The 72,089-nt window shown below is 40.5% G+C and overlaps 3 protein-coding genes across 4 annotated transcripts; all 3 read right to left on the bottom strand.

The window, feature by feature from the left end:
• Positions 1-27,302: 27,302 nt before the first annotated feature.
• On the bottom strand, positions 27,303-29,257 carry LOC144715284 (dihydroflavonol 4-reductase-like). The gene is made up of 6 exons (XM_078590213.1): positions 28,861-29,257; positions 28,618-28,787; positions 28,356-28,550; positions 28,108-28,267; positions 27,809-28,001; positions 27,303-27,719 (listed from the first exon to the last, which is right to left on the bottom strand). The coding sequence occupies exons 1-6, from the start codon at positions 29,165-29,167 to the stop codon at positions 27,524-27,526; spliced, it is 1,221 nt and encodes a 406-aa protein (XP_078446339.1). The 5' UTR covers positions 29,168-29,257; the 3' UTR covers positions 27,303-27,523.
• A 32,960-nt stretch (positions 29,258-62,217) lies between these two features.
• On the bottom strand, positions 62,218-64,500 carry LOC144714795 (protein RER1B-like). 2 transcript variants are annotated; one of them, XR_013584472.1, is made up of 4 exons: positions 64,136-64,500; positions 63,080-63,260; positions 62,888-62,996; positions 62,218-62,601 (listed from the first exon to the last, which is right to left on the bottom strand). XR_013584472.1 is itself a non-coding variant. In XM_078589580.1 (3 exons), the coding sequence occupies exons 1-3, from the start codon at positions 64,498-64,500 to the stop codon at positions 62,940-62,942; spliced, it is 603 nt and encodes a 200-aa protein (XP_078445706.1). In that variant the 3' UTR covers positions 62,763-62,939. The 2 variants fall into 2 exon arrangements, 1 of the variants encoding a protein (XP_078445706.1); XM_078589580.1 differs by lacking the exon at positions 62,218-62,601 and having other exon boundaries at positions 62,763-62,996.
• Positions 64,501-64,538: 38 nt separating this feature from the next.
• Positions 64,539-67,222, bottom strand: LOC144714794 (proteasome subunit alpha type-1-like). Its single transcript, XM_078589579.1, has 2 exons — positions 66,751-67,222; positions 64,539-65,180 (listed from the first exon to the last, which is right to left on the bottom strand). Exons 1-2 carry the CDS (start codon positions 67,099-67,101, stop codon positions 64,698-64,700), a joined length of 834 nt encoding a protein of 277 aa, XP_078445705.1. The 5' UTR covers positions 67,102-67,222; the 3' UTR covers positions 64,539-64,697.
• Positions 67,223-72,089: the final 4,867 nt, after the last annotated feature.

The raw sequence follows: 72,089 nt of genomic DNA, 5'->3' as shown, positions 1-72,089 counted from the left end.
TGTGCGTGCGTATGAGAGAAGAAAGGGGCGTCTGTGTGCAATTTCATCTAGCTAACATATGCACTGTTTTTTTATTACCCAAATTATTATGAAATTGTTTTGATATGAGATTAACTCCATATTTCAGAAATGTGCGGTGTGGCCACATCAAAGCCATCAGTCAGGATATTTGGAGGTAACCTCACCTCCACTTCTTTTGTCTTTTTTCTGCAGATCAAAGGGGGCAACGATCGGGCAACCCACAGACGATCCAATTAGAAGGGAACCAGATATGATTGCCAGAAAAGGGCCCACATTTGAAGAGGAGAATCTAGCGGCCAAAATTGATTCCAATATTGATGATGAGATCGCTGAGGATAAATCCAGTCATTGAAAATCAAGAAAATACTCATAATAAATTTGGGGAAATGCCTAAAAAAAGGAAATTGATGCACTTTTCAAAAGGTCATAACTTCTCATTCAAGCGGAGTTTGTGGCAAATTTTTTTTGCAGTTTACTCTCTTCCCACTCTTCTAATGCATTAGTAGCCCCTATGAAAAGGTGCAGAGGTCCAAAAATTCCTTGTACTGTTTGTCTTTCTCCATGTAGGAGACCTTGTGAAACAAAGGCTTTGGAGTGCCAATTTACATCTTTTTTCTTCTTTCTTAAGTGAGTTTCTTCCCTTTCTTGATCTATATTCATATCTGCTGCAACACGCCGACACCAGGCGAAGTATATGGGCTCATGAAGGGAGATTAATGCAAGGGAGCATCACCAAAAGAAGAGGTAAGCCCTAAATACTTAATAGGATTTTTATTTAATTTCTCCCCATCTTTCTACACATTTCACATTCTCATACCACTTCACGCTTTGTTATAAGTTATTAAACCATATCATTATGTATTAAAATCTTATAACATACATTCCTAATTAGGGTTTTCATAAGAAATCCCTACTTAGGATTTACCATTAGAATCAGTTAATTTCGATCATCCAATCATCATTTGATAATTCTAGTCTAATTACAGGTTCTGTTATATGTTATTAACACTTATCAGTAGGAACTAAGAACTTATAAATTTCACTTAGTTACTTTAAAATATTAATATTCATTTAAAATCTTTGCTTTTAGACCCTCTCATCTCAACCACTTTCTTAATCATAAAATTGTTTGAAAAAAATCAATCTTATCTCTAACCTTTCCTCACCAATTACTCGAGTAATAAGTGAATTAGACATTATTAGAAAATTTTTGCATAAGTCTCTGAATTAAAACATCGACTAGGCTAAACACCTAAATTTTGACTTATCAAGCCGTGTACATAAATTGGGTCATTGCATTCTATATTACAACAGATTTCATTTTGATCGAAGCCATGACATGAGCAAAGACCACGGATGACATTGACGTAAAGAGATGAGGCGTTGTGCGCTTGGGTAGCATTGCTCCTTTGCCTGCTACTACTGCTAAAACTCACATGCTCCTTTGTCGGGTGTTGCAAACCAATGGACCTCAGCTCTCAGTGCACCCCGCCAATCCATCCCAGCTTTGACACTCCACACACCAGCGGCACCCACACTAACACCATTGCGTGTTGTTTGCGTAGGCGCTGTTGTGTTCGATGCCAAGTTGGGCGTAGTGCACCCAGCACCACTCGTAGGGGTGCGGTGCACCTTGTGGCCATATTGGCACTCTCTATGCACCAATGCCTTAGTCTCCTGGTGGGATGCTTCCCGCCCCATGCCCCGTACACACAATGTGCGCGACGTGCATGCACCGTCCCATAGCGGACGCGCACGTCCAATACTCAGCGCCCGTGCATTTCCTGCACCTTTGCTGCCCAGCCCGCGCATCTCGCATGCGTGCACAACACTTGGTGCTCGCGCTCGCAAGCTCTTGGTGGCCCATGCGCCCATGCTGCCTTGATTTGACGCACTAGTGCATGATGAGCATGAGCACCAAAAAGGGCATAGGCTTTAAAGACCAAGGTCAGGCTTTAAAGACCAGGATGTGTGTGGTATTGAAACTTAAGGACTCAATCCCCTATTCTGATTCCAAGTACATGGACATGTCCTAATGATAGGCACACATGCCTCTATGCCGGAAATCTGCCTACTTGGGGCCTAACACTTAGGCAGGGTGAGTTATGGGGCCTTAATTGAACTGAAACCTAAACGATACAAATAGCAAAAGATTTTGAATGGACTTGTATGGCACTCTAAAACCAATGATCAAATCACCCATGCACATACTGGATTGGTGATTTCTTTGTTCCTTGAACAAGAGGGATTGGGTTTTCACTAGTAAAGGTAAGATTAGGGTATTATAAATTTAATTTACCAAAATAAAATGAAATTTATAATTATCTAACCTCACTTGAACATGTATGGTAGTGAGTTAGGTCATGTCCACATGGGCTGTTCTTTGGGGAAGATATAATGTTTGAGTTAGAGATGGGAAAGAGAATATGATAAGGTGAGTGTAAAGAGGAATTTAGTATATATCTAAAATAAAATAAGTGATTAAGGAATATAAGAAGGTACAAGATAGTTTGAAAGTATAAATAATTAGTAATAGTAAGAGAGAAATTAGGATGATATATAGTAATACTAAATCACTAAGAACTAAAGAATAGAGAAGTAATATATCAATAAGAAAATTTTTGTTATAATATATGAGATCAATACATTTTATAGATATTAAAGGAATTTAAATGGGTTAATTCATTTTTTAGTTAATTGATAACATGATAAATGCATGTATATTTCTGTAAATTTTTATGTTTTTGGTATTATTAATTTAGAATTTATCATGTTCTCACTTGAATTAACTAAATATTTATGCACTATAAATTCTAATTTTTGCACATTATGGTTATTTTTTTCTAAACTAATCGACTTCTTTGAAGTCAAGAAAATGTATTATCGATGGTATCATATAGTTTCACATGTGCATAAAATTTCAGGAATGAGAAGATAGCAACTCTTAAAGAGTTTGAGTTTTTGGGAGCTTAGTGATTCTACAAAGTGGCTTGAAAAGATCAAGTGGAGTTGTGGACCTTCAAAAGAGAAAGCTGAGGAAGATGGGCAACTACTTGGCCTGCCCATTGGGCTCTCAAAAGACTTATAAAGAAAGAAGCTAAATATTAGAAGGGGAAGCTCTCAACCAATGGAAAAGAGGCAAAATTGCAAGAAAAGAGAATAGAAAATGATGAAAGGGGTATTTTAGTAATTCTCCCAATGAATACACTTTTTCTCCCTCATTTATCCTCATTCTGGACATGCTCTAGCAAGTGTCTGGACAGCACGATACTGCATTTTCAGAAATCCAGGTTTTTCAACCTTCTTGATGTAAGTTTGTTCAAATTTTAATTCAATCTCTTCTCTTTGTGCATAAACAAAGGCCTGGTCCTGGTTAAATAGAAGGATCCAAACTTGAGAGAAAGCATTAAGGGCTTAATGTACTTGCATTGAGGTTTTGGGAACTTATATTTCCATTGTCCCTTCATTGTCTATCCATCTCCCATTCAAATCCATCACTTTCTCACCCTAAACATCTGTTTTTCCTACTTTCTCTCTCTAGAATTGACCATTTACCTCTCTATAACTTCAGTTACTCCCCTAGTTACTCCCCTAAAAATTTCATTAAAAATATCTGTCATTTGCATCTTCCATTTCTAGCTCAGACTCCTCCACCATTTGCTCACTTTCTCTCTCTATCTCCTTGTTTCGACCAATTTCTCTCTATAGGGCATTTTTATTTTTCTTTCTAAAGTCTGTCACTATATCTCTCTAGATCCTCTATCAGTCCACACCTCAAATCCCAAAAAATTGCATTAAAAAATTAGTTTTCACCCTTCAAGATTTGAGTTTCTCCCATCATTGTTGCTATCGTGCGATGGTGTGCGATGTACAGTAGTGCTTGGGGCGGCCAGAGTGAATGCCGGATGTCGAAAAAAATGCCATCTGATGGGTGATTCCCTACGGATATGAACCTACCTGATGTAGTGAATCTAGGCGAAAGTAAGTGTAGGCCCCGAGTCGTGGGCTTTCGCCAAGCTTCAAGTTTCACGTGGGATGACCGGTGATAGTAACGGTGGCCTCTTGACCCTCATCCTAGCGATGATGGTGACTATGATAGCAAGCAGATTAAATCTTTTGGTACCCACGCGTAACAGACAGGCTATGCCCATACCTAAGAAATCACTCAAGACATATCCCTTGTCATGTAATTTCCTCTCACCTATTCTAACCCGAGCCCGATGGAGTGCAGCTGAGAAATATACTAAAGGCGAGAAAATTAATTGCCAAGCAAGGGAAGTGAGATATCTCTTTGGTTGTGTCATCTGAATATTGGCGTAATAATCAGTGTAGTAATCAGTGCAGTCAGGGTCGTCGGGGTCGTGAAGGAAACATGCACGATGTTGCTCAGCTAGAAGCAAAGATGCGACGCAAGAGACGTGACGTGGGGAGAAGAGGCATGGAGCAAGGGGTGCGAAGGCGACGTGACGAGAGGCCCAGTGGGTGGTGCGACAAATAAGGTAGATGACACCTATAGCGATGGCGGTGTCGGAGACATGGCCGTGACTCAATGGGGCGTAGCCTCAGCGGCACGAGCAGCATATACTACACGTGGAAGGTGACAGATTGTCTGCGAGTGGTGTAGGTGATAGCGGGCGGCGCGCGTGCAAGTCCGGCATGTGATACAATCTGCGAGGCGCAAGTAGGGCAGCCTAGTGGGGGGCATGTAGCTTGTATGGTTGCATGCAACAACGTTGGCCATGTAGAGGGCGTAGCACGACTACGGGCAGCATCGACATCAATGGGTGGTGTAGGCGCGGCACAAGCGATGGCACGTGGCACAGACCGCGTGGCACGGGCAGTGCTGGTGTCAGCAGGTAGCGAATATCAGCGATTGAAATAAATCTGGCCTCATGCGTCTTAAGTCATCCTCTGATATCCACGAGTCATTTTCACTTGTATGTCCCTACCAACGCACCAAGAACCTCCACGATACCTTGTCCCCTACATAGTTAACTATTGCCAACACTATACTCATGCCAATCAGTTCAAAGTACCAAGGGGGTGGTCTCAGCAAACTCACTCACACGGAAAGGGTCTAGAAGGGTCGGGTCAGAGGAGGGAGAAGGGGCTCGGCATGGAACTAGGTTCCCCACATTATGTGGAGGTGATCCCCCATGATGGAGGGATTTTGATGATATAGGCATTATCGCCCACACTTTGGAGGATCAAGAAGGGACCCGTGCTACGAGCATGCAGCTTCGTAGCCGTTCCAGGAGAATATCACTCTGGTTGAAGTCTCACCACCATACGGTCTCTCACGTCGAATGCTTAGGATCAGCGATGCAAGTTGGAAGCCTACTTGTCAATGCATTTTGACTCATGATCCTATCATGAATATGTTGATGCAAAGAAGAAACATGTTGGGCAAATGCAAGACCATCCTCTAAGACTCTAACATGAGTGTTAATAGGTGTTAAGTCGAGGGGTCGACGAGGAGCGTGACCATAGGTGATCTCAAAGGGACTTAACCTAGTGGTACAGTTTACCGAGGAGTTACATGCAAACTCGTCGGAGGAATGATCAAGTCCCAGGTCATAATATGCTCACCTAGAAGGGACCCTAGTGATGGATATATATGTGGCCGGCAAGCCAATCACACATTCCATATCTCGTTCAATGTTTATTAATACAACATATTGATTATAGTGCACGTGTGACGTTTATAATGAAGTCCATGAATACATGATCGGACTTAGTGAATTAAGATGGTATTCTAATACGCAGGTCACTTGTCTTTAAGCATGTGCTCTAAATATTCCTATTCAAAGGATACGCAAGAAGGACATCGAAGAATCCTGATAGAATAGCACTATCTAGCCTCACTCATATGATGAGTATGGCCGGTCCATTAGCCATTAGTGTGGAAACACTAAGGATAGATAGTGGATGCTCTTTAGTGGAAAGAGTTCATTGAATTGATCTGTACGAATCCCTAATTGGTATTATACCAAACTATCAATCAGGTCGATTCACGTCGTGGTTGTGTAAGTGGTCCTTAGACCTAAGACACCAAAGGCGTCTCGTGGACGGACAATTGCACTTTAACTATAGCCAACGATTCTCTAATCATGGGATTCTCAACGGTCTTAGTTCGAGTACATCAAGAAGTTCATGAAGACGATTGAGTGGTCAAGATGGGATCATCCACCCTCGATGTAAGAGGTGACAGCTCGAGGAAGATGATGCCATGAAGTCCTTGGCCAAGGCAGTGAACAATTGGGAGAAGAGTTCTCCGATGATTTTTTAATGCATCAATATTAACTTGGATGACTGATTAGGGTTTGACAGTTGACCATACCCTAAGTCATCAAAGGAGTGTCAAGCGGATGAGGGACTATACATACACGGTAACCGATATACACTCCTTTGTATCTTCTAGAGCACGAGGTGTAGCTTGGCACCCCACATGTTGGTGACTCGACCTATCAAGTGGGTTAAATCGATCTGATGTTAATTAATCTATATGATCATATAGTAGATTAATTTGGAAGGCCAATAAAGGTTATTGGGCCACAAAGAGTCATTTACTAGACTGATACATGGGCCAAGAGGGTCACATGCGAATGGTCTTTTGGACGTCGGAAGATATACTTGAGTTTTACGGGTTTTTATGAAAAATATCCACTTAGTATAAATAGTAGAAGGCCCTGAACAAAATTCACCCAGGCCAGAATTGTTCAATGGCCTTCCCCTTCTTCTCCCCTCTCCCAACATCCCTCTCCATGTTCGATGCGATCGGAACGGTGTGACGACGACTGTGGAGATAGAACGGGGCTCGTCAATGAGAAGGAGAAGATTCGACGTGCCACAAATCGCATGGATATGTCTAGAGGCTGCACACTTGAGCATCTAGACTCGTCTCACTTTGGAAGCCAAGAAATCATGGATGCATCCTATGCAAAGGTACATTGTTCCATGGTTTTAATGATGCTGTTCAATTTCACAAATGTCTTCTGCTGCGTATCATTTTGATTTGTTCATCCATGTCAAGGCCTCAAGAACCCAATAGTTAGTAGGTTACCTATGCTCCGATTGACTACCTTTGTCTGACCGTTAGTCTGACGGTGGTATGGTGTCGAGAACTTAAGCTTCCTTTTGAGATGACTCCACACCATCATCTAGAAATAGCTAGTGAAGTGGACATCTCAGTTAGAGATGATCGAAGTGGGCAACCCAAGTAGGTGCACAATTTCTCAAAGAAAAGTTGTGCGATTTGGGTGGCTGACAAGTCCAAATTAAGGCTCTTTATGTTGTTGTTTTGATTCAGACTAACCAAAAATATTTATGAATATTTTCTATTTGAATGAACTATAATTAAGACAGGGAAAGTAAGGAGTCGATCAACAAAGAGGTACAATTTTAATTTCAGATTTTTTTCTCACGATTGGGGTAAAGACAATGATTTTTAAAGTGAAAAATACAATATCTGGATTTCCTAGATTTTTTAGTAGTTTCTATGATTTCCTATGATTTAAGTTAAAGATCAAGTATAAAGAAAAACACAAAAATATTTTTACACTAATTTTCCTAAATTTTCTTAACAAAATAAATCAAAATTAAACATTTTTAGATTTTTTTGGAATTTAATTTAGAAAAAAAACCATTATAAAATTAAAAACAAGACATTTTTAAATATGTTTTAGATGTTAAAATTACTGAAAATTGATTATATAAATTTCCTGGAATTTTGCCAATTTTTCAGAATTTTTAAATGCATAAAATAATTGTTTTCTGTTTTTTCTGATTTTTTAGTAATTTCTTGAATACTAAAAATAAGCAATTTATCTACTCTGTCATAAATATTTTGGATGATGGTCTAGAGAGAGAAAGACCCAATTTGAGAGATAAAAGACCAAATGAGGAGATAGAGACAGAAAATGAAGAGAGAGTGTATAGGAGTTTGAGATAGAATTTGAATGGGCAAATGAAGAAGCTTTTTTATGAAATTTTCAGGGGATTAACTAGGGATATATATATATATATATATATCTATATATATATATATGAAGGTCTAGAGAAAGAAAAAATTATTACAGAGAGAGAAAGTAGAGAAAATGAGTGTTTAGAGTAGGAAAGTGATGGATTTTAAGGGTAAATGGATGGAAAATGATAGAGAAAGTAGTAATCTAGGATCGTTAACCTCAATGAAAGTTCAATGAGCCCTCAATGGTTCCTCTCACGTCTGTATCCTCATATTTTGCCATGATCAGGCATTTTCAATGCAAAAAGAGATGGGATTAAGAGAAAACTTCCATAAATTTAGATTAAGCAGGTTGAACAACCTGGATTCTGAAAAATCCCTTGTCCTCCTGGCCATTCACTTGCTATAGCATGTCTAGAGTGAGGGGAAATGAGGGAGAAAAGTTTATTTATACATTGGGACAATTATTAAGATTTCCTGTTGGGCATTTTTTATTATCTTTTCATGACATTTTGAAACTTTTTCTCCATTGGTTGGGAGCTTCCCCTTGTAATCTTTAGCTACTTTATTTATAAGGCTTTTGAGAGCCCAATGGAAAGGTCAGGTAGTGGCCCATCTTCCTGAAATTTCTCTTTTGAAGGTCCACATCTCCACTTTATCCTTCCAACTCTTTAAGAGTTAGCATCTTCTCATTCCTATAAATTTATGCACATGTGAAACAATAGAATACTCATCAGTAAAACAATTGCTTGACTTTAAAGAAGTCAAGAATTTTAGTAAAAAATAACCATAATGTGCAAAAATTAGAATTTATAGCTAGTGCATAAATATTTAATTAATTAGAGTGATAACATGATAAATTCTAAATTCATAATACCAAAAACATCAAAAATATATGAAAATATACATGCAGTTATCATGTTATCAGTGGTGTTAGACGTCTTCGCGCAAGGCATGAAGTGCACCATCTTTGAAAACCTATCAACTAGGACCATGATGTAGTCATGACGTCGAGCGGTCCTAGGCAACCCTAAGATGAAGTTCATGCTAACGGCATCCCATGGACGCTTGGGCACCGATAGCGAGGTGTATAACCCAGCGCTCTTCTTGACCTGCTCGACCAAGGCACATACGCGGCACTGGGTGATGACGTTACCAATGTCACGCTTCAGATTAGGCCAGTAAAATTGATACTCCATGGTGGCTATAGTCATGTCACTGTTGAAATGACCACTGTTGAGGTTTTTGTGTTTTAATGTACACTAAATTACATTAATATCATGAATTTATAATTAAGAAACTAATTTATAATTAGAGCTTAAAATATTTTAAGATTATGTTTTTTAAATGTGTTAAAACTATAAAATAAACTAGAATAATCATAAAGTACTTGGGAGAATGAAAAATGTTTTTTAAAATTTCTGAAAATAGTTATAAAGTATTAAAATGTTATTTTAATACTTTAAAATATTTTAAAAAGTCATTTCATATTTAACGTATGTTGAAGTTATTTTCAGAAGCCTTAGAAATATTTTTAAATACTTTAAAAATATTATATATATTTTTATGAATTTTTTAAACAATTAAAAGTATTTTAAATAGTGAAAAATTGACTTCTAAATAAATTTCTGCCATTTTAGTTCATTTAAGAAGGGCCCAATAAGGCCTAAATGGGCGGAGCCCATTAGCCTTAGTGGCGGACCTGACGGGCGGATTTAACCAGTTAAATCCGAGGTCGGGTCCGCTAATAAAGATTGAATTAAATATATATATATATATATATATATATATATATATATATGGGGAGAACGAGATTTGAACCTAAGACCTCCGCCTCAGTAATGAAGCGATTTACCACTGCGCCAGAAGTCATCTCTTAGTGTAGAAATAAATTATTTATATATAATGTACTTTGGACCCGAAAAATCAAATTAGGAAATTCGATTTATTCCAAAGGTCGGGTCCGACGGTCGACTTTCCAAAATCATTTCTTATTTCTAAAAATCGTATTTTTTCCGACTTTTGAAATTCCTATATTAAACCTAACTACTTTAATTAGCATTAATTACTATAATTAATTTTTTAATTAAGGAAACTTTCTATAAAACTTTGAAAAATCATAAAAAATTAATTACAGCTCCTTTTTAGCTCGAATTGTTTTTTGAAATTCTCAGAAAATTACAATCTACCCCTCTACCGCTATAAATACCCCTTCAGAGCAAGGGTTGAGGTATCCCTTTTGAAAGACATCTCTCTTGTGCTACTCTTGAAGAAGAAAGTGCTGCTTCTTGTGAAGTTTCTCCCCTGCAATCAGTGTGGCTGTGCTTCTCCATTGATAAGGGAAGTTTTTAATTTTCATCATTCATTTATTTACTGAATAGGGGGATAGTTTCCTCCACAATCATTGAGTTAGTGGTGATTTTTATGAGATTTTTTGAAGGATAGTGAAGGGATTGATATTATTTTTGAAAGTGATTAAGAGGAATTGATTTGTTGATCTTGAAAGTACTTATGAAACAGGTTTTCAGAATTTATCTTGATATTACATTTGAATCTTAGTTTGTTTGATCATTCATACATCATTGAGAGCGGTGATTGACCTTTGATCAATCACGGGGAGCGGTATATCGTTTCTTCCACTAATCTGAACAGGTGACGAAGATCAAGAAGGCAGGGAGGTGACGTTGGTGGCACCAAGGACGTGACGGTGATGAGGGAAGTGGACGTACGAGGAAGAGTTGGTGACGGTCTACCCGAAGGCAGTTCGGGGTTGAAGCTCGTGCACCAAAGAACGTGACGTGCCATCGGAAGACTCCTCTACAGAAGCAACTCTGTAAGTTGGGTTAGGGTACCTTACAAGGGAGGATCCTTAGTAAGATTATCTGGAGTCCTAATTTGGACTCGAAGGGGGGCCTTGGATTGACTCGATCACTAAGCGGATCGAGGAACCAAGTAAATCTAAGTGTTCGAGAGAAAGAAGGTGAGTGTCAAATCAAGGAATCTTAAAAGCTAACTAGGTAAACAAAAAGAAGATAAGCTAATTCACCCCCCCTCTTAGCTTCCAACAACCACTAAGACCTCTAGCGTGACATTCCATGCGGAAGTCATGTAGTGACATACGCGGGACACACAGCTTGTAATGGAAACCATATGATGATGACATAATCTCAGAGCTCGTGGGTCAGTCCATGGTACATTTATGCAAAGACTGGTCCGAAATCTGGGCAGCTAGCATATCCCTCCCAAACTTGTTCAAACCCAAGAACCTTTACTTTCATCATGTTAAGCACATGTACTCGTCGGTTGAGTGTGTTAGAGAAAATGTTATCCTTGCCCTTACTGTGCTTGACGACAAAAGGTACTCGATCCATCTCATGTGGTGATCACTCAACTTCTGATAGGAGTGCAAGTACTTGAGCGCCTCGTGATAAAAAAAGAGCACGAAATCCTTCGAGAGGAGGTAGTGCCGCTAGTGCTTTAATGCCTAGATGACCATGTAGAATTCCTTGTCATAGGTCGAGTATCAGAGCTGCGTGTCGTTCAGCTTTTTGTTGAAGACTCTATGGGATGCCCTTCCTGGCTAAGCACACCCACTATTCTAACGTCAGAAGCATCGAAGGTGACCTCAAAGACCTTCCCAAAGTAGGGCAAGCGGAGGACAGGAGTCTCTAGCATCATTAGATTTACACCCTAGAAACTCATCTTGATATCTGTCCATGAGAACGGCTCCACCTTGAGGTAGTCGGTAATAGGAGACATGATAGAACTGAAGTTGTATGAAACGTCGGTAGAGCACAGTGAGTCTGATGAAACTTCGCACAGTAAGGCTATAGAATAAGATGAGTAAGATGACTAAGATGGAGCTTACCTAGCATATGAATAAGATGATGAACTCCTCTCCAACCTTTATTTCCCCGTCTGTTGTTCTTAAGAATCCTTCTTCTCTTCCATTCATGAGAGTTTTGATTGCACTGATGACATTTCTGCTATTGTTGAACAGGTGAATGCATATGATTCCATGCAAGGAGCTTGGAATCTGATAGGAAATTATGGAAATCATAAATGGAGTAGAGAAGGGAAAAATATCTTCCAGCCACATCCATATCATCAGTAAAACAATCCAAATTATCAGAATTTTTCTTTAAACCCTCGTCCCAATTTTGTCTCAAATTTTCAAGATTCATCTTGTAACTCCATGAGGGATATGCTGAAACAGATGACGCTAAAGCAAGAGGAATTCATGGAGAATCAAATAAGAATGGAGGCCAGAATGGAGAATTAGAGGAGGAAGAATTCTGGATGAGGGAAAATTCGTTAAGGAAACTTCGAAGGTGACAAGAATAAAGGTAAATGAATGACTTTGGCACTGCAAGCCAAAATTCATATCGACTTCCAACCCGACCCAATGTTAATCCAATAAATATTTCTTTTATTGATCATGATTTTTATGATTCATAATATACTCCATGTAGTGAAACATTTGAATATCATAAATCCTATTATAAAAATATGCATATTAGTTGAATTAAGGAATGGGAGGAACTGCTGATACATTTGAAAAAAAACCTTGTGAGGAACTGGATGTAGAGGAAGAAGATAGATATGTTGATGATTTAATATAGGATCCTGAAGAATCCCTAGAGAAAAAATTACACTCAAAATACTATGTACCCCTTATTCCTTTCCCCCTAGATTTAAAACCCTCTAAAGTTCCTCCTAGTGATTGTCACTTGATTAAAAATTATAAAGAATCCATTATCACTCTTCGCTTGGTAGATGCAATTTAATATTGTTCTTCATAACCAAAATTTTCTGAAAAATATTCATACTCCATCTAGGAAGCAAAGGAGGATTTAATTATCTATAAGCATTATTTCTATTCTATTAAATGTGAGATTGGTTAAATGTGAGAAAAGGGATCCAGGAGTTCCGTTGATTAAATGTGAGATTGGGGGAAGGATATTTAGTAGATCACTTTTAGACACGGGAGCAGGTGTTATTATTATGCCCAATGCCATTTATCATAAGTTCAAATTTGGAGCATTACAGCCAATTTTTATAGAATTGCAGCTAGCTGATGGATATTAGACAACCATATGGGAGGTAGAGGATGTGATAGTTAGAGGCAAAAATTGCTGTTTTCTTGTTGACTTTATTGTTGCAGATATGAATGTTACAGAAAATTTGAGCGATGGACCCATAATTATTGGTAGACCTTTCTTAGTAACAGCCCATACAAGCACTGATTAGAGTAAGGGGGAAGTTGAAATCAAAGTTGGCCAAGAATATAGGATCTCACATCTCTAAGCTTCTAAAATACCTCAAAAATTCTGGCGAGGATGCATGTGTGTGGGATCTTCTTGATACAAAAGAATTTGAGCTGCATGTATCTCCATTGAACTCAGTTACTCCTTATGAAGATGAGAAGGAAGAACATGATCTAGATATTGATGATACGCCTAATATGTGTAGTTATAAATTAGAACTCAAACCTCTACCTACCTCATTCAAATATGCATTTTTAGGACCTCATAGAACTTATTCAGTTATTATTTATTCTCTTTTATCTCCCAACCAAGAAGATGCATAGTTGAAAGTTTTTTCTTTGCATAAGTCAGCTAGGATGGTCTATTGATGATATTCATAGCAATAGTAGAGAGGTCTGGCAGCATAGAATTTTTATTGAGGAAAACATTATACCATCTAGAGAGATTAAAAGGCGCCTAAATTCTCATATATTAGAAGTGGTTAAAAATAAAATCATTAAATGGTTGAAGGCTGGTCTTAGTTATGCAATTTCTGACAGCCTATGGGTGTGCCCTGTTCATGTTGTGCCTATGAATTCTGGGATAACTGTGCAGAGGAATGAACATGGAGAAGAATGCCAAACCAGACTTCCCATAGAATGAAGAGTTTGCATAGACTATAGAAAGCTAATTTTAGCCACCAAGAAAGACCACTATCCTCTTTCATTTATTGATCAAATTCTAGAAAAGCTTTCAAGAAAATATTTTTTTTTATTTTCTTCATGGTTATTCTGGTTATAATCAAATTTGTATACATCAAGATGACTATAAAAAAACCACATTTATTTGCCCTGTAGGAACCTTTGCTTTTAGGAGAATGCCTTTCGGTTGTGTAACGCACTAGAAACCTTCAAAGGTGCCATGGGTGTCATGTTTTCTGAGCTAGTGGGAAATTGTTTAGAGATCTTTATGGATGATTTTTCTGTTTTTGGTTCTTCATTTGATGTATGTTTGTCAAATTTATCTAAGTTTTTGTAGAAATGCATGTACTACAAGCTGGTTCTAAGATGGGAAATTTTCCATTTCATGGTGCAAGAGGTGATAGTGATGGGCCATCAAGTCAGCAAACATGGGTTGGAGGTAGACACGGCCAAAATAAAAGTGATCAAGGGCGTTCCTCCTCCTACAAACCTTAAGAAACTTAGAGGGTTCCTTGGCCATGCAGTCTTCTAGATGAGATTTATGAAAGACTTTGCTAGCCAAATCAGTGATTTAGGACTTGGGTTTTCTATGACATGAATATAAACATCTTATCTAGTATTGTTCAAATATTTGTGCAGATTTGACCTCATTTGATCGGTTTAATGAACTCATTAAATTCTTGATTACTACCTTTGAATATTTAAGGTTGAATTTATTGATAATTTATGAATCTTAAGTACAAGAAATTATTATCAAATAGCGATATCTTGAGTAAAAGCATGTAGTAAATATAACTGCAATTTCCAGAATGTAAATGGTAGAGGTTGATGGCATGACAACTAGTTTTTAGTCTTGACACTTAAGAGGTGTTTTGAACTAGTGCCAAATTATAAATATAAAAATTTGTTATCAAAAATATTAATATTTCAAATTGTATAACCATAATCAATACATATGACTGTTAGAGTCTTGATACATTACCATTATGAACTTCTGGATTTCTGAGTTCAAATATACAGTTTCGAGCCCAAATTTCAGACCCTCATTCTCCCTGCTCTTTGAAATCACAGTCCTAAGGCTAGAGAGATATTTTACTCCCGGAAGAAAGTTTCAAGAAGTTTTTCAGAATTTATTCACAAGGATATTTTTTGCTAGCATCATTCCACATCCACAAAAATTGGAATCATGTTTTCTGATGCAGGATGATTCAAGATTCAAAGGAAAGAAGGCAGGCCTCTGAATTTTGCATGTCCTCAACCCTTGTGATAAGTTTGACTCTTTAAGATTAGGTTTAGTTTGATTTTGAGATTTTATTCAACTTATAAATGGCTTTTAACATTCATGCAAATCAATGGAACTTAGAATCAGACCATTTGGTTGAGTTTTGAAAGAGTTACTGGGGTTTTTTAACTTGGACGCAGAGGAATCAGGTGGTAGACTAAGGACTTGGAAAGCTTAACCCCTTGATAACATTTTTTTGAACATTTTTTGAGATGATTTTTTTTCTGAATCATGGTATAAATCCATATAATTAGGACTGTATCATTTGGTGGAGGAATAAAGAAGATATTTTAGTTTTAAGCACTACAGGTTAGACCCGAATCCACAAATTTCATCCAAGGAGAAACATGGGGATATTTTTGCATGGAACTCCTAATTATATTTACAAATGTTATTATGATGCCTACACACCAATAGCTATGGGATTTGCCCTACTCATCGTATGAGTGTGATTATATAAATCTATTCTATCTGGATACTTTGATGTCCTTATGGAGTATTCTTTGAGCTGAAATACTTAGAAAAAATCTCTAATGACTAGTTATCTCCATATTATGATATCATCATAATTCAATTAGTCGCATCTTGTATTCATAGACTTTATTATAAGCATCACATATGCATCATTATGAATGCCATGTATCAATGATTGGTAAAAAAGACATGGAATTTGTGATTGGTGTACTTGCCACATTTTTTTCCATCAACCTTACCCATTTTCAGGGAAATACTAAAACAGATATATACAAAAGATATAGAATACTAGTTTGGCCCAAATAGCTGATCATACTTTATGAACTTAAGATGCTCTAAGAAATCAAAAGATCATCTGGTATCATGACTCAAAAAAAAATTTTGGTTATAAACCAATTTTGGGATTGAGCGAAATTCAAAAACCCACTAGTAAAATCACGCCATCAAGCATCCCTTTATTTTCTCAAAGCAAGGTGGTGCATATCTCACACAATGTTAATAGAAAATCTATTTGATACTTTATTGGTAGTGAAAACTGATTCATCATTTAAATTTCATATAATGTATGTGCTTGATACATTTGCATTGATTTGACGCATATTATGTAGTCAACAAGTGAATTACATTCCTATATCTCAATGGTACTCATTGAAAAATTCGTTATTATTGTCTCGTGTTTTTTATAATGAAGGCATCATAATACATCTATACTAGACTTTAAACACAAGTTCTAAATATTCAAATTTTAAGCGTACTCAAAATAACATTATATATATAATTTTACTCCTATTAATAAACACAAAATTAGGGGTAAAATTTTGTCTTTGTGAAAGTGACATGTGAAATGGATGGTAGAGGATGATATATTGGGGTGATAATGAATGGGTATGGATGTTAATTATCGATGGAGTGATAGATGTTGATAATGGATTAAGTGATGGATGTTGCTGATGGATGAGGTGATTGATGTCGACAATGGACGAAATGATGGATGTCGACGATGGATGAATTGATGGATGTCAACGATGGATGAAGTGATGGATGAAATGATGGATGTCGATGATGGATGAAGTGATGGAAGTCAATGATGGATGAAGTGATGGATGTTTACGATGGATGAAGTGATGGATGTAGATGATTGATGAAGTGATGAAAGTCAATGATGGATGAAATGATGAATGGTGATGACGAATGAGTGGTGGATGTCAATGATGGATGAAGTGATGGATGTCGACGATGGATGAAGTGATGGATACTGATGACTGATGAGAGGTGGATGTTGATGATGGATGTTGACGACGGATGTTGACGACGGATGAGTGATGGATGTAAATTATTGATGTTGACGATGGATGAGTGATGGATGTTGATCATGGATGAGCTACCTAAATATGTTGAAGAGTAGTTAATATAAGGCAAGAGAAAAATCTTAGATTCCAATGTTCCACAGGGATGAAGGCATTTTTCCGATATAGATCAGCCTCTCCACTTCTTTGTTGATCTTCCCCAAGCACTCAAGACACCAGGAACACTCTTGATGGACCTTCAAAACTTCACTTTTGAATTTGCCTCTCAAGGAGGAAGTGAGCTTAAAGATGTTTTTTGTAAAGATTAGGAGCTCAATTTATAGATACAAGTATGAATGGACAGAGGACATAAAGACAGCTACCCTTTAAGTTTCAGCTCAATCCAAGTTTTTGATCATCAAATATCAAGCTAGGAAGTTGGACAAGTCCTAGTCATTGATTTAATCAAAATAGTTTTCTCTCCTCTACACAGTCAATTATTTCATTGCAGGATAAACCCCCGATGAATGGAATAACCATGACAAAAGGAAATTCCTTAGGGAAGATCAATTTATTGACCCAATCAAATGGATGGATAGAGGACATAAAGAGAAGCTACCCTTTAAATTTCAGCTCAATCAGAGTTCTAGATCATCTTATATGAAGCCTAGAAGTTGAACAATTCCCAGAATTTTATTTAATTAAAATATTTATATGTCCTCATCTTTATCGGTGCCGTAATCTCATTTTGTTAGTGTTTTGTCTCGTCCTATCATTTAATGCAATGATTGGCTTTTATTTTCCTTGTCATCTGTGATCAACGGCTCTCATCGCGCCTCGAGTTGCCCTTGGGAAAAGACAAAATAGTAAGAAGAACAGTGTAAAATTAATATATACTATTTAAATAACAAAGGACGTGTGACATGGCGACGCATCAGTGCATGCCATGTTAGCGTGCTCTCTTAGATTCTCCACTGAGAGAGCTACGCATAAGCACCACGTGAACAAGCGCACACCACATGTTTACATGATGCCATGCAACATTATCAGGTGCATCCATACTTGACCAGTCAGAGGACAGAGAGTGGATTAAACAATATTTTTTAATTGAATGTGCCTGGATTCATGCATCACATTTCTTGGGGAAAAAATACCCCCTTTTTTAATTAGGTTCTTCGATTAATGAATTAGGAGAGAGAGTCATTAGCATTAAATGCCATTATGGCATAGCTAATCACTATACCATAATGGTTTGTGAGTAATGGTTGGCTGACACTACTCATTAATGAGGTTTAATGGTTGGCTGTAGCTGATCATTAACATTAACCATTGATTTATCTAAGGGTAATCAAAGTTTATTTTGTAGCAATGATGAGCTGTGTTCATGATTGAATTAGGGTTAAGTAATGAAAAATCATGACTTGATGTTTGATAATTTATCTAGGATTTATGAGGCATATCTGATGTAAATAGGTTTGTATGAAGTTGGTAGATCTCGATTATCCACTTGGACATTCAAGATGATGCCACATGTCACCATAGGAGACACCACATCCTACATCTCATGGGGTCCATAGTGGTCCAAGTCTTGATTGTTAGATAACCATCTAATGATTCACGTTCTTCTAAGTGTACCTGCATAGAACTTCAAACTGCAATACCATATGGAAATATTTAAAATCCTAGAAGAGTATAAAAGACATACTAAAAACTGATGCACAAGTTTTTCCATCAGTTTCTAAATTTCATCTAATTAAAACTCGTGCCTCCTGAAATAAATAATTTGGAAAAATGATTAATTTACTGGAATCACTAGATTGAATTGAAGAGTCAACTTAGGACAACTTTGATTCTTCACTTTTTTCGATTGCATCCTTATCCCTTAAAATATATAAAGCCCTAAAAGAACTAAGCTCAACAAATGTGGTTAATTTTAAATGATTTGAGCTAGAGAAAGTTTGAACTGGATATACTTAACCGTCAAGTAACATAAAAACTATGACTGAGTGGAATAGCATGATAATTGGAAAAATATAAAAAAATAACCGTAACACGTATTATAATAATGAAAATTATGTACTCAATGTAGTGAATTAAGATATAAATGAATGTATATAATACATTTTATCAACCAACTATGGGAAGGTTAGATGCTTTATTGTGTTGGCATATGTGGCATCCATTGAAGAATGTTTTGATGTCGTGCTTAAAGCTCCACCAAAAGAACTGTGGAAGGATGCATTTTTAGGATTTGAGGAAACCCCCATGGCCTCCCACTGCTCTTGTGTGAAACTCATCGAAGACGATCTTGATGAAAGAGGAGAACATGGGTAGCACCACATTGCCATCATAAACTAACATGCATTTAGAGAGGGCAAAGTGATGAGGGTGTGCCTGGCTTGCTAGGATTTCATGGACAATTGCCAACAACTTAGTATCCTTGGATATCTCCGAATGAATGGTCATAAGTATTTCGAATGGGACCATGTCATGGCATTAGGAGAGAGATCATGGCGCTGAGAAAAGTGAGATAATGAGTTTTCAGTCATGTTCAGGTTCCTTGCCTTGTGCTGGAAGGGAAGTGGTATCCCTCGAGCTTAAACAACCATTGTTGTACTACCCTTGGACCTTGCATTGTTCCAAAATCTGCTTCAGGCTTGACTTGTGCGTGTGGATGATGAAAGGTGATGGAGGACCACCCAGCTGATCGCGTCCAGACTTGTCGCCAGCCCCTACATGGAGCCCGAGCTGACGTGAAGAACCAACACTTCCACTATCAGGCTTGAAGCAACAATCACGTCGTCTTGGAGCTTCTCGAGTCGTCTTTGTGTTCTTTTCTCTTCATTATCCTTGGATTATCGGAGGCCCCTCCTGCGTGAGTATCGGCCTCTTGCATATGTTTTCATTTTTAATTGTGATTTAGCAATCATCTTTAGGGGGAGGAAATCCATATTGGGCTTCTTCTCCCCCAAAAGATCCTTTTTAAGGGGAAGCCGAATAGGCTTTCCCCTTAAAAGGGGGTCGAATTGGGCCTCCCATAATCACAACTTACTCTCTATAAGGAGGAAGGGTGGACGTGGGAAGTTAATGCTTGTTGAATGCTTTGAAACCAGACCTTGTTTTCTTAGTGGTAGTTATTTTATGTTGTTCATCATCTACCTTGTTGCTGAAAAAGAAGCGTTGATTGTGTGCGAAGAAGATCTCATTGAGGATGTATTGTTCTCGTGTTGAAGTTGGTCTTGTGTATAAGAACGATCCTGGGAGGTGAATCAACTTGAATTTCTTCGAGAATATTTGTTGATCACCATCTAGGATCCTCGACCCGTCTGGGTCGATTCCTTTATTGTTTTTACTGAAACGGACAGAAATCAAAGAGGAATAATTCATTTGCAGTTGGCTGAAGACTCCGTCGATACGGTTCATTGGCCTATTTTCCCCAACATCAAATCGTCGACGGATCCGTGGTGAGAACTCCGGTGCTGAAAATCCAGAGAAAGATTGTCTCACAATTTCTGAAGCCGAAGAATCCTCCGCCGGTGAGACTTTATGATCAGGAAATGGAGATGTCCAAACATTGATTGATTGGTAGAATTTCTAATCCACCGAATGAATATTCCTGGTCCCCTTACTTCTCTGGGCGTGGTTCCCCTCTCCTGGTAAATCCTCAACAATTGACACTGCTCATCAATCTTGCTGCATCAAAGTTGCTTCATTGACTAAAATCAGGGGTGACGCACCGTCACCCGATTGAGTAGGAAATCAGCATTTGGCGGGTGCCTAATGCATCTCTTTTTATTTTACAGTGTTAATTGCTTCTTTAAGTGCCGGTTACAACTGTTCCTCTGCCTAGAGAGAATTTGAATGTGAATTTTAGGTTAGCCAGCGAACACTGTGTTAGTTAATTTTATTTGATGGTACTTGATCAGTTCGTACTTGTCGACAGTGTGGACATTATTGGACGAAGAACTTTCCCCACCACGTCGGTCCCTTCGATCTGGTTACGTGCATCATTGAGAGCTTGACCATGACTAAACCCATCTTGTGTCGTCCAATTGATCTGCGTCTTCAGGTCATGTGACGATCATTGTATTTCTCGATAATATTTTCTCAAATCATATACGATCATTGCATTTAGAGTTTACCTTCCGGACATAACACGAGGTGTTAGTTTCGACCGCTGTGTTATACCAAAAGGCTAGAAGTGGAGGTAGGTGCACCCCTTTCCTAATGAGAACAGTGGCCATTATTTCATGCTTGAAGGAGCCATGGGAGGGAATGTTTGGCTAAAGTATGCCACCATTTTATTGTGCTGCATGAGCATGACACCCAATATCCCTCCTGATGCATTTATTTCCTACACAAATTCATGTGAGAAATCAGCTTGGGTAAGTACTAGTGTTTTGACTTTATGAATACCAACTTAGCCTTGCTAGACCACACAAACATTCCCTTTTTTAGTGTAGTGTGTGGGCAACTGAGGGAGGTATATCTGGCCATGAACCATCAATAATAACCTCCCCCCACTTGAGTAGTGCTTAGAGGTGTAGTATGGTAAGAGGGGTCAATGACTCTTGGGCTGCTTTCAACTTGTTGGCATCCTTGGTTACATTGAAAGATGACACGAGGTATGATGCAGGATGACTAGGACTGACACGGGTAGGATAGGCTAATTCAACAAGGGATGGATAAAACAGACCACAAATCAACAAAACTGGGTTTGAACATTTAAATCTGGTGAAAATGTTGATGGTGCAACCCCTTTCCTCGGTCGAGGGCAGGAGGATTGTCTTACAACCACCACCGTGAAAACAACGCTCAAAATCCAATATCTTGAACGGTCAATTACGAGAAGATTCAAACCTATTCAACTAAGTCTGACGACGGTGGAAAAAATAGACGAGAAACACCGACACCAAAGAGCGAAGAATGTACCTTTGGCACAAGAGTAGTGCAAAGAGGCGATGCAGGAAATTCTCAATGTGTCGTTGGCGGGGGTGAGTGATGTGCGCTTCGATAGGGTGTCACCGATCCAATTGCGTGGTTTGTTGGCGGGGGGCCTAGGGGGGAGTTTGGCCCTTGCGGGGTTTGGGGCAGTTCCCCGAAACCTAAATAGTAGGCGCAGTGACAGGTGGCTGCACGGATGACCTTGGGGTAGACGGCTGCATGCGATGGCCATACGGCAGACGATGGTGCTGGTAGTTGCAAGTGGTGGTAGAGCGGGCAGGAGACGGGCCTCGGTGCGGGGGAAGGTGGCCATGCGCACGGCGGCCGCGGGTGAGGCAGGCGGCCTCGGGTGAGGCACACGTGGCGGGTGTGGGCGGATATGCTCGTTGTGGGGGGGGTGACATCTATGGCCAGAATACTCCTCTCTCGATGGTGGTGGCGGCAAGAGGCGACGGCGGCAGCAGAGAGAGACTAGGGCAACTTCCCTTATAGGAAGGAAAACTTCAATTCCAAAAGAAAAGTCACCAAATAGTCCATTACAGCATTGGCCTATGTATAGGCATTGGAGGAAAGAGAGAACATAAGACAATTGTATAATTCAAATCTAATTTTAAATGACGCTCAGATCTCGGTTCTAAAGTTGACATTGGCGATGTGTTTTGACACGGGACGTCTTGTGCAGTTGTGGTGTCACGTCGTGTGATAGTGCGTGGTCATGTGTGCCATCAAGGTATGTGGCATTGGGGATCGAGGAAGAAGAATTTCTTCACATTGGCGCAGAAGGAGCTGGCCTCCAGGAGGTGCAAGACAATGTGAGGTGCTCTGTGTGCTCATCCTGGGCATGAATGCAGTTCAACATATTTTCAAATGACACCAAAACAAGCTTTTGGAGCAAAGGCTCAAAGATGAAAATTATCAATGTCTAGAAGGTTTCTGGTGTGTTGGACAGGTAAAATGACATGATATCATACTCTGTGTCTTTGTAGAAAATTGTCTTATCAATATCTCATTTGTACATCCAAATATGGTGGTATCCCAATTTGCGATCCAGCTTGACAAAATAAGACATGTCGTGTATCTCTTTGAGCAGGTCATCGACCACTGGAATCAGTAATTATCTGAGAACATGAACTTGATGAATACATAGTAGTCAATGTAAAACCCCTAGCCATTGTTCGTCTTATCAACCAAGAGTGATGGGCTTGAAAAGGGGCTGCATGAGGGCTGAATAATTCCCTGGTCAAGTTTCTCGCATACTAACTAAACAAACTTGCTTTTCTAGAAATGAGAATAATGATACACTAATGAGTTGACCTGCCGTGTACCTAGGTGGAGAGTAGTCTGATGGTAAAGTGCACAATGTAGGAGTCCTCGTGGATTGAAAAACCAATGCAAACTGATGCTTCAGGAGCTCCTACACTTCAAGTGACATGGAAAATGTTGGTGAAGGGCTCAATTGTAAGACTTACATGGCAATCAGCGTGGGAAGCCCCTGTTAGGATTATGCCACAAATTGGAGGTGTTGCTCATGGCTAGGTTGCCTACCAATGTGTGCCACACTCCCTACACCTGAAACTTTAGGGGGAAGAGATCCCAATGTGCATGTGCCTAATTGATGGTGCAAAGAAAGGTATCTCAATGTGAAATTTGATGTTGCTCGTGTATGATTGAACACCCACACGTCCCTCCCTTGGATGTCCCATTGTAACTCTAGGGCATAAGGTGAGGTAAGGACATGGGTGCTCAAATAGTGCATGTATATAGGGTCTGCCAGGTCGTCATCTACTAAGGCCTACACATCATCCTTGACTGGTTTAGCTGGGTTGATAGGTCGCGATGTGGAGGTGGAGGTCCTCCATTGACCAATGCCTTTGAAACAAATACCTTACTCTCGATGACAAAGAAACTCATCATTGGTAAGGATAAGGTGGCATGCAGGTGGGGATCAATCCTTCGGGGCTCCGTGCGCATTGGACACAGCCCACATAATCTGACGGGGCACTCCTTCAAGCAGGGGTAGAAGTTACCCTGCTAGTTGGTCCCCTTGATCTTGTTACTCAATGAGGGCTGAATCCACATCAAAGGCACAATCAATAAATTTGTAAGTGGTTTGTGGTCGGAGACAATTCAACTCAGCTTATTCATTAAATTAAAGAGTGACGTGTTGGGCTTTAATGATGGTGTCATTGGCTAGAGCGATCATGTAGTATATGAGCTCCATGAGAGAGGGCATCCACGTGTCCATAGATCAGGTTTGTGTAGCTGGATGAGGCAGCGATACACCTCTCGAAGTTTAATGCCTTCCTATCTCGATATAAAGATGCAATGTCCAGATGTTCAACATCATTTGAAGGGCCTGCGCAAAAGTGTTACTTGATAGTATGCAACTAGAAATGGGGGTCCCTTTAAAAAATGATGGGCAGCTCGGTTCTGCGGTCATGTGGGAAATCTTAATTGTGGCAGCTTTTTCAAGGTGGCAATGACAATCCCATGAAAGGTCTCCGAACAACGTGCGCCATAAAAAGTAAGAAAATGTGTCGTGGTCATCCTCTGTCTCGCCCCACCTAGGTTGACCTCTTGATTGTGGCATGAGAGGATGGTCGAACCGACGATGAGTCAGGGCCGGATTGTTGGATTATATTCCCATGGTTGATTGATAGAAAATTGTTTTTTCAAGGGTCGAAAAACTCCTTTCCCTGCATTGGCAGCCAATTAGAGTTTGCTGGTGCAGGGTGCACTCACTCTAAACCTAGTTAGGTTGTAGTAGTGGCAGGGGAGGTGAGATGGGCGGCAATATGGGCTGCAACACTTGCAATTGGTGGAACTTTTGCAGTGATTGGGCAATGGTATGGTGGATGAGGAGGTGGCCATTGAAAGCCGGCCTTGTCCTCATTAGAGATTGAATATGGTGCAATAAGGTCAGCCACCATAGGGCTATAGTGTGGATCAAAAGAATGTCTTGGAGCAGTGGTGGTACGGCAACAATAAGTAGTTAGTGATGCACGTCTATCAGAATCTTTGCCTATTTATCCAAGGGAGAGAGTTGGCACTCAAAGTGTTTAGAGAGGGATGCATCCTCTCTACAAGTTGATGAGAAGTGCTTGGATTTGGCTTCCATGGTGACAATGACAAAAGAAGGGTGGTGTGGCTCTAATACCAGTGATATGTTTTTGGATTGGGAATATAATCAAACCACACTTGTAATTGTTATTTCACCAAAAAATGCTTTCAGTTACTCAAGAACTGTTCAAATGAAACATACGGTGAGAAAGAGATTCTTGGGGTGGAGGAGAGAACAATAATGGGAGAGAATGATGAAGGATCACTATCGGATAAGGGGGATGCCATTACTCTGCAGAGAGATGACATTGGGCCTGTGAGAACAAACATGAAGAATGACTGTTGTGACTATGGAAGAGGAAAATACTCCAGAGAGATTCATACTGTGATTTCTTGTCCCAAACACCATTGAAATAGGGGCTAAGTAGGTACTTACATGGGCTGGGTCGGGTCTTCTCGATTAGGCTCCTAATGAACCTTATTCCTTACATAAAATCACTAATGGATCATATCATTATGTAAGTTTTTTTGTTATTAAAAGTATGGTTCTCAAACAAATTCTCCATTATGGATTTGGGAGGAGAAACCAAGTAATGAGAATACAACTTTGTATTGAAAGATTAAATTAGTTTTCAGGATTATCCAAACCAAAATAAATTGACTTCATAGTCAAAACAGTTGGCATGGAGAACTCTAAGACAGTTTTTTTCACAATGATTCTTAGAGGATAGATATCCAAGGAGCACTCACCTAAGATATTGATGCTAAAGTAAATATTGATAACTCTAGTATGTCTCGGGGCAGTCCGGCTCATCATGTGGGGGTGTTATGTAAAATGCCTGATGTGGGATATTCTCCAAGTGTTCTGAGTAGATTTGAAGCTGATCTAGGAGAGTAACTTTAAATGTGTGAAATGTATCCGTAAGTTCTTTAGAAGGACAAGGGAAATGTTTCTGATTTATGGAGGGGAAGAATTCAAACTTCAATGTTGCATGGACTTTATTTTGAATTTGGCTCTAAATGATCCTAGTTAAGTACAATTTACAAAGGTAAAATCTCTTGGAAAAGTCTAAACAGAGTAAAACTACATACTCAACAATAAAACTATTTTCTACATCTATGGCCCCCAAGGTAGATGTATGGTTAAATAAATATATCACAGACCTTGGTTTTGTTACTTTGATGTTGATCCTATTCCATTATTGTGTGGTAATAATATTGCAATAGCAAAAGTAAGGCCATGGCCTCATCATAACAAAGCACATTTTGAGTCACTTTCACTTGATTAGAGAAATGATTGTGAAAATATATCACAAAGGAAAAGGTTCTGTCAACACATATCATACCTTTTCATAAAGCCACTGACTTATAAGGTTTTCCACGTCAACTTGGGCTCCATAAAGTGGCTGGTAACAAGTCTAGACGCGCTCGACTGGATGGTCTTCCATCACACTCATTATCATAGTTTCATTACCTTATATTGATAGGATTTAGTCCAAGTGGGATATTTTTGTAGTTAATATCTCCAAGTTAATAAAATAAAGTTATTGATTCATTAATACTCATTTAAGTTTATTGACATAAAAAAATCCTTATTACTCATGTCCAATGCTTAAATACCATTCTTTAAACATTGCACATGAGTAATAATGAATTTGTTACTCATGTGCAATGAATGTTTTGAAGATATGTCAAAGAATATATAAATTGATTAGTGAGTTATAATGAGATTATCATTCGTTGATCACTTAGAGAAAGACAGTATCAGGGTTGAATACCACTTTTTGATTCTAGTAATATGTTGAGTATGGTTGATCCTATAACTACTAAGCATAGAGACCCTAAGTAGAAAAGTGGGTTCTCTTTAGCAAAAGTCCACTAAAATCATTCACATGAATACCTGGTTCAGGGTTTGATAGTTGACCATATTATAAGTCATTCTAGGAGTGGCTTGATGATAGAATATCACACACTCATGCCATCTGAAGATAGAACGATTTTTTTGGCAAAAAACACGGCCCAAGCACAACCAACGCCTAGAGTTGTGCCCGTAGACCGACCCAGCCATGCCCTAGATGTCACCCGGGGAGATGTTATTTATTAAATGTAGTGTTCAACAGTATTTATAGGCATGGAGCAAGCATTTATAGGCGTGGAGCGAGCATTTATAGGCGTGGCAGAAATATTCTCTGAAAAAGCTATTAAACTCCCTCATACCATCTATGGTCATACCAATCCATGATAGTAATTTATTGATATTATCATAATATATTCTCCTGTGCTACTATAATTCTTATTCAGATTTATGTTTATCACCCTTCCATGTAGAGATAACCTTATTATTTGATTAAAGTGAAATCAAAGTACATGACAACTGAAACACCCGGTTTTGCTTAGTCACATCTAACATAAAAACAGAACTACGAAATTCTTAAAGATGCAATACGTTTATTATTCTTGCTTGCTGGCCGGATCCGGATCAGCGTGTCACTGAAACTGTTTGAGTATGCCAGCTGGATACAGGTCCGCGTATATGTGGATATGGGTCAGTCTTCTGTCGGATTTTTAGTGCACTCGGTAGAAATTGTGTTTTTTTCAGGGACCACCAACAGCCCTTTCTCTCGGCAAGACTGGATTGCTCCGTCGAACATATCCTCGAGTGTGTACTTGTAGGAGAATCCTAGATCCGTGAGCTTCTTGGACGAGAAGCCGATGATATCGGACACCTTCATGTCTCCGAACCTGCACCCTCCATCCGCAGAGTTGCAGTGAACATTTGTCTACTGTTAAACCAGCTCACGGGTTGTTGTTTAAATATATGAGGAGCTCACCCGGTGGGAATGTCGAACTCTGGATAGCGTTTTCTGAGCACGTCGGCCAATACAGTGATCGTGACGTCGCGGAAAGAGCAGATGTACCTGCCCTTGGCCTCGGGATTCTCTAGCAGGAAGATGTGCGCGGCACAGAGGTCATCGAGGTGCACGAACTGAACTGGGTTGAGGATGAAGTAGTGTGGCTCGTTCCCTTTGCGAAGAAACATCAGTCTTCTAAGAAGGATTATCCATTTTCTACACTACCAACGCTGAAAAAATTCAACGAATATCACAAGCCCAAGGTTTCAGGAAAATACTTGTTATTAGAGCGAGGGAGGTGAGCATGCTTGGAGGCATAGTGGGCGTAATGAAAGGGCCAGTAACCAGTGTGGGTATGATGCTGATAAAGTCAATATTATTCTTTTCCGCAAAGTCCCATGCTGCCTGCTCTGCAAGTGTCTTGGACAAAAAGTACATCTGCGAAGAGAAAGAAACATTTACGCCCCGGTGGCTGCAGGATCGAGCATGGTGAATATGAAGGAAGACTAAAAAAACGGTTGCTCACCCATCCAGTCATCTTGGCGGACCTGCAAAATTCAACGTCGCTCCAAGAATTCTCATCGTAGAGAGACTTGCGGGTCTCATGCATGACGACCGTCCCAGCCGACGACGTGAAGACAACTCGTCGGACGGTTTTCGCCTTCAAGCACGATCTCAGTATGTTGAACATCCCGTCAACCGCCGGTTTTATAACTTCATTCTGAAAAGGACGCATGAGTACGCGCGGCCTTGAACTGCACTTAATGCATGAACGGAAGTGTGTTTACCTCAGGGTCCGTCGACTCGAAGTCCGTGGGTGTCGCTACATGAAAGACTCCATCACAACCCTGGATTGGATCGTCAAAGCTACCCTCCTCGGCTAGGTCTGCCTTCCACAGTGTCAACCTTTTTTCTGCGTCTGGTAGATCGAGGAGATGCCTTATCTTCTTCATGTTGCCTGGACAGTGGTCAGCTCTTATCTATCACTTAGATCGTGAAGCCGACTAGAATTTCAATTCGACGGTGCTTACCGGGATCCCTTACTGTCGCTCTGACAGTGTAACCCTTCTCCAGAAGCCTCATGACTAACCAGGAGCCTACGTATCCAGCGGCCCCTGTGACACACACTGTGCGGGCATTGGTCATCGTGGACGGCCTTCTGTTTCGTCTGGAGCCAGATATCGAGTATAAAAGAAAATAGTACCATTTGTCTACCGCGCCGGGGGGAGCGGAAATATATAGTATCTGCGGCGAAGTACAGCAACGTGCTACTACTCCCACCATCCTTATCGCGGCGCCATCTGCGGGTCGCGCTGCCAGTCCTGATATCCAGCTCATGGCTACCACCTACTCCTTCATGGGGCGTGGCACCTAACATTGTGTCGGTCAGTCCACGTCCCGTGCACACTACAGTTCGCCATCACTGGTGTCCAAACTTTTCTATCGCCGTTTCTGTCCAAGCTCGGGGAAAACGGGAGATTGGACCCCGTTTCCGGCTTCCCGATAAAACGGGGCCAGCCCCACACCGACCCCCCTCTCCCCCCATATTTGCTCTAGTTTATCTTATCTTCTCTCTCTCTCTCTCTCTCTCTGTCGCTCTCCTTTTTCACACTCTTCTATCTTTCTCTCTATCTGGATAAGTAAAAAATAAATACCATTTGAAAGCTTAAAAACGAACGTCTGATAAACGTGGGACTTAAAACAATCTCGTGGACTGCACATACAAATAGTGAGGATCAATGGAAACACAAATAGAACAACAGCCTCTCCTAAAAAGATAAACATGCTGTTCAGAATCGACCGAGCTTGCCAAGAACAAGAAGAGAAGGATTAGAGAGGGAGGGTCAGAGAAAGACAGAGACAGAGAGAAAGAGGGAGAGCAGACGCAAAGACAGAGAGAGAGGGAGAGACCGATAGAGAGAGAGAGAGCGACCGATAGAGAGAGAGAGAGAGCGAGAGAGCGAGAGAGAGAGAGAGAGAGAGAGAGAGAGAGAGAGAGCGAGAGAGAGAGAGAGAGAGAGAGAGAGAGAGAGAGAGAGAGAGAGAGAGAGAGAGAGAGAGAGAGAGAGAGAGAGAGAGAGAGAGAGAGAGAGAGAGAGAGAGCGAGAGAGAGAGAGCGAGAGAGAGAGACCGAGAGAGAGAGACCGAGAGAGAGAGAGAGAGAGCGACCGATAGAGAGAGAGAGAGACCGAGAGACCGAGAGAGACAGAGAGAGACAGAGACAGAGACCGACAGAGAGAGACAGAGACAGAGACAGACAGACAGAGACAGAGAGAGAGAGAGACGGAGGGACAGATACAGAGAGAGAGAGGGAGGAAGATCCTTCGAAGAATTGTATTCCAACGAATTATTTCATTTCAAGTATGTTTGTATTTCTATAAACATACTAGCCGTTATAATCCTTAGAGGTATAACGTTTGATAATCGCTAGATCTAGATTAAATACTGACGGTCTACGTGTTTCCTATATAGGTTGAATTCTGGCCATTTATATTTGATTTTAACTATATATATGTTCCTAGATTGAATCTTAGCCGCTGTTTTTCTGAACGAAAATAGGGGTATGTGTTCTTTTAACTTAAGTCCTATTGGTCGATGGACTCTCTGAAAGGCTGCTGACGGTGCTTTAAGTTGCTAACTCCTCAACACACCCTTTAAAGCACAACTGCAGAACATATACATTGAGCTAGTCTTTGAGCAGCGTGAATTGAATCCTGAGAGGTCGTTTCATGAGCGCATCATCTAACTGGTTTTTGCTGCTGACGAATCAGATTCGAAGATTTTTTGCCATAACCTTCTGCTGAACAAAGTGGAAATTTATCTGTATAAATTTTGTACTTGGATGAAACACCAGATTTACTCTGACATATGTAGTTCCAATGTTATCAGATCCACGGGCGGGAGAAGACTCGGCTGCAATCTGAAGTTCCGTCAGTCTAGATGAAATCCGGGATAATTTTGCAAACAGTATTGTAGAAAGCCTTGTATTCGACTTCTTTGACCGATCGGGCGACTAGGGCTGTTACTGCAAGCTCCAGGAGATGAGGTTTTTCCCAATGAAAATTCGACATGCTCTAGGGGTTTTTTTAGGTTAAGTGTGATGCCTCGGGGAAGGCAACAAGAGCGGTGGGGGTTCTTCAAGAACTGTGTTAGAGCTCGAAGTTGAACGAAGACTGGAGGAAGGGGAGCGTAGCTTCGAGCTACTGAAAAGAGAAAAGCACTTACAAAGTTTTTGTTTTTTTAGGTTAAGTGTGATGCCTCGGGGAAGGCAACACGAGCGGTGGGGGTTCTTCAAGAACTGTGTTAGAGCTCGAAGTTGAACGAAGACCACGTATGATCAAAGTACTCAATGGAAACTTAGAAATGCTCAACAAACGTTCTTTCAGAACCTTAGTGTTTCTAAGGTTCCGAAGGTTATCAGCGTAGTGGATAAGTTTGGACTACCAAAGAACCAGTCGGGTCATGAAAGAAAAACTTTGTTAAAAGCAAATTGAGAATGTAGATTCTGCACTATATTCTCTTTTCTGAAATCATTAGGGACTATGATCCAAGTATCATCAACATAGATCAACATAAATATGTGATCAACATGATGAACTCTAAATAACCAAGATCTATCGGTTTTAGAGCAAGTTAAACCAAGAGTATGATGGGAGGAGGTGATTTTTGTGAACCCAACTCTAGGTGATCAAAGTATCATCAACATAGATCGACATAAATATGTGATCAACATGCTGAACTTTAGATAACAAACATCTATTGGCTTCAGAACCAAAGATAACAAATAAAATGGAGAGTATGACAGAAGGTGGTGAGTTCAGTGAACCAAGCTCTAGGTGATTTCTTTATACTATATATTGATTTCTTAGGATGTCAGAGATGACTGGGGTAATTTTGATATTTTGACCTATCAGATCATTTGATGTTGATAGTTTATGGAATTTTCCATGTAGAAAAGCAAAACAAGTAGTCGTATGTTCAAAAACTGGACTAAAATTTTCTCTAGCTGATTATAAACATTCCCACTAAATGCACTTTGTACTTATCAATGTTATCTTTTGGTTTATATTTTAAAATTTATCTCCATTTGGAACTACCTCCCAGATGTGATTATACAGGAAAGGTTGGTGTTCTGAATTCATGGCTCGCATCCAATATTTATGCTTAGATGCAGATCTATTTTATTAGTTATCACATATTAAGTTAATTGCTTTGACTTTGTTTCATATGATAATTAGTATAGGTTTAGATTAGCATGAGTTAGGGTCCAGTCTCTCCTGAAGGTAGATATCTTGAAGATGATCACTGGTTCAGGACAAGAATATACAGTAGGTAACAACTCATGGTAAATATTAGTGAGTACAATTGGATCGGAGTGAGAGGGAGATTCCAAAACATTAGGAGGATCTGAGTGATCATAAGAGGATGCCATCTTAGGACTCATAATGCCATGATCATCAGATGATATATCGGTTATAGAACCAATATTTTCAATGAAAGTTGTTTCACTACCAGTCAAATATTGTGAATCTAATTTGTTTGATAAGATTGGTTCAAATTCATTAATGGGATGCAATCTGAGCAAGCTGGTGCTTTCACTTGTATCAGATATGGAGGAAAATTGGAAGGAGTTCTCATGATAAATAACATGAAGTTAAGTAAAAAAGCCCATGTGAGAGAAGTGCAAGACATCATTATTCGGCATCCATTTTGTGGCATCCCAATACACAACTTTTGGATCTGGGTTCCAGCTTGTGCTACCCACATTTCTTTTAGCCAAAATTTTCAGGTGAAATTAGAGAGGTATTCTTTAGGTGGAGTATTTGAAGATATGTTGTGATTTTTTATGACTTGCATGCTTCCAAATTTTAACCTTTATTGAAAACCTGTCATGAAAATCCCTATCTCTGCATCCAACTTCAGAAAAAATTAATGTTTGACCATGCTTGGGAAAAACTTGAGAGAAACTTGAGAGGTATTCCTCAGCATAGCTGACCTTTGTTTATTTTTTATAAGGTGTTTCAAACACATAAAAGGAGTCCAAGAAAGTCAATGTATGAAGGTGTTTTCATATATCGATCAGCTTTGACTACACTACCACAAATATGCGAGGTCTAAAAATGATGGAGCAAGTAACATGGAAGAGATCATATGTATGAGTGCCTATTTCATTTCTATTACTCTAGTTAGTCTAAAAGAATTGAGACATTGCAATGCCCTTAACTCATTATGATCTTTCCTTGCTAATATAACCATACCCTGATAATTTTTGGAACGAAATAAAGCTCTAGGATTCTAAACCTCTTGAGATTTTTATCCACATGGTTCAACATGAAGATTTTTATAGCTTTGTGTTAAGCCATAAGATTGGAGATATTTATTCTTCTTCTATAGAGAACTTCAGTAATCAGCTGGCAAATACCCAGATGCATGTGAAAGGGTGGAATCGTCACATTTTGTTTGGACTTTTAAACCTTTTTTCTTTGTAACTTATGCGACATGATTTGATCTAATATCATTACCGATATGCTTTATAATAGACGAATATCACCTGAATAATGTGGCTTTATTAAGGAATATTGATTTAAGATAATATGTTACTAGTCCATGCCTAATGCAATCTCATACCTACCATATTGATAACACCCTAAATTAGATCTTTAGTTCAAGAAATTAGCACATTTTTACATATTTAAAGAGTTTAAAATAGGGTTGTAATCATATGTTTAAATGAAAATGGTAGGTTTAAAACTTAAGTTTGATGTTAATTAATGTATTTCTATATTTTCTAGAATTTTCTATGATTTTATTGGATTTTTTGGGAACTTATTTGAGGAAGCAATGAATTTTAAATAGGAAAAGGATATATTTATGTGGAAAATATGAGTTTTTAAGCAATTTCTAAAGTCAAGGGGTTTTTCTTGAATTTTTTCTGTAACTATGCCCTTTAAACGACTCTCGGTCGTGGTTGTAAGCAATTACAAGAGCTACAGGGTTTTATTGAAATTATTCAATAATTTTTTAATGGTTTTTATGAGAAGAAGGAGGAGAGAGAAAGCGAAAAGAATATATATACACAAATATTTTCTGAGCAGCGCCGTTTTGTGCATGTGTACTTAACTTAATCAGGGGCTGTTTTGCAAAATTTCAGGCCAATCTCTCTCCAGGAGGTAAGCTCACCTCCCATGCGGTGCATGCAAAGCACTTGCACGGGAGGTGACGTGGCACCTTTTGACTGGTTTAAATTATGAAGAGTGTACACATACGTGGAAATTGCTATTTACTATGTTGTTTTTTATTGTTTTTTCTTTATTTCTGGTTCCAAGACAGGGGTACATGGCACTCGCAGATTCAACCCGAAAATAGATTCAAGTTTTTGCCAACCAATCCGCATCCGACACATCATGGTGTGTTAAGAAAGAAATTAATAAATAAATGAATTTAAATCCAATCGCTAAAATTGGTTTAGATTCATTTATTCATAACTTTTGATCCTGAAGTCCAATTGAGATGATTGTTTTATGGATTTGCTCGTCTTGAGCTCCTCTTTCTATATCTGGATAATTTAGATAAAGCCTACATTGATAGATAAAAATTAATTACTAAATAAGGGTAAAATAGTATTTTTTACCATGTAACCTAAGTATAAAAGCTGAATTTTGAGAGGAGAAGTTCATTCTGGATGGTGCTCTATCACAGCTGCAAGACAGAGAGAACGCCAGCTTGGATCAACCTGTTTTGTACTTTTTCCTTCTTTATATTTGAATTTTTGGTGTATTTTGGATGATGTTAGTTTAATTTCTTGATCGTTCTTCTTGATTTTTGTCTGTACTTCTAAATCGCTTGGCTTGAGCGGAATGTACAAGCCCTTAATAGGATTGAGAGGAGACATTAAGAGATTTACCTAGCTATTCCAAGTGCATACTAAGAAAAAGGTTAAAGTTTTAGGAGATTAAATTTCCCATTTTATTGTCCAATAGAGTAGTTATTTCTGAATTATCAAGCCTACAGAACCAACCAAAACAAATCAAAATTGTCTCTTTAATCTCTCTAATTGTATTCTTTGATCCTTTCAATTGGATCAAATAATTCAATTTAGAGCCCCATATTTCTTCTAGTCCTTTCATCTCTTCTACCCCCCTTTCTAACTTCCTTGTCTAATAAGGTCGATTTGATCTTCGTTGAAGATCAAATTAACTCTAATTACGGTTGAATTATCAAGAAAATCATCAAATTGAATTTCTTACTATATTCACTTGGACGATACCTTTACTTATACTACACATCTTAAGCAGGGTTTTTATAAATTTTATTGCATAAGCTGAAATTGACAACGACAAGGAATTAATATTTAGTAAAATTCACCCCTATTTTTGGCTTATCACATACATTGGAGCCTAATATCATCACCAGCTTGACTTGGAGAATGACACCACTTTGGTTCAGTGGTTTCCCCCTATTGACAAACTAATCTTTCTTCCCACTAAGCTGATTACTCTTATTTATGCTGGTGTTAGGGGTAATCAGTTCTCCCTGTTTGTGAATGGAAAATCTACTCAGTTCTTCATGGGCATGTGAGATCTTTGGCAATTTGATCCCTTCTCACAGACCATTTTAATACTGGTTGAAGAAGTCCTTTCCAGATCTCCTCACTAGCAATCACTCAAGACCTTATTTGAACAAATCATTTGAAAATTGGTTAACCACTTTCTCTCTCATGCTCTCTTTGTAATTGATGCAAAATACTCTTCATTTACGTATGTAAATGATACATTAAATGAGTAATAAATACAGCTATTGCATAAAGCAGGTTTTTGGTCTGCAAACATAGCAAAGAAAAACTCAATGGTTGGATCATCTACAACTAAATAGCACATACATCATACACAAAACCGCACAAGGTTCTTGCAAGGAAAACTACAATTTGACTTGTTTGGGTTCCCCATATTCCTCAGACCCTCCCAGTATCATTATTTGATGCTTCATCGGAAAAATAAAGAAATAATCTAGCAAAATTTGAAGCTCCAATTTTAGTCACAAGTATGGATTTTAAACTGATACATCCTTATGACCATGCACAAAACACTCTGACAATGAATCTGATATCCCTCTTTATTCTAAGCTCAGAATAATTGTGTGTGATTCTTATGGTCCAGACAACTCAATGATGATCAATTCTTTCACTAGTGTTTCTTGGTTCAAAGCATGTCAATGAAGAAAATATGAAGGTCTGGGATAAGTTCTAGGCATTGTTTGACCCTTGGCTAGTAAATAAGTGCTTTTGAAACAAATTTACTGCATGGTTAGGATCTTGGCCAGTAAATACTCCTTCAGTTAGTTATCCAACCTTTACGAATCACCTCCTATAGTTCATGTTGGTACTTTACTTACATGGAACAAAAGGCCCTTTTGGAGCACCACGTCTTTTTTAGAACTCTTAGAATATGCCCTAGTGATCAAGATTGGACCAAAGGCTTGTCAATCCATTCGATTATTACACTATATGATAAGTCCTCTTAGCATTTTTTTAGAGAAAATTATCATCTAGAATGTTGGGTAAAATGCAGTTAACATCCATCTATCCTTACTATATCAATTTTGAAATGTGATGGGGGCCTTCTTTCTCTAGCAACTGAAGCATATATTAGTCATTGAAATTAGTCACCCAAACAAGTCATCCTTATGATTTGACCAAGTTTATCATATATTGACTTATGACATTCGTAACTAATAGATGCATGGTCCTACTAGAGTCATTTAAGCATATATAAGATCCATTACACATCAGTATAGTGCTCTTTCTATGAAAGATGTGGAAAGGGGATATGTCTTTTCATTTTCTGAGAAAATGAATGCCCACACTATAGATAATGAGTCATGTCTAGTAAAGGCAAAGGTAAACTCATAATTTATTACGTTCTGCAGCATGGAAATCCAATCACACAATTTAGGTGCTACAGATTTCAGGAATCCCAGACAGCTTGACTCGTAAAAGGACCCTCAAGACGCTGGTGAGGTGGATGTTAGAGATTTTTGGTTTCTCCAAGGGGAATGTTGACTGTGTACCAAAGGCAAATCTAGGGCTGGGTGGCAGGGGAGGAATCCTATGGAGCCATAAATGACACATCTTATTTTATTTTTCTCATTTCTATGTGTTGCTACTAAAAAACATAAACTGTGAAGATACAGGATTGCAACCTCCTATATCAAGATCGAAAATTTCAATGAATCATCTTAGTATATGCCTCACAGGTATTAGTTCACATACTTTGTGTAGAAATATGTTATCACTTGTATCTTCAAAGCATCCGATACACCATCAAACAGTATGGAGAGTGATTCACATGCATTTGACACCAAATCTTTGAAGGGAGACAAATGAAAAACACTTTTACCACTCAGATAGTAAATTTTCTTATTCACACTACTTTTCTCTCTTAGCATGATATACCAAGGGAAGCACCTGTGAACCGTCACCTTATTACCTTTGCATGCCGACCCTATAAACATAATATCCTATTCTCATCATCAGGCAATGATAATGGTGATCATATGAGCATAATGGACTAGGACTGTGTCACCCATTTAGTGCTTCTAGAACAGCATGGAGCCCCCATCTGAAGGTAAATCCAATGCTGACGGCACTAGATCTGCCTCAAAAGTATTCTCATACATCACTCCTGCATCCACTACGTGGCACCAGATCTGGGAGTTATAAGCATGTCATCGGCATTCGCACAACCCCTTCACAAACACTGATGTATGACCAATCTTATGAAATCTCTTATCTCGCCTGAACAGTGTAGTTTTGTCAAGGGTCCATAGAGCCATGACAATATCATGCAAGTTCACGAGCTAGCACAGTCACTAGACGCCCATATTCAGGGCTCAAATGTCATCATCAAACTAGATATGGAGAAGGCCTTTGATCAAGTCGAGCGAAATTTTCTTACCCAAGTGTTACATCACTTTGGGTTCATCGATCTAGTTGATGCCTGCATTCGAAAGAATCATTTCTCTCTCTTGATGGATGGAGATTCCATTGGCTTCTTCACGGCCATGAGAGGTCTACGGTAAGCTGATCCTATCTCACCGTACTTTATATTGATGGAGGAGGTCTTCAGTCGATCGCTCACACGTGCGATCGATTGTGGCCTAATCTAACCATATTTTAGGAAAAGGGGATGCCCGATCCTCTCACACTCACCCTTTACGGATGATGCCATCCTTTTCCTTAATGGATCCAAAAAATCTATTAAGGAATTTATGAGTGTCCTCAGTGCGTATGAGCAAGCCTCGGGCCAGCTCGTCAATGCCTCAAAGAGTAGCTTTATAGTTGTCCTTGCACCACTACAAAGCGCTCTCAGATAATCTAACACTACCCATTACTCACGAGGATGCCACCCTTTTGACTATTTTAGATGTCCTATCTTTCTCGAACGCGCTAGGCATCATTACTTTGATGCCCTTCTAGTCAAATTGAGAAAGAAACTTGACGTAGGATGACTACGGGGTGTATGACTATGTGTCACACGGTCAAATCTCAAGCTAGGTCTCTTGGCTCGGGATTGACATGTGCCGGCCTCAGTGCTTGGGCAGAACACTGAGCAGCCTTGATCTCTTGCAGCGGAAGTTCTTGGGATTGCTTAAGATCGCTTAGAAGGGGTTAAGGGAGATGGTGGTGCTAGGCACCGTCAGTGAATAGGGTCATTGAATTAATATCATCGAGAATACATCGTAGATTACATGGGGGAAGACGAGGGGTGTTACAAAGAACGAGACGAGGTGCCTTGCGCCGAGGTAATGTCGCCGCACCGCCTCAATGTCGCCGTTTCGCCCGTGCGTGCCCGCTCTGTCGCTCATTCGTGCGCCGGGCTGGGCGCCGTACGCCCGCGAGCGTGGCGATCACACACGCCACCCCTACCTTGACGATCACACACGCCACCAGCACCCGTGTCCACACTCTGGCGCGCAATCTGCGCGACGCCGCCGCATCCGACATCCCAGAGCTGGGCGTTGTGCGCCCAACATTACCCGTAGGAGCGCCACGCACCCGCTGTGCTGTCCCGGCGCTCTCTACGCGCCACATGCCTTAGTCTCCTGGCGGGGATGTCTCCCAGCCGCGCACCCCGCACACGCAATGCGCGCGGCGCCCGCGTGGCCGCTGCGCGGTATCCCGCACAACTCTGCACGTTGCGCCCGCGGCATGCCGTCTGGCCTGCGCGTCCCGCACCCGCATGCGGCGCGTCCCGCCCCCGCGCACAGCTCGGCACAGGCGGGTAGCGTTGGTGCCCGCGCGTAGCGCTTGGCATTGGCGTGCGGCGCTTGCACGCACGGGCCGTTCAGCCCGCGCCCCCAGCACGCACGGGCCGTACCTGATCCGTCCCGCCTTGGGTGTGGATGGGCGCATGCGCAGTCTACCGTGAATCACCACCGGTAGTGGCAATGGCCTAATAGATCAGGTATTTGGATATCGCTATCCATAATGACTCAGTCCTTAAAAATGTCGTGAGCCAAATACAAGGGCAATCCTTCCCAATAAGCACGCAGGCCTCTAGGCAAGGAATGCCGACTAGTTAGGGGCCTAACACTATGGGATACATGACAAAGGATGGGACGATGGGATAGATGGGCTGACTACGAGAAGGTGGACGGCTAAGGATGGAGCGGATATTTGAGGGATAAAATAGCCACAGAAATCACACGGTCGGATTCGGACTTTAAAACTGATGAAAATCTGGTGGTGCAGCTTCGACCCTTATCGAGGGGGGGAGTACTATCTTCCCCCACCGCGACGATGCGAAGCATCGAAATCAATATGACGAATTCACGTCGTGAAGAAACACTCAAGAAGAAGAGAGAAGAGGTAGAAAATCCAAACCAAATCTAAGTCTGACGGTAGTGGAAACTTCTCGAGAGAATACTGAACGGAGAACACTTCGACACCAGAGAGTTCAGGCATACCTCTGCACCGTAGTGCGTGAAGAGGATGCGGGAAATTCTGATCGTGACACGACTGGATGAATCCGGGCCTTGTGAGGCCCACTGGATAATGGGATCTGGACGTTTCGGGCCTTGAATGGCCCTGGTTGAGACTCGGCCTGGTTGCTCAAAGACCGGAGTGCTTGGGCGTGGGCGTCGTTGGCGGAACGACTGACGTGCACTACGATAGAGTGTCGCGGATCCAACTGCGCGGTCAGTTGGTGGGGGGTCAAGGGGGGAGTCGCCACCTTACGAGGTTCGGGGCATCGCCCCGAAACCTAAACGGTATGCCCAGCTATATGAAGCTTCACGGGCGTCCGAAGCTTGGATGACAGACACGCAGTGTCCGGGGCGGGCGGCCAGGGGTGGCCCTGGGCGGCCTTGGATGGGTGGCCTGGGCGGCCCTGGCGGCCTTGGGCGGCCTTGGCTGGGGCGGCCCTAGTGGGGCTGCTTGGGCGGCCTTGGGCGGTCTTGGCTGGGGCGGCCTGGGCGGCCCAGGGCTGGGCAGCCTTGGGCGGCCTTGGCTGGGGCGGCCTGGGCAACCCTGGTAGGGCTGCCTGGGTGGCCTTGGGTGGCCTTGGCTGGGGTGGCCCAGATGGCCTTGGCGGGGCTGCCTAGGCGGCCTTGGCTGGGGCGGCCCTAGCGGCCCTGGCGGGGCTGCCTGGGCGGCCTTGGGCGATCTTGGCTGGGACGGCCTGGGCGAGAGAGTGAGAGGGAGAGAGAAAGAGAGAGAGTAAGAGAGAGAGAGGATGGCGAGAGAGGAAGGAGAGAGGATGGAAGGCCGACGTCGCTAGGCGGCGGCGGAGGTGACGGCGGCGGCGGCGACGGCAATGGCGGCTGTGGCGGCGACGGCGGTGGCAACGACGGCTGCGGCGGCGACGGCTAGGGTTAAGAGGGATAGGGGAGGCTGGGTAGTCCTCCAAGAAGAGTTAAACAAAACTCAACTCTTGAAATTATGACTGCCTAAATGTTTCTTGAAAAAAATGGCCTATATATAGGCCTTGGAGGAAAGAGAAAATGACGATAAATTAAAGAAAAGACGTGCGCCATGTCACGCCAAAGGGCAGTTGTGGATCTGCCTCTAGCGTCATGTCATGACGCGCATAGGGACGTGCGCGGGTGGAGACGTGCTCGTCGACGGTTGCGGCGTGTTGACTTTGGTGTTGACGTCAGTTGATCGTGGTGTGTTGACTTCGGTTGACTTCGTGTTGACTCCAGTTGACCGTGCTGACACGTTGGACGGTGATGTGTTGGCGTCCTCGCCATCAAAACTTGAGGGATGTAAACTCCATTTTATCTCTCCTAGAGGACGCATCCAACTTATTCGACATGTCCTCATGAGTATCCCGTTGCATACCCTTGCAGTCCACTCACTATCTCTCATAGTCCCTCACTCAGTGGAACAACTATGCGCACGTTTCTTATGGTTCGGTCACCTCGAGGGCGAGCGTCGCCATCATTGGGTCTCTTGGAAGAAAGCATGTCGGCCGACGACCAATGGGGGTTTAGGGATCAGACACCTCTCAGAGGTCGAGGACATGCTTCAAAAGAAACTCGTATGACGCATGCGCACCACACTCCCTATTGGGAAGTTTTATTTCGGCCAAGTATAGTGAGTGGGCCCGTCGAGAGATGGATATCTAAGGCCATCGGAGATGGCAGACGTGGCAGCGATAGTGGCTTGAGATCGCCCAGGTCACATGTTGGTGTATAGACCGAGGTACGATTGGCACCTGATTTGATACTTGGCAAGCTGACGAGCCTTTCGCTCGCCATCCCCGCTTTGTACCAGATTGAGTGTGACTCATAGTGGCCTAGCTGCTAATGGGCAACACACCACACATATGGGAGCAACACGGTCTCCCCTCCGACCGTGCTATTTGGACGCTCACACTCAACGGCGCATAGCTTATGCAGTTCTTCTTGGGAGTATTTCCGTGAGAAATCCCCCATCTAGCACTAGGGTCACCGCATCTGGCACTCTGCGATCCTTACCCGCATTTCCTTTTTCCTCTGGATACTCCTACACCGTGGCCTCCCGACTGATGGTCGGGTGATCCATCTAGGCCACTTTCTCACCTCACTTTGCAATTGCTGTTCCACATTTCCACATATTGAGACTATGGAACATCTTTTTTTCCATAGTGAGACAGACATATAATGTTGGCGCCAAATTACGTACCTTTGGCGCCCACTCCTTCATATTCCACTGACCTCGTTGGAGTGTTTTGGCAAGATATTTCTCTTGCCAATATGCTCTAAATGGAGCCCCATCCTACACATCACCATAGCTTATTTACTATGAGAGATATGGAAGGGGCGAAATTCTTCTCGTTTTGTAGGGACACCCATGTGCACCGTGGATATCATGCGTCGCGTCAAGCTGTGGATACGATGCATCCACCATCTCATCCCCAGTCGCAACTGCAGCTCAGCACTCGGATGTGATCTCCTTCATGCTTGGGGCATTCCGGTGACCCTTGCCCCTATCCGCATTCAACTACAGGTCATCCATTGGCACCCACTACCAATTGGCAGCCTCAAACTAAATGTGGATGGTGCATCCAAAGGGAACTTGGGGCTAGAAGGGGGAAGTGGTATCTTCCGGGATCATACATGGAGTATTCTCTTTGCTTTGTCCTCTTTCTATGGCGTATAAACTAACATAGTAGCCGAAGCTATTGTGATACGTGATGGTTTACTCCTCTACGAGGAACAAAACCTTCATAATATCATCGTAGAATCAGACTCATAGGAGTTAGTCGACATGCTTCATGCAGGTACATGCTCCCAATGGCGACTACACCGTGTATGGCAGGACATCATGCAGTGGTGACCTCGCATAACTAGCGTTCATCATCAACTGCGAGAAGGCAACCAGACAGCAGATGCCCTCGTCAATCACGCGGTACACACATGACTCCCTTCCTCCCTTTTCCTTTCTTGGCAGACACTCCCTCCGAGCGCTAGGGGATGCTATCGCGTTGAATGTCTCGGCTTGCCGAACCTCTGCACATACCGCACACTTTCGAAGGAGGCCCCGTGGGAGTGGCGAATCACGTGGAGCACTTGAGGTGGGAGCGCTCACGCCTGATCCGACGATCACAACAGCGGGGTGGACTGCGCCCACCTCGGATGAGGTCCTCGCCATGCACTTCATCGATGCACTTGTTAAAGGCGGGGACAGCTTCACTATCTCTCCACCATCATCATGCGAGGGGCTCGTGTGAGGCGTCGACGCGAGCACTTCTCCAAACACCTGCAAGGTATCACTTATGTATCATTTCCTTTACTGCACATGGCGTGGATGAGTGAGATCTGAGTGTAATTGGAATATTTATACTCGCTCCACGCCTATAAACATTGATAAACACTTCACTTTATAAATAAAATCCCCTTGGGTGATGTCTAGGGCACAGATGGATCGGTCTACGGGCACAACTGCAGGGTTGACCATTCCCGCCACCGTGTTTTTTTGCCAAAAAAAAAGGTCAGGAATCGAATCTGGAGCGATCAAGGACGATAGGCGTGCAGGCGGTGGCTGTGAGCAGCAAGGTCGTGGGCTGGAGCAGCTGCAATGATGAGCACATGGGCGGCGACTGCTATCGAGTGGGGGGTGCGCACAGGAGGCATTTACGGGGGACTATAGGCTCAGGCTGCGACGTCTTCGGCCATTCATGGCGAGTAGGTGAGGCAGCGGCGACGGCAGTCAGGCCAAACGAGGGTGGCCGAATGGAACTAGTCTACTCTATAGATGCACGAGGGATGTGGTTGGTGGTGAGCGGCTATTCTTATGGTGGCGCTAATAACATGTGCAATAATTGGTGTGGACAAAGAAGTGGTTGTCTTGCATGACAAGGAGAAAAGGATCTCTGTGAAAACATTTGGAGGTTCGAGAGAGCACAAGAATGTGGGTGAATGCTTCATCATCAATGTAAAGGAGGGCCCCTAGGAGCTTAAGAAAGCAATGAAGGATACACTTCCAATAGATGTGAACAAGAAGGATGAGATATCCACATTTATTGGGAACTCATTCCTATATTTCTTTTGCAAGACTCCTTGCTTAAGTTCTCAGCGAGCCATTCATGCCCTAAAGAGGGTAAATCACATTTTAAAGAATGATGTAGAGAAATTTCATGAAAAAAAAAGGGAGATGAAAACTCAAGGTGAGAAACTCAAAGAAAAGAAGGAGTCAAGAATAATGCTAGACCACCCTATATCCACGTATTTGACCAAAGAAGATGCTAAGACACCAGCACAAAAAGCTAAACAAAGGGAAGTGATTACTTTCATAAAGAGATGTAAGGTGTTTTCTAACCATACAATAGTATCACGCTCTGATAGAAAATGACAAAATCAACGTGGATTAGTATGGATACCGGCTCACATACTTGAATCCCACAGAGTCAACTCTTCAAAGAGAACATGGATCCCGAAATTCATTCTTAAGGAATTCACGTGATCAAAATAGAGCACTCACAAGTCTGGCAGTAGGCATAAAACTCAGTGCTTATTGGGACACATCCCAGTTTACTTGCGAATTTTATTTTCTTAGTTAGGTTTTATCATTTTCTAAGATAGAGTTTCTTGCATTCTAATAAGTGAGTTAAAGTTGCAAGAAGATATGGATACAATTGAGATGCAACGGTGAGCTTCAGATAATGGTTTGACATAACCCTCTACATTCTTAAGCAATCTTATATATGGTCATCCACTTAATAGGGGGAAAACAGAGTCAATCATAACTGAATAGGCATTTCATTTTAGCATGTATGCATTTAATCGTAGCCCTTCATGTCTCGTGAAAATTTTAGCATGCATGATCATGGAGCATATAGGAACATATTTCACAAGATTGAGAATGTTTTAGTAAATTACGAAGAGAGCAGCCTAAGTGATAAAGGTTAAGGTGGAATAGTGGCTAAATCCAAGGAGTTTAGGGTTAGATATTTCCCTAGGATGAGTTAAGAACACCTAGTGTTCTATTCAGACATCTCATGTTCCTAGACTATTATTTCTCCCCTAATTTGCTCACATCATCTTAAGCTCTCGTCATTGAAACCTTCCACAAAATCTTTATGGTAAGGTGTAAAGTTGATGCCAATCCTCAAGCTCTACTACTATCGACAAAGTGAAGCTCCTTGAGTTATTGGGGTGATACAAAACTCTCATCGGGGGAATAAGCTGCTTATCTACTAAGGCAACAGAAGGGATGGCTAAAAGTATTCAGTCATTGCAAATGAGGCAAAGCCATCAATCCAAAATAAGGCTAGAGCCATTTGAATAAGGCAAAAAGCGATTGTTTACACCAAGTGCACAGATTTGAAAAAAAATCCTGCCACCCATGTGTTATAGCCACTGTATCTATAGCTATAATGAAGGGGATTGGCACCTTTCCTGCACCATGCAGCATCCTTAGTAGTGGGGGTTGGATAGTGACTTGAGTTTGAGTTGAAGTGAACTTACTGTATTTACCTATATTATATGTTTACTTATAAGTAAATGGAGTGTTGAGATGTCTAGCTAGGATCACGAACTGAACGGAAATATATACTTGGGGGAATTTCAAAATTTGAACTTCTACGACATTAGAAAAATCATAAACTCACTTTTGGTGAAATTATTTCCTAAGTGCTCTACTACATTTAATAAAAAAGTACATGATCTTGTGTCATCCCAATGTAAACCATTGCTAAGGGTCTTGCAATGTTAAAGTAGGGGGGGGTATTTGATGTACTATAAATCATGCTTGCAAACCAACATTTTTTAAGGGTTTATGAAGTCATATAATGAAATGAAGATGCATTTTAATGTTAAATTCTATTTTTATGCAATTTTTCATTCATTATGTAAAATGTCATATTTTTAACGAGTTTTTCATTGTTCATTAATTGCTGAAATTCGTTAAGTAGAAAAAAAAAATAATAATAAATATGTTTCTATAATAATATTAAATCAATAAAAAATCTCCCAAGGAGCTGCCAAGGGCGCACGCAGGTGCCACATGCAACCACAGCCACGGTCGCAGCCACACAGTGGCACCAGCAGGTGGAGCCAAGGCCAGCCCCTCAAAGCAGCCCCAAGATAAGAGCAGCCCGCGCCCAAGGTAAGTCCATATTAATTCAACTCATATTTTTGTGGATTTTGGAGCTTATATATCACTCCCGTTTTTGATAAACGGCAATATGGGATTGTTATATAACACATCGTTTCAAAGGATCAGGCCAGGCCATAGATGGGCCGGTGTGTGATCGCGGTCCATTAGGCCGTGATCTGAAGAAAGCTAGATACAAAACCAGACTGGGCTTCAGGCCAACCTGGCCCAAAGCCCGTATCGATTGGAACTTTTCATAAGGATGATGATATAATCTTGACCGTCGATCTTCTTTTTGAAGATTGAACATTCAAGATCAGCTTCTAATATTCTTTTCTAATTTTCTTTTATTTCCAGGTGACAAATCAGTGCGGAACACCAACGTAGACAAACCAAACACCAACACGGCGACGGTTGGAGGTGACGAGGACACTGCTGACTGGGAAAGGACCACAAAACTTAATGGGGTCCACATCTACAATTTAATTGTAGCCGTTGAATCCCTAATTCTTGGATCTAATGGTCTAGGGCCATCGTCGACATTTTCCCACTCCCGTTGCCGTCTTCATTTCCAGAGCTGCTATTCCAACGAGATAGGGTGTATTTCTGCCAACTCGTCATCGTAGATGGCAGCGGAATGATCCCATATTGTTCAGGAAGGTCTTTGGACCGTTCATGACCTATAAAATTGCTGTAAGTCGCCGGAAAAATGATCTTTCACTGCTGGATTTCACGTTTATAATCAACGTTTCTTTTTAACGGTGGAGTGCCATTTCCATCTTCCCCTTGTTCAGTTCTCTCTGTCAACAGTTGTGACAGGTCCGTGACCTGAAGGGAGAGCTAAAAGAGAGAGAGACATTAGAGGAAAGATCAAGGAATACTTACCTGAAGGATGACGCGGCCAAGAGGGAGGTCAGGAGTCGTTGGCGACCTCCATCCACGACCAAAATTCGGTAAGTAATTTAAATTTACTTTAGTTTATTTGATATATCATTTAGTATAATAAAGGATTGAGGAATCATCCTCAATCCATTTCTCAAAATCGAAGTAATTCGATTTGGAGCAAAAGAATAAAAACAATCGAAAACTCCATTCCAGCATTTCTTCAAAAACTTGATGTGCTTATCTTTTAAAGGGTTTCTAAACAAAGGTTTCTAATATTTTTAAACCAATTAAAAATTTATAAAAAAATATAATAAAATCAAGGAAGGTAAAATTTCTATTCTATAAACATTGTTAAGATAAAATACCTAAAAAAATTGCATGCCAACATCCATATAAATCTTTTTCGTCTTTTAGGTATTTTATCAAACAGCTTTCCTTGTGCATTGAACCTCAAAATTCTCCTACCAATTGACCTCCACAAATTCTCCAAAATTTTCCTAAAATTTCTCATATTCCTCTACTAAAAATATATAAAATTTGACGTCTATATATGATCATTAGATGGGACTTCCTTTATAAACTAGCTAATAAATTCTGTCTTTCTCTCTCTTAGACATTACAACAAACACGTATCTGTGTTTCTTTATTACTATTGCAAGTAGTTCTTTCATCATGGATTGAAACTCACTAATCTTCTGTTAAAAATTCATCACATTCACCTATCCTGAATTCAGGTAAACACAAAAAATTATTGAATTGCCCATCAGTATCATCATTCTTAAATTGCTTTTCACTATTCCCTAAGTCAGTAGTCATTTCAATCTCTAAGAGCCAATCCCTGTGGAGACGACCTTACTCACAACTGTACATTCCTGAGTAACTATAAAAATTAGAAATTTTATTTGATTGAAACAAAAATATTAACAACGACACAAAATTGACACCCCATTTTTTCCTTCGTCAATCGCATCTCTATACTATGCAGTCACATCTTGCCATTTTCACATCACAATCTCATCACATCTTTCTCATCATTCACTTTACATGACATGGTCTTTTGGTACGTACATTCACCTTGCTGTCATCATTTCATTTCCTCCATCATCTAAAAACAAAATTATCACTCTTTACTACCTACTATAATTATATTAATTAGAGTACTAGTTATCACTATCTCGCCTCACATTTTCTTCTTACTACACTCGGTATTTTATATGTATTTGGTCTTATCACAGTAATGTGTAGTCATTGTTCATTGTGGAGACGATCAGCACTCATCATTAGCTAAGTTTACTCAAGACAGTACATGTTTATATTTTTATTGGGTGAACTGAAAATACCTATGATGAGTTTAAACTGTCATTTTTGAGCATATAAAACCACATGCCAACATAGAACATACAACTCAAGTGACCCAACTAACCAAGTACAAGTTGACCTAGTTCAACAACCTACTTTTACGAACATCCATGGTGTGTATTCCATTGTTTTGATAGACAAATTTGCGGACCCAACATATCCAACTCGACATACTTGACTAAATCCAGCCAGGTCAAATTGAGTGGAAAAATGAAGTTGAACCTGATCCACTTGGTCATTGATGTAATATACATAATCAGCCATCTGGATGTAGTCCACATCTGTCAGGTTAATCATTTGACCAAGGGCATTCTAGACACAATCAACCATGATTTAGTCAAAACATTTACACATGTGACAAGATCTGCTCATCTGATTATGTTAACAAGCATGGGTGTGGTATCTTGGTTGAGTATAATTGAGTTGCAGTGAGATCTATCCACTAGAGGGACAATTGGTACATGCTAGGACATTTTGACACCTAGTCTTCAAAATAATTTTACCAATAATGTAAATGGGTCCTGTAATGGTAACCTGATGACATTATGAAACCAACATGTGGCAAGGCTACAACACCTGACTATGGTTTAGAAAATGCCAAGGGGTGACCTTCCTTCACCCTACAATCACATGATCTTGACGTGAAGCTATTCCCAATTATGATGGGATAAGAAACCTTGTGTTCTCCAAGAAGAAGATATCATTGATCCCAAAACCCTTTGAGTTTTTCTTTGTGGGATGGTTTCTGCCAAATGACTTACAATGGATGAAGTGATGTTTTATAAAGGTGGAGGATCAATATGTTATAACATGAACTAGGTAATAGTAGGTATGTATAATAATAAAGTAATTCAATAATTATTTTTAATTCAGCATAAATACTACACATTATTTAGTTTCAAGAAATGGAAAAAACATAAATAACCTATTTCCTCCTACTTTAACTGATTTATTGGCTTTTATATTAACCACACTTCATTATCTTCAACTAAGTGGGATATCATAACTCCTTTCATGGTTTTTTATTACCATGCATGTTTTCAGAAAATAAGGTATTAAAGTATGGACATAATGAGATGTCAAACCAGATTGAGTGAACACGGATCCAAATAAGATGATTTGGAAAACAATAAAAAATACAATCTTGCGCCCAATTGTGTTTGGAAAAAGTTTGTGTGTTCATTTAAAATTTCACCTGTTTCTCATCATTTAATACGTTATCATCTGAGAAGAGAGCATGGATCTAGAGCTTTCCAACACATCAAAAGAATCGAAAACATTTGTTTTGCTTTATTTTTTTCACAAACCTAGTCACATCCAAATTATGTCACCCAGTATGCGCCACCACGCCCAATGGCTGCCTGATTTTCTTGCAACAATCCCAAGTCACCCAGCCTGGAGCCACACACGACCATGCTCCATCATCTGATGCGACACCACCACCTCACAAGGAGATGACCAGTGTCATGATGTGTCAACATCGTTAATCTCGGTCCACGGATCTGAATATAATTTATTATTAAAATTTGATTTCTGTATTTTGTTTGAAAATTTTAATTATTTTGTTTCTCCTCCAAGGCTTATAAATAGTCCATTGTTGTGATGGATCATTGATCATTTTGTTGAATTGAATTTTATTCTGAAGAGTGATCCGAAGCTTCTTCTCGATTGCTACAGCTACCGCCAAGTATTGCTGCCGCCACCACTGTTGAGAGGAGGCAGTCCATCTCGTGCACCATTTTGACCCTCGAGCACCATCCCATGCCGTGTGCGCCATCTATGCCTCCAAGTGCCACCCATATCACTATGGAGCCTATGGTGTCCCACGTAGTCGTTGCACACTACTGCCTGCCCACCCATAGTCGGATCCACATTTAGCCCTGTTGAACTACTACATCATCATCATTTTCTATGGATTTAAATATTTGAAATCAATTGTGTTGATTTCTGGTAAGCTTTATCCTTCCTAAGGTGACCTTTAGCCATCCCTACCCGCATCAGCCTTAGTCATCCTGCATCACACCCACAACATACAAAAGCTAGTCTTAGGTGTTCTAAGCCAATTCCTTCATTAAAACAACCCAAAAATCCTAAAACTTTATAAATTTCTTAGAAGTTTGTACACTTAGTTTATCTTATTTCCAAAAATAGATGAAATATTAATTTAATCAGTTTGTAAAATTAACATATGTATTTATGTTATTTCCTGATATTGAATGAAGCAGTTTATATTTTGTAATTGAAATTAATTCATAAAATTCATTAAGATATGAAATAGTATGATACTCTTTTAAATATATATATATATATATGAGCTGAAATTTCACTTTTTTGTATGCCTGCTCAATGGATTTGACCTGTCATTACTCTATGCTTCGTAAGGGATTTTATAAACAAAGTTTTTGTAATCTGAAATATTTCTAGATTTTTTTATAGAAAGCTTCTCAAATCCTTGGAATCCATGATGGAAATATATGTGATCGGCAAGCCAATCACACATTACATATACAGTTTGAGGATCATTTTTCAAAATAGGGCATGTGTAGTGATTATAATTAAATCCATCAATACATAGTCTAAGTTATGACGGGACCATAGTTTGATGATTAACATACTTCATACATGTGTTTTAAATAATCTTTTTATAAGGATACTCAAGAAAGAACTCGAAGTATTCCAAATATAATACCAACATTTTGGTCCATTTTATTTAATGAATATGGCTGATCTGATAATATTTAGTGTGGAGACATTTATAATATATAGTGACTGCTCTCTAGCACAATAAATTCACTCAATATGGTTGACTCATGTCACAGTATCGGGTTGACTCTCAATCAGGTTGACTCATATCACATTATTGTAGTGGTCCTGCAATGTGATATGTCAAAACGCAGTATGGGCAAATTGATGAAATAGGATGGGTCTGGGATCAAGTGGCTCGCGTTACACCACATGAAGAGACAGGTAAATGTAAATGGATGATGCATGCACAATCAAACCAATTAGATATACGTTAGAAGCCGCTCACCTAGGGTGGCAGACCACATAGATGACACGAGGGGTCTAGGATAACAGACACGCTCTCAATGACACGAGGGACCAATTTGAAGGCCAATGGGCTGGAGGACAATCATTTTCTAATGGCATCCATGACTGTCGTCAAGAGCAACACAAATCTGACACCGAGAACAAAGTCCTCTCTCTCTCTCGATATGGTGGCTAAGCCTATGACTCGCAATTTCCTGGCAATGGAATAGGTGAGGACGACACTTACAAAGATAGTAATAATGAGAAAGAAAGGAGAAGAGTGATGTGACCAACCAGCTTGAAAGCTATGACAGTCTCACTCAATCGTTGTTTGAGGAGTTTAGAGGATCTTGAGCTCAACCGAGGATGTCGTGGCTGGTTGAGCAGATGACGGTGGTGAATGGTAGATGGCCTCGGGTGGGACATGAATGCTACCAGCAGCAATAGGGTGCTCAAAGTACGTCATCTAGGTCCTGCATGCCCTGAGCATGTTGCGAGCACGTGGAACACATGGAGTGTGCAGAGCGAAGCGCAGGGCACATGCAGCGCGCATGCAAGCATGGAGCGTGTGAACTGCCCACACACATGGGGAGTGTGCAGGGGGCACAGAAAGTACCGGCGCACGTGGAACATGCGCGGGTCATGCGACAACCAAATTTCCATGGGGAGCGGGTGTGTGGATGACAGTCATGGACAGCGGCAATGGCAAGAAGGGAGCATAGTCGAGGGCAGCGATCGCAATTGGGGCAGCTGCGGTGATGGGCATGCAGCTGGCAGCAGCACTATATAAACTTCCCTTATATAGGTTAGGGGTGGTTGCCCTAATGGGCCAAATTAGAGGAAACATCCAAAGTACAACCATTTGTGATGGAAGACCGTCTAGAAGACCAAATCCAAATCATCTTACCTCGAGTACTTCTAGAAGTATATGAAGATCAGTATGTTTCTAAGATATAATATTTTGATATTGGTCTAAGACAAAACAGCTCAAGGAAAACCATCTGTTAAAGTCACAAACCAAGGTTGTGGAATATTTCATAAGAGATCTCCAAATAATTTTCAACCCATCAATAATAATTCAAATGGCAGATTAGGATTTGATAGCTGACCATACCTTAAGTTATCCTAGAATCATAGTGGATGAGGGAGTTTAAATACATGGTAACCAATGGTAGACATGCTGCATGAGAGATTCAATAAAGTCATTTGTGTTTTCTAGAGCACAATGTGTAGCTTGGTACTCCAATGGCCAGAAACTCAACCTATTGATTAGGTTCAATCAATCTTTGACTGGTTTATCTATAAGATGTATATGGATAATTAACTTGTAAGCCCAATCAAAATTTTTCTAATGAAAAAATAACTGCTAACAATTCCTTTTGAATGGTAGAATAGTCGACTTGTGCTTCTTCCAAGGTCTTGCTAGCATAGTAGATAGTCATCGGCTTCTTTTCCACCCTTTGCCTGATGGGGGACCATCCACCCGTAAAAGCATATCATCCATGTTTTTTTTCCGCATGCGCGTCTATGTGTATTTTTTTCCCTAAAAATGCGCCCTCCCTTTTAAACTTATGGGCCTTCTTCCCTTTTCTAAGGGGAAAGGCCCATATTTCCCCTATAAGAAGGGAAAGGGGTGTCCATCGTAAGGAGAAGAGCCAAGTAAAAAAAAAGAAAGAATCAAAAAAATGTAGTCATTTAGTATTTTTGGGGTATTTTTAGGTCTTTTTTTATTAGTATTAAAGTTCAGGTTATTTACCAAATTGCCCCTGCGAGAGAGAGGAGCTAGGGTTCCATCGTATCGTCGCCGGAGTGCCCCCGCCGCCTTCGCCGATGCGGGCGTCTCTCCCACTGCCTTTGCCAAAACCGGCGTCTCTGCCTCCACCACCACCAGTGCCGTCGTCCGCGGGTTCTTCACGCCAGCCGCGAGCCGCAACCGTAGCCGCAACCGCGGGCCGGGACCACAGCTGCAAGTTGCGGTCGTCGCTGTGGGCAGCGGCCGTAGTTGGTCGCAGCAAGCAGCGGCCGCAGTCGGTCGTAGTGGCCACAATTGCCAGAGCGACCGCAGCCGCTCGCAACAGCCGCACCCGCCAGAGTGACTGCGGCCGCTGGAGCTGCCACAGTGGCCGCAGCTGCCAGAGCTGTCATAGCCCCCGCAGCAGGCCGTAGCCATCCACAACGTCCACAGCCGCTAGAGTGACCTTAGCCACTAGAGCCACCTCAACCGCTGGAGCGGCCATAGCCGCCCGTAGCAGCCGTAGCCGCCCGTAGCGACAGCGTTCGTCGTCCACGCAGCCGCACATGCATGTTGCCCCGCAAACGAGCAGCAGTGCAGCCATGCAGCTATGAGGCCATGCAGCTGTGAGGCCGTGTAGCTGTGAGGCCGTGCAGCCGCACAGCCGCACAGTCGTGAGGTCGTGCAGCCACGTAGCGACGCAGTAGTGGCAGTAGCCACAGCCGCAGCCATGCAGCCGCATAGCCACGCAGCATTGCAGCTACAGCCACCGTGCCGCCGTGCCGCTGCAGCCACATTGCACCCACACAACTGCAGCCGCCGCGCAGCCACGCAACCACGCAGTCGTGCAGCCGCAACCGCATTGCAGCTGCGCAACCGCCCAGTCGCGTAGTACACCGCCGGCCTTATCACCACATCGTGTCGCCGAGCCATCGCATCGCCTACATGCACCGTCGCCATCATCGTCACCGTGCTCGCCTCCGAGCCATCAGAGTGCCTACATGCGCAGCCGCCGTCTGTGCCACTACGCTCGCCTCTGGGCCCGTCACCGCGCCTAGCTGCACCTCAGCCGTCCTCGTCACAACGCTTGCCACTGAGCTCATCACCGCTCCTTGTTGCGACACCATCCTCGCTACCGCGCTTGCCTTTGAGCCCGTCACTATGCCCAGTTGCACCATCACTATCCTTGCCATTGCACTCGCCTCCAAGCCCGCTCTCGTGTCTAATGCACCCCACGCACGCCTAATGTACCCTAGAGTAGTTTTGAGGAGAGCAATCGCCGGACGACCTGCCACCGCCACGAAGTATAGGCAATCGCAGGATGAATCGCTGTTGGCGTCTTCGTCGATGCCTACCTCCGTTTACTGATAGTTAGCTTACAGCCCTCTTCGTCATCGAAGCGATGCCAGACATCATCGTCGTCAATGTCCAACAGTACCTAGATGCAGCCGCCCTATGCAGCTGCACCTTTACGTCATCCTATGCCACTGCTACGGTCTCCTAGAGAAGCTTCAAGGGAGATGATCACCGGATGACATGCCGCCGCTAGTTCACCGCTGCGAAGTACATGCTGCCGCAAGATATACAACCGCCACTCTGCACCGTCGATGCCAGTCTTTGTCGCCTATAGCAAGTTGTAGCCAAGGCTCAACCCGTCACAGTTACTAACACGGCTGCCCTGTGCTGCCACTCTACCGATCAGCCCTCCTCTTCTTGTGGTGTAACACGACCCATTCAATCCCGGCGCGTCGTGTTACATCATTGTCCCAAAACTGCCCCTATTACAAAATCAGAAGCATCACACATTAGTTCAAAGGGTTCATCCCAATTAAGATCGTTGAAAATTGCAGCTTGGAAGACGGCTTCTATGATATGCAATATGGCAGTTTTAGCTTGAGAAGAAAAAAATAATATCAACATCTTTTGAAAGCAAATTAGTTTAGAGTTTTAGCTCGGATGTAGACAGAATTTCATGAAGATGATTAAGTGGTCAAAATGGAACCATCTAGCCTCAGTATAGGAGGAAACAACCAAAGGAAGACCATGTGATGAAATACATGGAAAAGGTAATAGAATATCGGAGAAGAGTTCTTCGATGATTTCCAAACGGATGAGTAATAAGTCAGGTGACTGGTAAGATATTAATAGTTGACCGGATGAGGGACTGTATGTACGCTAGAACCAATGCCAGACATATTCTATTAGGGAGTCAGTACAGTCCTTTGTGTCTTCTAGCATGAGATGTAGCCAGGCACACCATGAATTGGAAACTCGGCCTGCATATTAGTTAAATTGATCCTCGCTTAATTAAATTATATGATGATATAGTTATTGGGACATTAGAGTAACTGACTATACTGATATGGGCCTGGAGGGTCACACACGTGTTTTTTTGGGCATCAACATGTATACTTATAGTTTTGGTGTTTTTATGAAAATTTCCCTCTTTACCCTAGTGAGAACTATTCAGGTCCCTACAATTCTTCTCCCTTCTTTCTTTTTATCATCTCCATTCCCAATGCGAATGAGACAACATAACAACAATGGTGGACTAACAACATGACTTTTCTTGGAGACTGAGAGAGATTCAGCATGCTAGGGATCATCTTGATACGTCTATAGGCTGCACACTTGAGCGGCTCAATATATATTGCTCAAGGAAATGAGAAATCACAGATTTGATTTATGCACAAGTGATTAAATAAATATATTTTGAATGTTATTACGATTATGGTGTCCTCTACTCTGAAAATCGATTTAGTTTCATTTTGAGTCAAGGTCATAGAACACAGCAAACTGAATGTATTCATATTAATAGCCTATTTTTATTTCCCACTACTTTGTTTACTAAATATATTGCATGAAGATAAAAAAGGCATCGAATATTTAAATGAAATCATCAAGTTAATGTTTTCCCAAAATTATAAATTTAATGACTTGATATTGACCAAGATTTATCCATGTAATATGGTTTTTTAATTTTCCTGTAATTAGAATATGAGTTTCGTCATACATATAGAATTTTTTTTTAAAAAAAAGGAGAGGTATAAAAACATAGTTATTTAAGCAATCTGGGCTCTGCTGAAAATTCTCTCTTGGCTACTTAAGCTTGTCCAAGAAAGGAGAATCCCATTTTCTGCTCTACAGACCTTGTTGAACACTCATAGAGAACACATTTCTGATTTTATTGTGGTTTTTCATGTGATAGAGAGGAAAGCAGATAGAGTAATGATTTCTAAGGTCATTTTATTATTCTTTTGTAATCATAGAAAGCACATTTCTGATTTATTAATATTTTTTTCAATCATTGCATTTTTTAATTTTTCTACATTCTATGTGATTTCAGGTGATAAAATCCAGATTAGCATTTTGATTTTTTGTTGGTGCTTTTCAGTTTAATCATTAAAATATAAGTATGCAATCACATAAACAATTCTAGCTAGTAATGAATATGTATCATCTCTGCAGGAAACGATTGTTAAAGATTTAATGTTTTTGAAATAGTAATTAATGAGATGATAAGAAATACATGTAAAATACTGGAGAGTGAGAAGGAAAAATTAGAGGTAAGTAATTGATAATTATTATTAAGATTAAGGTGATAAATTAAATTATAGTATTAATGAGATAGTAATATGAGAAAGATAATAATAAGGAACAAGACGGAGGATGTCGTGATAATAAAATAATAATAAGATAGAAGGATATATAAGTGGTACATGATGACATAAGAAGGTATGATTGGGGATTATTGGTGAGATGGCAGACACTATGATGTGAAAAATAAGAAAATTGAGAATGAAGAATTGAGGTTATGATCATATGGATAACAGTACTAAGTTTGCGATCATATGAAATCCTTGTCATCAATTCGATTAAATATGGCTCACCATTATAGTGGTCGTCAATTTGCCATTTTCAATTATCAGTTTCTTAATCCCACAGAAGTTTATTTTTACAATACTACCTCATTCTCCTCGTCTTCCGCAAGTGACAATGTTAAGAGAAACAGGCGTCCTTCACAAAAAAAGTGGAGAAAATGGTCATTTATGTAATTAACTATCATGGGACATGGCGACGCCTTATCAATTCAATGCAATGTGTGTCATTCACATATAAAAATTAAAATATTAATATCATTGTGTGACATGGCAAAGGAGATGCGGCGCCATTTCAACACATTTTTCCTTTTTCCACCCATTGAGTGGTGATACATCTCAGAGCAATCTTTTTTCACTTTTCTACTTCAATTAGTTGATTTTAATATCAATTTTATGTATCTGCATGCATATTTATTGTGATTTTAATAACTTCCTTTTTATGGCTCCACGCCAGTTGTGGATTCTCAAAAAAAATGTTTAGCAAGGGTGGACCATCTCATCTTGACTACTAAGATATATGTGAACCCTATGATTAGAGACTTGTACATCCTAGTTGAAATATAGTCTTCCATGTATTAGATGTCATTGGTGTCTCATGTCCACATACCACTTAAACAACCATCTCATGAATAAACCTTATCAATGTTTAGGTATAATAACATTTAGGAACTCAGACATAGAAGCTTAGTGAAATCTTTCTCTAATGGTCATAAGATCACCCATATTTATAATATAAGTATGATCAGGCTTTTTTTCAGATAGTTGGATATCCTTCTCGAGTCTCCTTTGAATAGGAATATTTTGGAATATATGTTTAAATATCAGTGATTATTGTATTATATATTGATATAAAAATCATAAGCTGTCCCATAATAAAATCGGTTGTTTTTTATATCTATATTTTGGTTCCTTCTTTCACAACACATGCTCAAAGAAGGAAGAGATAAAAGGTACAATCGATTTTTTCAATTGGAAGATCTCCCATATGGATAATACATGTTCTAGTTGACTCAGTGATAACGTCAAATTAGATCAGTAAAATTATGCTTTTATACTTAATTTTTGCCAAATATTTTTATATTTTCACTAGAATTTTTCACAATTTAAGGATAAAATGATAGATTTAAAATTTAAATTCTTAATTTCTATTTTTATATATTTTATTTATTTATTAGACTAACCCCACTTGACTCTATAGAGTCAAATGGATTTCTCACATCTTCTTCGAGTTATATTTGATGAACAGGACTTAGGTAAATATAATGGTGAATTTTAGATACAAATGGGAGGAAATTATAAATCAAATGAATAATGAGAGGAGGCCCAATACACAAGAAGTCCATTCTAGAAGTCCATTCAAACCTCCTTAAATATCCGTTCAACTAAAGGCAAGAACTGTGGAACTGACCCACAATTTGAATTTGAATACTGTTTCCAAATCTTAGAAGGAGGGCACGTGGGTCCAGGCTGGAAATCAAGAAATCCAAGCCCTCTAATCCCTTTGAATTAAATCCCATTGCTGGAAGAGTTAAGCCACTTCTATTTATGCTCTTCTCCCCTCTCTTTGTATCTCATCTTGGATTTATGCTCCAACTTGTTGTTGGAGGCCTAGTGCATTAGATTTCTTTCATCCATTCTTCTTCTACAAGAGTGTGGGAGAGAGAGTTCAAGAGTGATCAAAATTATTGGAAAAAGAGCACCACTTGGCCCTTGGAGGATGTGACAACAAGGTTCATGTGATCTCCTGAAGATTTGATTTTAATTGTCTCATAATTTTCAGAGAATATTACCCAGACTTCAAGCTTTCCAATGCACCAAACGGCAGTCAAAAATTCCTCCTAGAGCAAAAGTCACAGTGATTTTCGTCCACTAATTTCTTCCGCAATTTCACCGCAGGAAATGCGGCCTAAGGTTCTATTTATCTTTTAAATTTTTCTTGCCCGAGAAAAAACCGTAACAATCATAATAAAATATTAGCAGTTATAATAAATAACATAAATACTTATTTTATTTATTTAAAATAGTTTTGACTAGTTTTCTATCATTTAGTTGAAAATCCAATTAGCTAAAAATCCAAAAATATATAAAATCACCAAAGAAAATTATTTCAAAATATATTTGGATTAAAATTTACTCTCTCATTACCTGCTCCTTGAGGATTCAACTCTTACTTATCCTATTCTAAGTGACGAAAATTTTATAAATATTGTTGCATAAATCAGAGCCTTAAATGGCTTATTTAACCAAAATTCTGGTTTATCACTTAGTCTAATTCCAATTGTTTCGTTCCAAAAGAAGGATATCTGAAGTACAATCTCATCATGATTTACTAAGTCATTTCATCTATTCGGGGACTTCTATATAAACATCACACGAGAATAATAATGAAAAAATGTGAATTTCATTGAACTTAAGCTAACATGAAAGTGGGATTGTATTGGCAGACAAATAAAATACATCAGGATGGAGGGCAGCTAGATTCATTTATGTATATATGAACAACCTGCCCCCTTTTTTTAATAGAAGAGCAATAGTCAACGAGTAATTTGTGATGGGAATAAATGTACTCAGCAAGCCAATCACACATTCCATATTGTATTCAAATTTTATTGGTATGATATAATTTTTATTGTAATGCATTTGTGATAATTATAATGAACTCCGTGAATACGTGATTTGATAAGTAAATTATGACTTCAGAACATGACAGAAAATAAAATTTGTTTAAATAATAATTCTTCAAATGAAACACGAGAGCAATGCCAAAGTATATAATTCAAACGGGAATATATAATCCCAAACATTTGATGACTATGTTGAATCGATAACATGATGAATGCACTTATAGTTACATGAGTTTTATGAATTTAAGTATCTAATTATTGAATATATCTTGTTATTAAATAGAATATTTGAAATATGTTTTAATTTCATTATAAAATCACGACATGCATATTTCAGGCATATATATTACTAAATAATATTTTCAACCCCATGCGTATGAATTTACAGGAGTTAAATTGGATGATAATCAATGTGTTGTAAAATTCCGTGTGAATTTAAGAGCTATTTCCTTGAGTTATTATGCTGAATTGGAGAATGTTTAAGTTCGGTCCTGGAAGAGCAGTTAGAGGGGATGTGGGCCATCTTTTCTATACAATTTTAGGAGCTTAAAGAATTCAGATTAGACCAATAATAAAAGAGGAAATAATGGCAAGGAGAGAAAACAGAAAAGACAAGAATGGCATTTCAGATAATATTCTATGTTTAAATATTCTCTTCCTCTCTCTCCCTGTATCTCAAGGATCCTGGTTATTCAAATTAATTGAAGTGTTTTAAAGTTTGCAGTCTTTCCTCATTTTTTTCAATCAAATAAAAATGCATGATCCTAGAAAAACATAAGGTTCAACTTTAGGAATATGCATTGGGGGCTCAAGACACACGCATCAATAATTTACAAATCATCCTCATCTATTTTTGCTTCTTCTCCTTCCATTTACATCACTTTTCCTTAATGAAGGAAATAATTATGAATTATAAGAAGTAGTATATATTATACAGTTTTAAATAATTTATTTAGTTTTTAATGAATTTTCTATCATACTATTATTTAATGGTAAATTATTGAACTGTCATTGGAAAAGTATATAACTAGATTCAAGACGTTTATTTGTTAAACCCCTTTTTCAGGGTTTTTCTTGGTATGATAAAAAATTATAGTTTTAAACTATCAAAGTGAGATAAAAGGTTGTCCCTATTGATATGTTGAGTGCCATAGGTTGCTAGCCTGGTCCTCTGTTCCCAAGTCATCACTTGGTTTCCCACATGCAAACCAGACCAAGTCTATCTCACCTCTTTCTAAAATCCCAAACTTTAACTTATATTATATTTAGATTTGAACTATTCTATATAGCCCTTCATGTTTTTCTTACTCAACCTCTAAGTATATATCACTAATGAAAAGAAGAGTGATAGATTTAACCCATACCTTTTAGTTTATTAACTCATTTATTTCATTATTATATTATTATTTTCTTTTACTTCTTTCTTGTTATCCAACAAGAAAAATAATTAATTTATATTAATCTAAAATACCTTGGCTGAAGTTTCCACAATTCATCCCCATTTTTCTGTCGTCCTTTTTCAAGATTTTTATCTATTTCTAAACTAAATAAACGTTTAGGTTAATATGATAACAAACCCCTAAATAGGATTATTTTTTAACATATAGGATTTCTGTCAAATTAAGCTCATGAACATAATTGTTAAGAAATTTTAGGGAAGAATTTAGATTCATAGCATTGACGTCGACGATTATTTTTCTGATTTTAGATTTCTTAAATATATGTATCTATTTATCCTTACCGACTTGCTTTCGGAAAAAATTAAGAATGTCAAACATAAGCCCTCAGAATTAGTCATTCTAGAATTTATGTCACACAAGTTTCTTATTAATAACATAAATAATGCTAAATTTGTTTTAAAACTTATTGTTTAATTTAGTTAATACATAGATGCCTAAATTTTCTCGAATCTTATCATCTGAGAAAACTTGATTTTTTTACAAAAATCCCATAAGTATCAGTACATTTCCCTGGTTAACGCCATTGTCTAGGAAATTTTTGATAAAAATTCATTTTTTCTCAAATGATAAGATTTTTCTATTTTTATTTAGCTATGTAATTAACATATTAAATGAATTAAATTTGATAAAAAAGTTGCTGATATGACCATGAGATCTGCATGTGAAGAACAAAAGTTTTAAAAGTCATGTTCTGTTCTGAACTCCTCACAACATTCAAATTTTGAGAGAAATATTTTCCGAGAGATTTTAGTGGAGGTTTCGGACAACTAGACTGATATGGTATTCTGCAAAATTGACACCTTCCAGTAACAGTAAGTGTTTTTTATGTGCACTTGGACACCCTCTCCTGATTCAAATTCCTGGGAAAATATTAAGATGATGAATTTTATTACACTGGTAGCACTTTAGTCAAACTTTGTAGATCTCTAGAAGTTGCAAGTTTTGAAGGAAAATATTTTTTTGGTGGCAGTGGCCAAGCCAGTATTATCCAAAGATGCTCTTCCGTTTGTAAGAAGAGAGACTAGTTTCAGCCATATCTTCAAAAAGTCAATAGTTAATTTGAGGGAAAAAAGATTATACGAACATCACAAGGGCTATGAGACACTTTTGAATGGTTAGCTATGGTGGTTTATGTTTCCAATTTGAAGTCGGCCTGTAAAAATCAGGGAACTAAGCACGTGAAATTTTGGGCTCTAAATCTGCATAATTTGAAGATAATGGAAAACGCTAAGGTGACCAATTCCACTTTTTTATTATTGTGTTTATTTGGGTTCATTTGGGTATATAAACCTAAAATTGATAACAATTGGGTTTCTTTTATGACGTCACGGATATTGTGGGTAATCACAAAGTGGAATCAATATATGAGATAGCGCCAATTTGAATGGATGCCCGGGGAATATGTAGCAAAAAATGGCAAGGCTTCAGCAAATTCAAATAAAGATCAAACAAGAAGAGTTCGTTCAGGGAAGTATGATTCCGTCGTCATGAGACTAATAATTTGGAGTGCAGAGGGTCATCTTTTAACAAACGCCATCATTGCCCCCTAGGGTGATTAGATATACAAAGACCATGCGTGATATTATAGGAGCTATGTCTAAACACTGTTGTCAGCTAAAACACATGATAGGGAAGGCAGAGGGTGGAACACGTACTTGGACAACATATTCGACAGTGAGCTGTCGTGTGCCACATTACTGGCACAAGCGTGTGAAAAAGCCTGACCTACAAAAAAGCACAAAAAAAACCCTCCTAGGGCGATAACTGATTGGTCGTTGAACAAAAAAAAGTGCTTTCAGCTGAACCAGGGGTCCTTGAAATCTATTAACCATGCATGCTAACAATAATCTGATTCCAGTCGTGTTTTTCTTAGGGACCGGTTCATCTTCTTCGTGAGGGAAAGACAAGGGACAGAGATTGCACTCTATTTGCGGCAGAATAATGAAGACATGAATGCAGTCTCAACGCCTTCTCGTCTGTAATTCAATAGAAAGATATGAATATTGTATACCTACAGGGCCGGAGTATATCCATCCATCCATTCACGGTGGTCAGTCAGTCAGTCAGTCAGTCCTGGCTGAACTCCCAGGCTTCGAAGAAGAGCCCCTCCTGGCGTACCTCTGCCTCATAGAAAGTTTTAGCTCAGTCATTGAAGATCACAAATGAAGTTGAGCCAATGCAGGCAACAGATGCGACGACCCACCTTTTTACCCAAGTCGAAGGGAACGTATTTGTACTTGATCATGTGCACAATCTGCCTCTTCATGGTCAGCACGAACAGCACGATCCAGTAGCACAGAAGGATGGGCCAGAACACGGGCACGTCGAACACAGAGAAGAAGGTCATCGCAAACGCCACCAAGAACGCCTTGGTCATCGCATACCTGCAACAAAATCCGCCATATCATACGCAAACTGAACGAATAACAGCGGCGTCTATAAGACCCAAAACTCTTAATTTTCCTGTGCGAATTTTCACCCCCCAAAAAAAACTGATAAGAAATTTATTGAAGTTAACAGCAATGAACAAATACACTCGAAATCAAAAGGGTATGTCTTGAAGAATTCATCTATAATCGAAGAGCATATTCCTCTATGCGAGATCTTGAAGTTCCACCGCACCAAAACAAGCTTCCTGCTGCTTACGAGCCAGCAATTTGATGGATAATTATAGAACGAAACACGCCTCTGTCATCCCATGGCTCACTTTATTGGGCGATTTACGCATCCACGTTTCGACATCCACGTAAATGCAATTGAAAAACATTTACTAAGCCAAAAAAGTGAGAAAATACTTGGAAACACAGAGTCTATAGTAGAGGCCAAGGCTGCATAAATATAAACCACAAATCAAGGAGACATCCATCTCTTCTGCATAAATAAATATAAGGCCGTTGGGTTCGTCACCAAAACAATCATCTTATTTTCGAAAAGTAATTAGACAAACCTACAACAGTAGAGGATGTACGTAACCTAATCTCCGTGCTTGGATGAAATTCTATATTAAGTCTGCATCTGGCGTTTCCCAAATTTGTGTGTTTAGATGAAGTTATACGAGTTTCCAACGCATGGCCGCTGTCGACTGAAGTTTAGAGCAGGAAAACTCCTCCGAAGTAGAAAAATAAGTAAATAAATAACAAAACCGGCCACTTCGCAAGACGCGAAATACTGCACAAGAAGGGAGAAGGTGATCGAAAAGCCGCAGAGACGAAAACGAAAGGCGATTTAGGCGCGTTAATTCACGCACACAGGGCTATACCAGAACTTGAACTCGGGTAGGCGGCGGATGAACGGTTTGAAGTCCTCGGAGCCGCGGGTGGGCAGAGTAGGCCCATCATTGTGGGCCTCCAACTCGGGGTCGACCTTGGGGGAGAGGAAACCGATGAGCAGGTTAAGGAGATAGATCCCGAGGCCGTAGGAGACGATGTAGAAGCCCTGGAGCAGGTACACCCGCAGAACATAGATCAAGGCGACGGCGAGCGTGGCCACCCATCTCCCCAGAGTGTGCGGCGTCGATCGATCGAGGTAGAACTGGAACGTCCTGGAGATGTCGTCCCGCCACTTGGCCAGAGGAAAGGGCGGGTCGCCCGCCTCCCCAAACCCCGAAGAACCAACCCCCTCCATGACAATCGATGCGCTGCTCTACCTCTCCAGGCAAAATATTCAAAGCGGCAAGGCAGATCTGCCTCTACTGTTGTAGAACGAGTTTTGAAGAGAATAAAAAAAAAAGGGGGAAGAAGGGGGCGGAAGGATAGGAGAAAGGAGGAGTCTTTCAAGAGCGGGTCGGGTCGTTCGGGCCGGGTCGGGCCGGGTCGGGTCGCTTAGATGTCCATGGGCGCGGGAGCGGCGGCCTCGTCGGGGTGGGGGGGGCGGTCCTCCTCGGGTTGCTCTGCGGGTAGCGCGTCGTCGGGCTCGTCGTCGGGCTCGTCGGCGCGGGGTTGGGCGTCGTCGAGGGCGTCGACGAGCTGCTGGACGGCGGACTCGGGGATGACGCGGAAGGCGTCGCCGACGCCGAGAATGGCGACGGTGCAGATGGAGGCGGTGAGCTTCTCGCCCTGGAGCGTCTCCTTGATGGCGAAGAGCGCGTCCTTGACAAGCTGCTCGGCGGAGTAGTCGTCGAGCTTGTCGAAGCGCCGCTCGAGGAAGGTCTTGGCGGCCTGCGAGCGCGAGCCGATGGCGAAGGCCTGGTACTCGAAGTAGTTGCCGCTGGGGCAGTTGTAGTAGAGGTGCGCCCCCTGCTCGTCCAGCCCCGCCACCAGCAGCCCCACCCCGTACGGCCTCTTCCACGACCGCTGCGTGCACACCTGCACCATTCACAAAATTAAAAAAAAACAGACCAAAACGCTTGCTCATACTCGTTGATCCATACTCCGTCTCATCCGCAACGAAAACAAGCAGTGGGGATTAATTAAAATGCATCCGTCCGTCCATCTATCCCTCCGTGGAATGCTTGAATGAACACGCGCGAGAATTCTATCGAAATGCTGAATCATCCCCCCGGATCATCATGGCATGTTTTAATTGATGCTAACAACATTCTAGAACAATAGTGAATCACTGAGAAGATGCAATGTGCAGATCTCCGAAGAAAACAAATAATTCGTGTTGGCAAACACCCTTGTAAATTTAAAATGCATTCAATTGGCTAGTAATCCGAAAACGGAACACAAGATTTTACCACCCAAAAGAAAATTATATGTATCGTCAAGAAGACAAGTTGTAGAATGCCGGTCAGCCAACACACCTAGTGTTCAGTCCTAGTACGGGCAAGAACTGTCTCATGCGCCTCTAATAAAGAGTCTCTCTTTAGAGAGATTCAAGAGCGATAAATAGTGGAATCCTAATATTGAATCCCTCTTTCTTTCAAAAAAAATAATATTGAATCCCACTAGCAATGACCCAAAAGTAGTCATATTCAACTTAGCAAGGGTCACAAAAAAAATTCATCCCTTTTCCCCCTGGGTGGCGTCCAGGGCACAGGTCTACAGGTTGGACGTACCGGGCACCGTGATTTTGCCCAAAATAAAAAATAGAAGGGTCACAAAAAAAGGGAATACGAGAGAAAATCTTAGTCCAGAATAGCCTAATTATAGAACTAGCACAACACTGTTTGGCCCACTTCATGTACATAATTTAGGTTCCGATCTGAAGGGTGTGAACTGATACTTTTTTTCTGGCAGACATCTACTGATAAACAATTGCGCCCAAAACGAAGACAAAAATTGAAATAATTTTGCCAACAGGCTTACTCCAGTCGAGGGCCGAACAGCTGTTAGTACATAATACATTTCCTCCCCAGAAAAAACTTTTCTTTCCTTCTTATGATGATCGATTAACGCGATGTAACTATAACAGGGAATTCAAAGCAATCATCAGCCCGAAACCGCGGATTCATCGGAACAGAGGATAGATGGATGAAATCTCATTATGTTTATGTCGATAATGGGATTGGGATCTAAGGCTCAGGAATGAGTGGGATCTTCAGGTTCGTATCCCCAATTTTTTTTTGCCATTCAGATATTTGTCATCAACCCTAATACCAAAAAAGGATATCACAACTGGAAAACTTGATTGCGTAAAACTGATATCGTCATAGTAATTTTAATCAACAAAGTCAAAGATCCATTAAGGTAAATGCGCAATAACTTAAAGCAAACGAAGATCATCAAGTCACGAATCACGCGTGTTATTTGGTTACAGGCTCATCAATCGATGCGAATAAGAAACCCCCAACTCATAGACTGCGAATTTCGTTAACGATCCAATTTTTCGGGTTAAAAATACGAAATTTCCAGTTGATATACGAACAAGCGATTCTCAAATTAAGATAAAAAAGCCAAGGTTAGAGGCAGGGTTCGGAAAGTGGAGCAGTACCTGCGCCTTGTCAGCGAGGCGAACAACAAGTCGACCGACGGGGAGAGGAGACTCGTAGACGAAGGAATGGTTAATGCACTCGTTCCGCAGGTAACGACTGAGAACCCTTCCGTCGGCAGTTAACCCGGCGATGGCAACACCTACATGGTCGTCGATTTTGAAGATCTTGCGCTGGTGCGAAGATAGGTCGGAAGCGGCCTTGTTGACCGTAGCAAGGACGACGTGGGTCTTCGAGCGCAGCCCAACGGCAGCCGATCCTTGCTTCACAGCCTCCATGGCGTACTCGACCTGGAAGAGGCGCCCCGCTGGGCTCCAGGTCGTGACATCCGTGTCGTACTGGTTTCGGAACATCCTCTTCTTCTCTAACGGCTCTTCCTCTGCGGCTGCCCTTCTTCCTTCGAGAGCTCCCCTGCGCTGTTCTACTTGCTCAACAAGAAGGGTATTTTATATATTACAGTTTTGAGATCCCGGGGAGCCCTTTAAGAATAAAGGGGCCTCTTTAAGGGGGAGTAGGGGACGAACGCTTCCGCAGACCGGTCTGGTTCGACCGGCCGGTCCGACCACGCAGTGTGTCTGCCTTCTAAAACTCCCCCCCTTCTTAGAATCAGCTGGACCCAACAAATATGTTGCTTCAAAATTATTAACAAATCTTCCACACACATTACGGGATTTCGATCGTATCATTTCTAAGCATTGTAGCGATGAAAGCACAAGCCCAGTAATTCAAAAGATGAATCTGATCTGGCTTTCTAAATAACTCCTAATGGGCATTGGGAGGTCTTTGGTAAACTATATTTTAACATAATGAAGAAAGTATTATTTGCATAATATATTATCCTAATGCATATTCGATCACATATCTTTAGAGATAAAATTAAAAACTTTGGACTCTACGTTTGCTCAACCGCAATTTCTTTTGACATCGTAGCTCTTATTTTTCATGTTTTGATAAACTATTCTCTGAGTATGACATTTTGATAAACTATAAGTTGAGTATGAATAACTATCCTTCAAGTATTATATGTATTCTTTGAGGATTGTGTGCATTCTTTGAGTAGTCTATGTATCCTTTGAGTGCTAGATGTGTTCTTTAAGTACTCGATGAAAAAACTACTCCTATGTGTATCAATAATCTATACATCAGGGTAGTCATAGAGGGGTACAAATCAGGGTGATGGTTGAATCGGTACCCTGGTTCTAGATGTCACTTCCCTAGGACCCCGTGATAGGCAAAATTGTTACCCACTCGCTATCCAAGAGCAGACACTTTATTGCTCCGGGCCAGGTGATAAACCCTAATTAAGGCATGCAAGTATTACACATTTTAAAGTCATTTTGGGAGCATGCTATGTGTATTACCTTCCTCTTTACAAGAATTTTCATCTCAAGCACTGAATGGAGCAATTGATAAGACAATGCAATTTATTGTAATTTTCACATATTTCACAAGTCCAAACATTTTTAGTAAAATTGTGTCTAAAACATTGTTAATCTTAATGAGACATGCTCCCTCTAGTATGTCTCTCTATGATTTTGCATGGATGACATCAAAGTTGAAGAAAGAAACAAAAGCAAAAAGATAGAGGAAGAAAGTTTATATAAATATATATATTTTAAAAAGTGGATTTAGGTGGGCCACTTGGGCTAAGCCAAGATGCAACATCGCCCAAGCCAGCCACATGGGAGCGCTCAAGCCCACCAAGCCCAAAAACCGGTAAGCGGTGGCCTTGATCTAGATAAAGATGAGGATATCCTATAGGGAAAGACTTGTAACATAATTGAACGACATCATTAAACTTGAAATGAATAACCTGTGCATGGATCACATGTGTGCTTTCTTGGATCTCGAAGCGAGATGAGTCGAGCTGCTCAAGTGTGCGGCCTCCAAAAGTATCCACGTGGTCATCATCACATTATATCTCCTCATTCACCATTGCAAACTCTATTCACCCTCCGTCGTCGCCATTACACTGTCGTGATCGTTATCGGGAATGGAGAGGAGATGTGGGGAGAAGGCCCCTAAACAATTCTGGCATGGATGATTTTCATTCAAGGCCTTCCGCTATTTATACTAAGCGGATATTTTTCATAAAAATCTCCAAAACTTCAGTATATCTTTTGATGTCCAAAGACCATTTGTGTGTGTACGGTTTGATGATCCCGGTATGGTTTGGGTTTTTAGCAAAGACCTAAACCTTCCCAAAGCTTAGGCCTAGTTCTGGTGAAGACCGGTCTCGATCTGGTCAGGTTGACTAGTCAATGTCAAAGTTAAGTAGAAATTTCATGTCCATAATAATGTTAAATATCCTCTACATCGAGTGGGTGCCCACAAGTGGTCAAGTATATGGTGTCTACACTAAGCTCAATACGGACCTCTCCATCAAGTTGGATTTGATATTTTTTAGAATTTTATAAAAATATTAAATAAACATTAAATAATATATGTCTAGTTTTGGTTATGTTTGACCCTTGGACCTAAACCTATATGACAAACTGATCCACCCTCAAGTGGAGGACCGACGGTCTTGATCAATCTGCTCAAACCATTCCTCAGTCCTAAATGTCCAACCCTATGTGTGTGACTTTCTAGGCCCATGTATCAGTCTAATTAAAAACTCAAGAAGCCCAATAAACTTTTATTGGCCTTCTAAATTAATTAAATATATCATTATATAGATTAATTAATGTCAAATTGATTTAATACAATCGATATGTTGAATCTCCAACACGTGGGATGCCAAGCTACACCCCATGCTTTAGTGGATATAAAATAGTGTGCATCGACTCACTCGTGGAACTTGTTCACCATCGGTTATCGTGTATGTATAGTCCCTCGTCCTCTTGTCGCTCCTAGGGTGACTTAGGGTATGGTCAACTATCAAACCCTTATCAGTCATCCAAGTTAGTACTGATGCATTCATAAATCATCAAAGAACTCTTCTCCGATATTTTACTACCTTGGCCAATGACTTCATCACATCGTCTTCTTTGAGTTGTCACCTCTCATACCAAGGGTGGACAATCCCATCTTGATAACTTAATCATCTTCATGAACTTCTTGACCCACCCAAACTAAGACTATTTTTAGAATCCCATGATTAGGGACACGTAGGTCATAGTCAATGTACGATTTTTCCTCTTCAAGATGTCTTTGGTGTCTCAGGTCAAAGGACCACTTACACAAGCAGGATGTGAATAAACATGATTGGCAGTTTGATGTAGTACTATTCAGGAATTCCTATAGATCAATTCAGTGAACTATGTCCACTAAAGAGCACCAACTATCTATCCTTAGTGTCTCCACACTAATGGCTATAGGAACGACCATACTCATCATATGAGTGAGGATAGACAGCGTTATTCTATCTGGATACTTTGATGTCCTTCTCGTGTATCCTTCGAGTAGGAATATTTAGAATATATGCTTAAAGACTATTGATCTTTGTATTAAGATCCCATCATACTTTTTTAAGTTAGATCATGCATTCATGGACTTCATCATGAGCATCACATGTGCAATATAATGAATATGTTCTATTAGTGAACATGTAATGAGATATGGAACATATGATTGGCTTGTTGCTCACATATATTTTCATCACTAACAAGTGATGAGATTGATTGCAGCCCAACGTGCCATGAACTTAAGATGAATAGAAAAATATTGATCGAGCCTCGAGCCAATTTGGCCCAAAGCCAGAGTCATAACGGGCTTTCTCAAACACTGATATAATCTCAACCATATAATCTTCTTTAAGACAAATGATTTAAGACACGTGTCTTAAAGAAAATTAGACGATGAGATTTCAGACACATGATTTTTAATATTCTTTATCTTTTGTAGAGTTCTGATTGTTTGCAATAGTTGACACAAATGATGAGGCCACACAAGCTTGCAAATCACAAAGGACGCATTTGACGAGGTGTGTTGACGAGGATGGCTGATGTGGCATGATTGGTGTGTTGGGTTCTTTAGGCCTTTCCACATATCAGATCTGTTATTTCTTGGATCCCGGAGTGAGACGAGTCAAGCTGGTCACATGTGCAGCCTCTAGACGTATCCACGTGATCCTCGGCATGTCGAATCTCCTCCTTCTCCTTGACGAGCCCCGTTCTACCTCCATCATCATCATTACGCCGTTCCGATTGCATTGGGCATGGAGAGGGTTTGGGGAGAGTAAAGAACAAGGGGAGGGCCCCTGAACAATTCTGGCCTGGGTAAATTTCGTTCATGGCCTTCCCATATTTATACTAAGTGGGTGTTTTTCATAAAAACCCCCAAAACTTTAGTATATCTTCCAATGTCCAAAACACCATTTGTGTGTGACCCTCTAGGCCCATGTATCAGTCTAGTTAACAACTCCAATGCCCCAATAACCGTTATTGGCCTTCTAAATTAATTAACTATGTCATCATATAGATTAATTAATGTCCAACCGATTTAACCCAATCCATAGGTCAAGACTCCAACACGTCGGGTGCCAAGCTACGCCTCGTGTTCTAGAAGATACAAAGGAGTGTGTATCGACTCACTCATGGAACCTGTTCGTCATGAATTACCGTGTACGTATAATCCCTCATCTACTTGATGCTCCTTAGATGACTTAGGGTATGGTCAACTGTCAAGCCCTAATCGGTCATCCGAGCTAGTACTGATGCATTCAAAAATCATCGGAGAACTCTTCTCCCAATATTTCGCTGCCTTGGCCAAGGACTTCATCGCACCGTCTTCTTTGAGATGTCATCTCTTATACCTAGGTGGCGATCTCATCTTGACCACTCAATCGTCTTAGGGAACTTCTTGATGTACCCGAACTAAGACCGTTTAAAATCCCATGATTAGATACTCGTTGGCCATAGTCAAAGTACAACAGTCCGTCCACAAGACGTCTTTGGTGTCTCAGGTCTAAGGACCACTTACACAACCTTAACGTGAATAAACCTGATCAACAGTTCAGTATAATACCTTTCAGGGATTTGTACGAATCAATTAAGTGAACTCTTTCCAGTAAAGAGCACCCACTATCTATCCTTAGTGTCTTCACACTAATGGCTACGGGACCGACCATACTCATCATATGAGTGAGGCTAGATAGTGTTATTATATCCGGATACTTTGATGTCCTTCTCGCGTATCCTTTGAATGGGAATGTTTAAAGACTATTGATCTCCGTATTACGGTCTCATCATAATTCACTAAGTCCGATCATGTATTCACGGACTTCATTATAAGCATCACACGTGCACTATAATGAATATGTTGTATTAATGAACATGGAACGAGATGTAGAATGTGTGATTGGCTTGCCGTCCACATATATTTCCATTAGGTGCACCAC

This window comes from Wolffia australiana, chromosome 18 (assembly GCF_029677425.1).
Source record: "Wolffia australiana isolate 7733 chromosome 18, ASM2967742v1".
NCBI classification, from domain to species: domain Eukaryota; kingdom Viridiplantae; phylum Streptophyta; class Magnoliopsida; order Alismatales; family Araceae; genus Wolffia; species Wolffia australiana.
This window is presented reverse-complemented; position numbering and strand designations above follow the sequence as displayed.

Coding starts and splice junctions, on each gene's coding strand:
- LOC144714795 (XM_078589580.1), bottom strand. CDS start 64,500: ATGGAGGGGGTTGGTTCTTCGGGGTTTGGGGAGGCGGGCGACCCGCCC. Junction 63,261..64,135: donor CTACCCGAGTTCAAGTTCTG/GTATAGCCCTGT, acceptor ATTTTGTTGCAG/GTATGCGATGACCAAGGCGT. Junction 62,997..63,079: donor CCTTCGACTTGGGTAAAAAG/GTGGGTCGTCGC, acceptor TCTATGAGGCAG/AGGTACGCCAGGAGGGGCTC.
- LOC144715284 (XM_078590213.1), bottom strand. CDS start 29,167: ATGAGCTGGATATCAGGACTGGCAGCGCGACCCGCAGATGGCGCCGCG. Junction 28,002..28,107: donor CTCCCTCGCTCTAATAACAA/GTATTTTCCTGA, acceptor TTCTTCGCAAAG/GGAACGAGCCACACTACTTC. Junction 27,720..27,808: donor GAGTTCGACATTCCCACCGG/GTGAGCTCCTCA, acceptor TGGAGGGTGCAG/GTTCGGAGACATGAAGGTGT.
- LOC144714794 (XM_078589579.1), bottom strand. CDS start 67,101: ATGTTCCGAAACCAGTACGACACGGATGTCACGACCTGGAGCCCAGCG. Junction 65,181..66,750: donor GCCTCGCTGACAAGGCGCAG/GTACTGCTCCAC, acceptor TGAATGGTGCAG/GTGTGCACGCAGCGGTCGTG.